Below are 72,089 nucleotides of genomic sequence, written 5' to 3'. Positions count from 1 at the left end.
AACTTTTAATTAAAGAACCTTAACACACCGTCCATCACTGCTACATTGTTTTAACATTGTTTTCTTTATGTGTTTTTTTTAGATAATCAATTTGGTGCAAAATCGGCGCTGCAGACCAACCATTTGGACGTTCAGACGCTCAAATGAGTGGTGGGATGTGATCGTTCCAGGATTCACACGCACACAGTGGATGCACAACTTCAGGATGTCTGAAGAAACATTTCTGTTCTTTTGTGCCAAGCTGCATCCAGCAATGGAAAAGCAGGACACAAACTTCAGAGTGGGTGTTCCCCTAAAGAAAAGAGTTGCCATCGCACTATGGAAGCTGGCAACCAACAGCGACTGCAGAAGTATTGGGCATCTTTTTGGAGTCAGCAAAACAACAGTGCGTCGGTGCGTCCAGGAATTCTGCGAGGCCGCTTGCATATGGTTAGTTCCAGAACAGATTTGTTTTCCTGACCGGCAGAAGCTTAAAGAGATGGCAGCCTACTTTGAGCACCGATGGGGACTTCCGCAGTGTGTTGGTGCCATTGATGGGTCACACATACCCATAATAGCCCCAAAGGAGTACCACTGTGATTACTTCAACAGAAAAGGCTGGCATTCCATCATCCTGCAGGGAGTAGTCGATGGAAAAGGACTATTTTGGAGTGTATATGCAGGAATGGCTGGGAGTTTGCATGATGCTCGGGTTCTGAGACTGTCCTCATTGTGGGAGCTAGTTGAGCGTGGAAGCCTTTACCCAGCTTGCACCAGGAACATCTGTGGGGTTAATGCTGGCTATTATGTGCTGGGAGACTCTGCCTATCCTTTGCAGAATTGGCTCCTAAAACCATTCCCTGACAATAGCCGGCTGACAGCAGAACAACTGACCTATAACAAGAAAGTGTGCAGGGCTCGGGTGGTGGTAGAAAATGCTTTTGGGAGACTCAAAGGGAGGTGGCGGTGCCTTATGAAGAGGAATGACAGCGACATTGAACTGGTGAAATCTATGGTGTTGACTTGTTGTGCTCTGCACAATCTTTGTGAAAGTCATGGAGAGGATTACCAGCATGAATGGGACACACCTGTTACTGCAGAGCCTGTGGTGCCACTGGCACAGGGTGCAGAAGAGGAGGGCAGGGACGTACGTGAGGGTCTGATGCGGTATTTGAACAGTTCAACAGTTATACATTTAGCAAAGGCACACTTGTGTAAATGCTACCCAGATAGCACACGCACGTCGTGCAAACATCTGTGTGACGTCGTCATTTTCGTCTGGAAGACGTATATTTTAGGGCGTTTGCTCATCTGCAATATGTCGCCGAGACGTCCCTGCCAGCTGTTAGAACGATGTCTAGGCGATGTCTATACAACGTTAATAATTTAGAACGTCGGCAATCCGCTCTTTTAAAGACGTTTATCAGATGTTTATACGTCTGTAAGACATCTGATTTATGTAGCCCAGACATTCCTCCCATTAATAAAATTAACTCGCATAAAATCCAGCCATATACACTTTACATGATTAAATAACCACGCTGTTCTGAACCTACAATAAAACACGCATTGCATGATTTAAAAAAATATTTATTAGGCAAAAAACATTGTTTCTAATTCATTATATCTATTAACTTTTAATTAATTATAAAAATACATATTAATATAACTATAACATATTCAAACAAAACAATACACTTAACATACATTTAACTTAAATAATAGATAAGTACACCCTCCCTGGAGCCAAGCGTAAGAAATCTTTTATATTCTTCTCCGCCTCTGCTTCCGTTGGAGATGGCAGGACGGGATTCCTCATGGCTGAAGCTGCATGTAAAAAACAAACAAACACACAAAAACACTTTATTTTTTAAAACGAATAAATCTGTCAGATAGCCTATCAGCGAGTTCTCTTCCTGCGCGAGCTATGTGCGCGAGTGTGATGCTGCGGAGAAGACACGTGTCCTGACGAGTTGTGAGGGAAAATGCGCTTAAGGTATGTATAAAACAAATATATTCTAATATTACTAATTGTATGGTGTCTGTGATCGGTTATAACATTGAAATGAGGTTATGTTGATTGAGTTGATCATGATAATCACCTGTTAGCAACTAACGAGCGAGTTGTGCACGTTTCTGTGGTTGGGCAACTGATCGGTTAACCCAAGGTTCGTTTATTTGCTAACTATTTTTGTAAATGGCACGTTGCTGTTGGTATTACCACGTTTGATTATGTTTGACTCATGAACATGTTTGCCAAATACTTAGTCAACTTAACGGTGTAACGTCCCGCCATTGGATCTAATGCATGTACAACATGTGAACTTACCGGTTAATAGTGAGCCGATATTCGTTCTCCTTATCCCCCGCTTGTCTCCTCTCCCGCACCAGTTCAGCTGGCGGGCGACGTTGGTGCTGAAGACCTTGGAGCAGATTCTCCAGACGGTCTTCTTCATTGTTGGCCCGCCGCTGATGGACAATCTGTTCACCTTCAACAGGTACATTAAAATACGTTTTAGCAAAGAAATGTGCTGTACTAAACGGTCAAAAGTTTGGAATAATTCACCTTTTGTAATGTTTTTGAAAGTCTGTTCATGTTCACCGACTGCATTGATTTGATACAAAATTTAGTCAACAGTAAACATTTTATATTATGGTATATTTATATGAACTGTTTTCTATTTTGAAAAGCAATTTCTGTTCTGCAAAGCTGAATTTTCAGCAGCACATGATCCTTCAGAAATCATTTTAACATGATTTGCTGCGCAAGAAACATTTCTGATTAATGTTGAAAGTTGTGCTGTTTCATAGTTTTGTGGAAACCGTGATAAACTTCCTTTCAAAAGCAAGAGTAACAATTTTAATGATGCTTTGCCTTTGGCAAGCACCATTAATAAGCAAAGATCAAAAATGACACACATTTATAACATTTATTTACATTTCAAATAAATGCTGTTCATTTCAACTTTGTTCATCAAAGAATCCTAAAAAAGGATCACTGTTTCCTCAAACATTAAGTGGCAAAAAGTATTTTAACATAGATAATAAGAACTCATCATCAATAATTGAGCACCAATAGTAATTGCATAAAAACGGCTTTTTAGAATGTCATGTGACACTGAAGACTGGAGTAATGATGCTGAAAATCAAAAAGTTGTGATTTTTCTAGGCTGATATGGCTAATAACTAAACTCTCATTCAGTTGTAATAGTCAAGGAACTTTGCTGCTGTACCATGGGTGCAGCAGGAGCAATGATAATATGCAGCGTCTCTCACAAATGTCTCTGTGGTTGCAAGGGTCGCTCCCTGTACAAGCAGGGGCTCACAGGCGCTGCGCAATATCATGAAATGGATTCGAAATTTTTGGCAAGTAGCATGTAAACATACACACTACATTTCATTAGTATCTGTAGGTTGACAATTCACTTTCTTACCATTCTCTGCTGAAACCCTCTGTCTGACAGTCTTTGTTCCAGCCGGTCTAGATCCTCAGTGGATGCTAGAGGAAATATGCCATCCTCCTCATCATTTTGCACTTCCACTGGGGGTAAAAAGCGCCGGTTCCCCACTAGAGACTGGACCAGTGAAGTAAGGTGGTTTATCTTCATGTCCATTTTCTCTAGTGTTTCTAGAATGACCCTCTCTACAGCTGCAGTACAGAAGAACATTTAATTTGGCATGTATTTTTGATTAATAAAATAATGCATTTTATAGTTTTTTTTTTTTTAACCCTTAATCGTCCCTCAAGTAGGGTTTACGTTTGAGTCCCTTGGGGTCAGATAGACCCCAAACTTTTACAGAGCGATTGCATAAGGAAATATAATTTTTTTACATGGAAAACTATATATAATTTTTTTTATTTACTTCTCAACTATACATTTATGCTGTGTTTTTGTGGGTATTTGGTAGTTTTTTACCTATTTGCTGCACAAATACCTAACTATGTCATAAATTAGCTCATTAAAAATAATTTTTTTGTGAAAAAATCACTTGAATGATGATCTTAAATAAATATAAATAGTTTTTGGACATTGCTCTATGTGTTAGGGATAGAATACCGCCATCTGTAGGTTTGTGGAAAAACTTTAGGAATTATAGTTAAAGAGAAAGAGAGTGCAATGACCACATTATCCTATATAGGTCCATAGGGAAGTTATGCAAAAGTTAAGCTGCCTTTCATCTTTCTTTTATTTGCCCTTTTCCCTCTCTTTCTCATGATTGTTCCATGTTGCATTTGTGCTCTAGTATTTGTCCTTCATTTATGTATGGAATTTTTTCAGATTTATGCCAGTTTTGTTGATTTTATTTGCCAGTTTCTATAAAAATGCTCTCTGTTGCAGTCACACACGTGTGTGTGTGTGTGTGTGTGTGTGTGTGTGTGTGTGTGTGTGTGTGTGTGTGTGTGTGTGTGTGTGTGTGTGTGTGTGTGTGTGTGTGTGTGTGTGTGTGTGTGTGTGTGTGTGTGTGTGTGTGTGTGTGAGACAGAAAGTTCGTTCCACTTTGTGTTCATGCTCTAGGACCAGATCTTGATATAAATGTAGACATTTTCAGATTTATACTGGATTTAGTTGATTTTTTTTTACAAACAAAGTGAAAAAAAAAGCATTTTTTACATTTTCCCATTCATTGCCAAAATCCAAGAAAATGCTCCAGACACCTGTGTTTGTGTGTGTGTGCGTGTGAGTGAACATGCTTGTTCCATATTGCATTTGTGCTCTAGTATTAGTACTTCATTTATGTATGAAAATCTTTCAGATTTATGCCAGTTTTGTTGATTTTATTTGCCAATTTCAATAAAAATACTCTCTGTTGCAGTCACACACATTTGTGTGTTTGTGTGTGTGTGTACGTGTGTGTGTATGAGATAGAAAGTTCGTTCTACTTTGTGTTTATGCTCTAGGACCAGACCTTGATATAAATGTGGAAATTTTCAGATTTATACTGGATTTAGTAAAAAAAAATTGACAAAAAAAGTGAATTTTTTTCATTTTTACACTTTCCCATTCATTTTCAATGTGGGGTCAATCTGACCCCGAGGGACTTAAACGGTAACTTTTTTTTTACACACCCTTAGAACAACCAAATCAAGCCCAGATTTTTTGTGCATGTTTAGATAGATTATTTAGGAAAAGTCACCGAGTCTCATGGCCCTGAGATGAAGGGAACACTTTTAAAAAATGGAGGAAAAGTCCAGTGGGGTCAGCTGGACCCCAAGGGACGATTAAGGGTTAAGTTGATAAATAACTTACATGTACATTGATTTGGTTCCAGATGCAAGACTGGATTTTCCTGTCTCACGTCAGAAGTACCTGTAAGTAAAAATTTATTTTTCAATGTTTTGTGACAATGTTTTGATTGTCACGTGTGCCTCTGACTTGGTGGATGTTACCAAGAACATGTCTGGGTTACATTTCACTCTAAATAATGTGACATTTTCATGAAATGATAATCATATAATTTATTTATTTTTTGAGTTTCACTTTAACCTTTACCTTAGTTCACCCAAAAATGAAAATCATGTCCTCAATTACTCACCCTCACGACGTCCAAACCCATAAGACCTTCATTAATCTTCAGAACACAAATTAAGATATTTTAGTTCAAATCCGATGGCTCCGTGAGGCCTTCATAGGGAGTAATGTCACTTCCTCTGTCAAGATCCATTAATGTACTAAAAACACATCTAAATCAGTTCATGTGAGTACAGTGGTTCAATATTAATATTATAAAGGGGCGAGAATATTTTTGGTGTGCCAAAAAAACAAAATAACGACTTATTAAGTGATGACCGATTTAAAAAAAAACTGCTTCCGGAAGCATCGGATCATTATGAATCAGTGTATCGAATCATGAATCGGATCGCGGGTCAAACCCGCCAAACGGCTGAAATCACGTGACTTTGGCGCTCCGAACTGCAGATTCGACTCACAGATTCACTGTGCTCCGAATCTTCCTGAAGCAGTGTTTTAAATCGGTCATCACTAAATAAGTAGTTATTGTGTTTTTTTTTGCCGCACCAAAAATATTCTCGTCACTTTATAATATTAATATTGAACCACTGTACTCACATGAACTGATTTAGATGTGTTTTTAGTACATTAATGGATCTTGACAGAGGAAGTGACATTACTCCCTATGAAGGCCTCACGGAGCCATCGGATTTGAACTAAAATATCTTAATTTGTGTTCTGAAGATTAATGAAGGTCTTATGGGTTTGGAACTGCATGAGGGTAAGTAATAAATGACAGAATTTTCATTTTTGGCTGAACTAACCCTTTAAAAGATGCACTGGAGCTGAAAATGGGGAAGTTGGAAAGTAAAAACCATCAGCCTCAGCTTACTTAAGTTTTCATGACAGCATAAAACATTATGGCCCGGTTTCACAGACAGGGCTTAGCTTAAGCCAGGATTAGACCTTAGTTCAATTAGGACATTTAAGTAGCTTTTATAAACGTTCACAAGAAAAAAACATTAATGGTGTGCATCTTAAGACAAAACAGTGGCACTGATATATTTTAAGATCTGTCAGTACAAGTTGCTTTCAGTTAAAACAGCTTAAACATGCATTTTAGTCTGGGACTAGCTTAAGCCTTGTCTGTGAAACCGGGAGTATATGTACAAAAATACTTTGTAGGTAACATACTCTGTTCTCTTCCTTGGTGGTCTCCTGAGGGTCTCAGGACAGAAAAGGTGTGCTCTATGGATGGAACAGATGTAATAATAAGTATTAGATTATGTAGAATGTTGTGAATGTGTTTGATTCCCTCATGCCTAATTAATGCTTTTGTACCTTGTGTGTTAGGTGGATCAAAACCATAGCCGGCTCCGTGATGGTCTGCCTGAGAGATGCCCACAGTCGCTGAGAAAGGTGAAGCAGGTAAGATTTGTTTATCAACACAAGTTAACACACAGAAAATTTCAACAGAAAAGCGTTACACAGATTTTGGTTCAGCTTTGGTCTGGTCTAGGGTACGGTACGTACCGTGATACTCTCATGGCGTACCGAACGTACCCCTGTCCATTTTATTCTTGAAATTCAAACAAAAACTTTCATTTTTATGTTCCTTGATGTGGCATGACAGATCTCTGTGCAGGCGCCACATTTCAAGAGGCAGCGCAAAGTGTGAGTGAACGTGATCATCTTTTCCTCTTTAAAGGGTTACTTCACCCAAAACATTTACACCTGTAAATCCTTTGTTCATCTTAGGAAAACAAATTAAGATATTTTTGGTAAAATCTGAGGGTTTATGTAGAAGGGATATCAAGCAAAAATAATATTCAAAGATTGCTGGGCAGTATTAGAATATAATTTAAAAAATTGCATCCCTCCTAGGGCTGCATGATAATGGTTAAACTGATAATCACGATTATTAAAGGAACACTCCACTTTTTTTGAAAATAGGCTCATTTTCCAAGTCCCTTAAAGTTAAACAGTTGAGTTTTACCTTTTGTGAATCCATTCAGCCGATCTTTGTATCTGGCGGTAGCACTTTTAGCATAGCTTAGCGTACATCATTGAATCGGATTAGACCATAAGCATTGCACTCAAAAATGATGACCAAAGACTTTCAATATTTTTCCCATTTAAAACTTGACTCTTCTATAGTGACATTGTGTAGTAAGACCAACGGAAAATGAAAAGTTGTGATTTTTTTTTTTTTTTTTAAGACCGATATGAGTAGGAACTATTCTCTCTCATTCCTGCGTAATGATCAGGGAACTTTGCGGCCGTCGTGTCACCATTGAAAACATGAGGATTTTTTAAAGATGAAACTCGCACAACCTGTTCGATATTTGAAAATCGTGAGACATCCCAATTCTGTAGTCATTATGACTACAGTGGTTCAACCTTGATGTTATGAAGGGACAAGAATACTTTTTGTGCACAAGACCAAAACGAAAAGTGACTTTGTTTAACAATTTGAACTTGTCATATGGAGTTGATGTAGTGCAGTCTTCCATGTTTATGTCCAAACACCAGCTTAGTATTGGCCAAATCCTGTGTCAGCATCACACGCATCCATCGTTGTGCTCACGTGTACAGCTCCAGCCAATAATACTGTTTTTATTTTTGTTTTACACACAAAGTATTCTCTTCACTTCATAAAATTAAGGTTGAACCACTGTAGTCAGGTTGACTATTTTAACTGTCTTGACTACAGACATCAAAATGTGCAATGATGTTGCTGCTTATGTGTGGTTCAGAAACCATTGGATTTCATCAACAATATCTTAATTTGTGTTCTGAAGATGAACGAAGGTCTTATAGGTTTCGGCTGACATGAGAGTGAGTATTTGATGACAGAAACTTTATTTAATTTAGTAATCAGCTAAAATGTGCAGGTTACTGTACTTCCTCTGCAAGTGCAGAACAGAATGCATGTGAATGCTTCCACATTTTCACTTCTGCGCTTTTTCATGTGCAACATGCTCTGTTTTTGACTAAACCGCCAGTGTGAAAACCTGTTGACACTGCAGTCTAACCAGAACCATCATGTTCAAATTACGACAATAAGTAATTTCTCTCCAAACTGAGTGTTAAAGTCACAACACCTCAAGTCTATGTGTCTGGTTAGGACACTGTCAGAGTTATCAGCTGCGGTTGTTTCTTCTTTTGTTTGATTTATTTTAAATATATATATATATTTTTTTTTTATCTTACTCTGTGTTCTTCCTTGGTGGTCACAATCTCCTGAGGGTCTCAGGACAGAAAAGGTGTGCTCTGTGGATTTGAAAAGATAATGTAATAAACAGTTTTAGATTTTGTTGAAGTTGAAATGTTTTTGGTTTCTTCCTCGCTGTTCTATTGTAATTAATGCTTTTGTACCTTGTGTGTTAGGTGGATCAGCACTCCAGCCGGCTCCGTGATGGTCTGCCTGAGAGATGCCCACAGTCGCTGAGAAAGGTGGAGCAGGTAAGTTTTGTAACTGTGTTCTTCCTTGGTGGTCACCTGAGGGTCTCAGGACAGAAAAGGTGTGCTCTATGGATGGAAAAGATCATCTCATATTATGCTGTTTAAAATTCTGTAAAGTGCTCTAAATAGCATGTCTTGTTTCCTCCTCCTTATTGTAATTAATGATCTTGTACCTTGTGTGTTAGGTGGATCAACACTCCAGCCGGCTCCGTGATGGTCGGCCTGAGAGATGCCCACAGTCGCTGAGAAAGGTGGAGTTGGAAAGTTGCACTTGTTACATTTGTAAATTAACAGTACATTGCAATTGCAATTTGAACTGTATTCTATCATTAACTTGACTCTATTTGTGTGAGGGGTGTAAAATTTACTTAAGTGAATTTGTGTATTTATCTTGCTCTGCGTTCTTCCAGGGTGGACCCCTGAGGGTCTCAAGACAGAAAAGGTGTGCTCTATGGTTTGAACGCAAAATATTATGTTATTTAGTTTTAGATTGTTTAAAAGCTGTGAATGTTTCTGATTTTCTCATCCCTGATTGTGCTCTTGTACCTTGTGTGTTAGGAGGATCAACACTCCAACCGTCTCTGTGATGGTCTGGCTGAGAAACATGCACTGGAGCTGCAAAAGGTGGATTGTGTAAGTTGTACATGCCATTGTGAGTTTACTGTTCCTTCATTAATAGGGCATTTCCCCATAACTTGCATACTTTAAAGATGATAAACATAATTGTAAAAGTAATGCATACATTTTATCTATGTATTATTGATGGCCTCCACTCCAATATTACTGCTAATTCCAGTATGGGAGGTGGACCATGACTTTCACAGCCAATCCAATAAAGGTTTAACTCAAAATTTGTATACAGAGTTAAAGGGGCTATATGCAACTTTTTCCCCAAAATAAACGTAACAATAGCCTTTTTATTTTACCATTTATGACTCAAAGATCTCCTGATGAGCATACTGACACCTTGTCCGCTCACAGTGGGTGCACCTATAAGCCTGTATCCTATTTTTCATATTTTCTGGCGGGTCGTCTTTTCCCGCGCTGTCTGCGGATGTGACGTCACCACCACTGCGAGAGCGAGCAGAAAATGAGAGCAGTTCTGTTTTTTGGCCACAGGTGTCAGTCGCGAGTTTAAATTTCAGAAAAACGCATATAGCCCCTTTAATACAAGAGGGTTCAAAATCTTAAAAGGACATATGCATACAAACAAAAAAAATCTGTTCATGATATAAAGCGATCATGACTCTTCAGAAGATTTGAAATAAACCACTCATATGGGTTACTTTTACAATCTCTTTATGAACTATGTAAATCTAGGAAACAAAATCACTGTGTTCTAGGGGTGCAACGGTTCACATTGCTCAATTGGTTTGGTTCGTATCATGGTTTTAGGGTCACGGTTTCGGTACGGTACGGTATGTGCTATATTCAGGGAAAATAGGACTACTGTCAAATAAGAAAAAAGAAAATAAGAACAAATAACCAAACTACAAGAAACATCACAAATACATACAATAGAGCAAATATTCAAATAAAATAGTGCTTTTCAGGTTCTTCAGGTATCTAACAGTAGGTTTCAGGTACAGAAAATGGATAAAGTAATCAAATATAAAATAACATTCACTGCATCTTCACAGTATAAATAAATAAATATTAATCATTATTTAGTTACAAAATGTGGCGACCAGGGCGGGCGAGAGCCGTGAGGGAACGGTGCGAGGCCGATGGCGCAAGAGTTAACAAGCTCCACCTGGGAGGCGCACCGGCCTTGAGTCCCTCGCGGAGGATCTCCGGAAGCAAAAAAAGGAGCAACGACAGTGGTGAATCCAGGCCTGGTCCTCTCTCGTTCACCACTGTCGTCGCTCCTTTTATGCTTTTATGCGCCTCCCAGGTGGAGCTCGAAATCACCATCACCTTCTTTCAAATGGAGCAGCATTTAATAGACACAACCGTAGATTACTGACAAGCTACGCAATATTGTGTTCATATCGCAGATGAATCGCCTTTGATAATGAACATATTGCGTAGCTTGTCAGTGATCTACGGTTTACTTTTTTATCTATGCTTTACTGAAGAAATGCGCGTGACAATCGCATGTGATATATCGCCCAGCCCTACAACTAATATACGTTCACTTAAGACATGACCGACTATGTTTGCTAGGTGTTACGTCCAAGGACGTATGTTTATTTGTTATTGCAGTGTGTCATGCATTTGTGAATGTGCTTGGGTGTTTTGCTCTCTTTGTCTCTTGTTTTCTCTTTCGTCATTCCAACAGGTACAACGACCAGCTGTACTCAATCTAACGGTGCTTGACGTGATTGGAGAATGAAGGGGAGGAGCTGAGATATAAGTTGAAGCGGATCAATTGGGGGCTCGTCCATTCTTTTTGCCCATTTTGTTTGTGTTAAATTGTGTTAATTGACTTGGAGATGTGTCTCTTGTTAGGAAATCTGGTATATGAGGTACTGCTGAACACCATTTCAAGTTGTTGGTAAGTACTCCTTTCTCTAAGAATTTGTTTGGAATTCTTTGAATTTTTGTGGGTGGGGCAGAAGTGTTAACGTTAAGAGTATGGATTTTGACTTGATATAATTTTCTCTTAATCCGACTATAGAGGTTTATGATCGCTGTAGGAAGAAAGACTTAATTCTGATAGCTGATTTCTTTCATATTAATGTTCCAAAAGAGTCTACGAAGCTGGTAGTTAAAGAACAGCTCTTTGATGAATTGGTTTCTGCTGGTATTTTGCCTGGTCAATTAGAAGCACCTGGGGAGGAGTTCGAAGCCTTTGCAGAGACTTCTGAAGTTTTCCTCGATGAAGATGTTGCTTCGGAGTCGTATAAACAAACTAAATTGACTGTTAAACTTAAGGAGTTAGATCTATTAATTAAGAAACAAGAATGCCAGGCAGGGTTAATTAAACTGCGCGTTGTTCAAGCAGAAACTGAGCGTGCAGTTAAGATGCGTCAATTGGGTTCACAAACAGATGAGAGAGTGAGTAAACCTATTCCAGTGCCTCGTACTAAACTTCCTTCGAATGTAACGACGCCAGTAAGTCCATCAATTCCTGGAGAACGCCCTGACTTTGATGCAAGTAGGTATGTTAAACTTGTCCCTCCTTTTAGAGAGGCAGAGGTTGACTCTTACTTCATCGCATTCGAACGTGTTGCGGGTAAATTAAGATGGCCTAAAGATATGTGGGCTTTATTGTTGCAATGCAACTTGTCAGGGAAAGCCCCGGAAGTATGTGCTGCGTTGCCTGTAGATCAATCGCTTGATTATGAGATCGTTAAAGCGGCAGTGTTACGTGCGTATGAATTAGTCCCAGAGGCCTATCGTCAAAAATTCAGGTCTCATTCAAAGTATTCCAAACAAACCTGTGTAGAATTTGCTAGAGAAAAGAGAGTACTTTTTGAAAAGTGGTGTTTGGCAAGTCGAGTTGTTAATTTTGATCAACTCCAGGAGTTATTGTTACTGGAGGAGTTCAAAAATTGTATGCCAGAGGCTGTTGTAATATATTTGAATGAACACAAAGTCAGTTCTCTTTCGGAAGCCGCCGTATTAGCGGACAAATTTGTTTTGACACACCGTACTATGCGGCCCGAGAGAATTCATTCCCCCATTGCTTATGCAGCGAGGGAAGAGCCGTGTGTATTTCCTCCACCTCTGAGGTCGGGGAAGAGGGAGAAACCAGCTCGTCAGCTTAATTCGAGACGGACAGATGAAAGCAGGGTCTGTTTCTTTTGTTTAGATTCTGGCCATCTGATTGCTGATTGTAAATCCTGGAAGCAGAAAATGGCTGGTAAGACTAAAAATGTGGCTTTTGCTCAGTCTGTCCCTGAATCTGATTCCACATATGGACCATTTATTTTGCATGGTACTGTGTCACTTGCAGACGGTTCAGAAGGCAAACCAGTTTTGATTTTGCGTGATACTGGATCTGCTCAATCCTTTGTGTGTGAGGACGTGTTACCCTTTTCTGATCAGTCTTTTACAGGGAGAAATGTACTTGTGCGAGGCATTGAGATGGGATGTGTTCACGTTCCACTTCATTGTGTTCAACTGCAATCTGATCTTGTTACAGGAGCTGTTGAGCTGGGGGTGCGCCCTAAGTTACCTGTGAACGGGGTTAGCATCATCCTTGGGAATGACCTAGCTGGTGCTAACGTTTTCCCTTGTCCAGTGGTGGCTAACAAACCTGTTGTCCGCGATCAGCCTGATCTTTTTGTTCAGTTCCCTTCTGTATTTCCTGCTTGTGTGGTAACAAGATCACAATCAGCGAAGTTTAGCGATGTAGTTGACATTGCTGATACTTTTTTTGGTTCTGACCTTGAACCTAAAGAGGATTATTTAGCTGTGGAAGCTGAAATAAAATCTAGTTCAGAAGCCTTAACATCTGAAGTGCTTTTACATGTAGGTCGAGATCAGTTATCCCTAGCTCAGAAGTCTGATCCTACATTACAAAATTGTTGTGAGATGGCTGTGAACGTTAATGACATTTCTGACCTAGATACATCTTACTATTGGGATGGTGTGATTCTTATGCGTAAATGGAAACCTCCACATTCTGACGCGGCAGACTGGCAGGTGAGATATCAGATTGTTTTACCAACTGGTTACAGATTGCAAGTCTTGGAATTGGCTCACGAACATCCTCTTTCCGGGCATTTGGGAGTCACGAAAACGTTTCAGCGCGTTTCTAAGTACTATTTCTGGCCTGGATTAAAATTCAGCCGTTCGTGTGACGTGTGTCAACGTGTAGGGAAGCCGAATCAGAAGATTCCTGTGGCACCTTTGTATCCCATTCCTGTGTTAAGTGAACCTTTTGAGAGATTGGTTATCGACTGTGTGGGTCCGCTTCCCAAATCTAAAGCTGGGTATCAGTATATCCTGACTGTTTTATGTTGCGCAACGCGTTATGCAGAAGCTATTCCGCTGCGCTCGATTAAAGCTCCTCTTATTGTGAAAGAGTTAGTGAAATTTTGTACTACTTTTGGTCTGCCTCGAGTGATTCAGACTGATCAGGGGTCAAATTTCACTTCGAAAGTATTTGCACAAACGCTTGCTGAGTTGGGAGTAACACATAAAATGTCTAGTGCGTACCATCCCGAATCACAGGGAGCTCTGGAACGGTTCCACCAGACATTGAAGTCTATGATCCGTGCCTTCTGTGTAGAGACGGGAAAAGATTGGGCAGATGGGTTGCCATTGTTAATGTTCGCCACACATGAGTCCGTTCAGGAATCTTTGGGTTTTAGTCCCGTTGATCTTGTTTTTGGGCACACAGTTCGCGGACCGTTAAAGCTCTTGAGCGAGCAGTTGTCCGTTCTGGAGTATGTAAGCTCCTTTCGTGAACGCTTGCATCAGGCATGTTCTTTCGCTAAAGCTCATTTGACGGACGTGCAATCTAAAATGAAGAAGCGTTATGATCGAAAAAGCGTGTCACGTAATTTTCAGGCTGGAGATACAGTCCTGGTTTTACTTCCCATCCCTGAATCTGTGTTCCAGGCGAAGTTCTTTGGACCTTATGTGATTGAACAAAAACTCAGTGAAACCGATTATGTTGTGGGCACACCAGATCGAAAGCGTAAGAGTCGGATTTGTCACATCAATATGCTTAAAGCATATCATGTGCGAAATGTGACACACACCCCTTCCTCATCACTGCTTGCTGCTGCTGTGCTTGTAAATTCTGAGCAGGTTCAGGACGATGATGTGGCAGATGACTGTCAGCATTTTGGAGTTCGTCTGAAAAACTCAGTTGTGTTGAGTCAGTTAGACTCTTATTTAACTCATTTGCCAATATGTCAACGAGAGGATGTGGTGAGATTGATAAGAAAATACCCCTCTCTGTTTTCAGATGTTCCTGGTCGCACTACAGTTTTATGTCATGATATTGATGTAGGTAATTCGTTGCCCATAAAACAACATCCGTATCGACTGAACCCAATGAAGAGAGCAGTGATGGAAAAAGAGGTTGAATACTTGATGCAGAACAGTTTGGCTGTCCCTAGTCATAGTCCATGGAGCTCTCCATGTCTGTTGGTCAAGAAATCAGACTCTTCAGTCCGTTTTTGTACGGATTACCGTAAAGTGAATAGTGTGACTAAGGCAGATTCTTTCCCGTTACCCCGCATTGAAGATTGTGTTGACCGCATTGGTTCTGCCACCTATGTAACTAAATTGGATCTTCTTAAAGGGTACTGGCAAGTTCCTCTAACAGCCTGAGCCAGTGAAATCTCTGCATTTGTCACTCCTGACAGCTTCCTGCAATACAAGGTAATGGCCTTCGGGATGCGAAACGCTCCCGCGACTTTCCAGCGGCTGATGCAGAAAGTTTTGTCTGGAGTGAAAAATTGCGAAGCCTATCTGGATGATCTAGTAATTTATTCGAACAGTTGGGAGGATCATGTGACTCGTCTGGACTTAGTGTTCAGCCGTTTGGCTGAGGCTTCTTTAACTCTGAATCTTTCAAAGTGCGAATTTGCAAAGGCAGTGATTACATATCTGGGAAAAATGGTGGGTCAGGGGCATGTGAAGCCTGTGATGGCCAAAGTGAGTGCAATTCTTGATTTCACCACTCCTGTAACTAAACGAGAGCTTAGGAGATTTCTGGGAATGGCCGGATACTACCGCGGTTTTTGCTATAACTTCTCAACGGTAGTGTCCCCGCTGACTGACCTTCTTAGCACTTCGAAAAAGTTTGACTGGAATGCAGGGTGTGATCATGCTTTTACTGCAGTGAAAGATTTATTGTGTAATGCGCCAATCCTTTCTGCTCCTGATTTTGCACGATCTTTTCAGCTGAGTGTGGATGCGAGCGCTGTTGGAGCAGGTGGAGTGTTGACGCAAGAGGACGATTCTGGCATCGAGCATCCCGTGTGTTATTTTTCTAAGAAGTTTTCTAAATGTCAGCGCAACTACAGTACTATTGAGAAGGAGGCGCTGGCCTTGGTACTGGCGTTAAGGCACTTTGAAGTGTATCTGGGTGGTCATTGTAGTCCAATTAAAGTGTATACGGACCACAATCCATTAGTGTTCCTATCCCAGATGTCTAACTCAAACCAGCGTTTGATGCGTTGGTCACTTGTTTTGCAGGAGTATAATCTTGAAATTAAACATCGGAAGGGTTCGGACAACGTAGTTGCCGACGCGCTGTCCCGAGTGCGGGAAGCTGAGGAATAAGGTGACTTGGTGCTTCGTTTTTTTTTTTTGCATTCCTATAGGTGCAAAAATTTAGTGATGGGGGTGTTACGTCCAAGGACGTATGTTTATTTGTTGCTGCAGTGTGTCATGCATTTGTGTATGTGCTTGGGTGTCTTGCTCTCTTTGTCTCTTGTTCTCTCTTTCGTCATTCCAACAGGTACAACGACCAGCTGTACTCAATCTAACGGTGCTTGACGTGATTGGAGAATGAAGGGGAGGAGCTGAGATATAAGTAGAAGCGGATCAATTGAGAAGGGAGAGAGACTTTCTTTTGCCAAGATGAATTCTTCCTCCTGTCTGCCCAGACTTTGTTGTTTGGATTGTTGTCGTCTTGATTCTGATTGAGTGAGCTCAGGATCTTGTTGTGAGTTCTTTAGTGGGAAGAGAACTAAAGAGTTACCTTTGATTTAATCTATGATCTTATGTTAAGTATGTTTGAATATTCTTCTTAACTTATTTGTAATTTGGGGATTGTAGGGGGAGGGTGCCATTTATGTTTGTACTAATCTTTTCTCCTGTTTTTGGGTAGGTAGGGAGTAAGGGAAGTTTGATGTCTTTTATTTCTATTATCTTTTTCTAGGAAAGTTATGGAGATTCTTGGGTTAGTTATCTTATGTTCTGTTTGTTATTTTGGCCTGGCCCTCCCCTGAAGTATTATCCCCTGTTCTTGATTATTTGTTATTCTTTAAATTGTATTTTTGTATCCTTTCATGGGATTTTTGTATTATCCTTTATCTTTTCAAATTAAAAGATGTTAATTTGAACTGGTTGATTCTTTTCTGGGACAAGAGGTTGAATAATCTTGGTTCTCTCTCCAAGCTTTCTTTTTATTTAACTTTACTTTTGGTTTCATTGTTACTGACTATCAACCCTAGACGGGTAGTTATTGTAACACTAAGGATACCACTTGTGAGGTGTCATGTGCTCTCTGCTTGATTGTTAATATTTATATTGTGTTACTTTTTAACCTCAAATGCGTAGGTGGAAGTACCAACCCAGTGTTAAAACGAACGTGCGAAGACTAAATAAAATGCTCTTTACAAAAATAAAGGTAAAACAATGATGTCGGACCATTTTAAAGTTAGAGGAGAACATGAGAGTTTTTCGGCACCGGGTCAGTACTTCCACGGGACCTTTCCAACATGGTGACGTCATACACAGTGAAGAACAACAACACAGAAGTCGCACATTAAGTATATAGATGTTTATTTTTTTTAGAAAATGATCAATGGTTTCGCTAGATAAACCCTATTCCTCGTCTGGGATCACGCAGAGCCTCTGAAGCCCTTCGAAACTGCATTGATTTGGACATTCAACCGTTGGGTGCAATTGAAATGCATTATGTGAAGAAAAATCTTGGAATGTTTTCGTCAGAAAGTAATTTCTTTTTGACTGAAGAAAGAGAGACATGAACATCTTGGATGAGATGGAGTAACTTATCAGGACATTTTCATTTTGAAGTGAGCTAATCCTGTAAGTGGACTTTTCACTGAAACTATTGGTTTTAGGACTGTAAACCTTCTTTCCACCACATCATTAGCTGTGTTTCTACTGTTACTTCCGGGGCTTGACCGGGCCTCGTCTGGGTTACATATTTTATCTGTCGATACACATCGTCTGAGTACCTGATATGCATATTTAGCTGTGCATATGTCATAAAATATAGCCTCCTCCATCATAACTCCTGTTTTTAATTCAAGAGCTCCCTCTGTTCCTCTGGCTGAAATGATAACACTATATTGGGATTGGTGAGAACGCTCAAAGCTTCTTATTTGGAAAGTAGATATTTTTCAGTGAAGATTGTTTTCTATTTCAGCACCTTTTACCTGTGGGGTCCCGCAAGGCTCCATTCTAAGTCCAGTCCTGTTCTCACTGTACATCCTCCCTTTGGGAATGATCTTTAAGAATTATGGTATTTCTTACCATCTGTATGCTCACGACACTCCAACGAAACTTTTTAAGTGTCTAGAGGAAGTTAAGTTGTGGTTGGCTGATAATATTGTTCAATTGAATGAAAATAAAACAGAATTTATTATTTTTGGTCACTCAGCTTGTAGCAAGATGGTAAACGATAGTTTAGGCCCATGGAAGGTCTACCTACCTGCATGATCAAGTAAAGAACTTGGGAGTCATTTTTGACTCATCCCTCATATTTGATCGACAGATAAAGACAGTGGTTCAAAATTAAAGACGCTGGTACAAAATGCTGCTGCAAGATTTTTAATGAATGCTAGGAAATCATATCATGTTACTCCCTTGTTGTCTCTTTTGTGATGGCTACCAGTACAACTTGGGATACAGTATAAGATGGAATATTTACAGAATGATTCCATTATAATGTTGAAATTCAGACAAGTAATGAGTTTACATTCACCTACTACAGTCAGTAGGTGTTCTCCTCCTATTCAAATTTGACATTGAAGGGGCGCATACAACATATTTGCCAACCGGCAACTATAGTTGCCACACATTGAAATATGATTTTCAAGAAAGGAAAAAAAAAAGAATAAAAAGAAACTTTAAACCATTCAGAAAAATTTGGGCACAAATGGGGAATTCAGGCCTCTTATGCTGCATTCACACCAAATGCAAATAGAGTGTCAAATTCGCGTCTAGTTGTCTCAATCGTGTCTACCCCGTCTTGTTGACGCGTTCAAGTTGCTCCAGGAGAAATGTCATAAAACACCACTCTGCCTCTTTCATTTTCATTTAAAAATATACTAAACATTAATAGCCACACAAATGTGGTTCAGGCAATGCACTACCTACATTATCTTCACTGCATGTATATTTAAATAGCCTAAAAAATAATGTTATGAACCTCTCTTTGGTTGTCTGCCAAATCGTTTTGACTGAGGGCAATTATAGAATCATGACACTAAAGATCACCTGTTAGATCTACACAAGACGAATTATATCTCATGTTTAACCACTACAGACACATCAGAGCCAGCGGCAAACATCAGAAGGACTGGCCAAGGAAAGGCTGCTCTCACCGTTAATGAACGCCTGGATCTCACAACTCCAAAAACGCAAGATTATTTTTTTTAAATAGGTGCTCTCTTTATAAATAAACCACTACATTCTCACCTGAAAAAGTCTTAAAACTAAATTGTGACACAATAACAGTAGTATTTTTATGTGGGGTTTCTCATCACGTCACTTTACCACGTGACAGCAGCAAGCAGGCTCCTGGTCCACTCGTGCAAGATGGTTGATTCGCGTGTATTGCACCGCAGGACCTCCAGACCCGCGTCAACGCGTCTTTACATTGACTTAACATTGAAATCACTCGCTCCAGACGCTCTATTTGCGTTTGGTGTGAACGCAGCATAAGGTAATTTAATACCGTAACAATAATCAGCACATTATACAGTCTCCCAAACATGAGGCATTTCCTGCTTGTGAAATTAATTCCACAATGACATATGAAACCAGTTCTCTCATACATGAATACTCATGTGGTACGCCAGGGCTTTTTTATAACTAAAATTTTTCCCACAGTGTCCACATGTGTACGGCTTCTCTCCAGTGTGAACTCTCAAGTGCCTGGTAAGGCTTTCTTTTCGGGTGAAACTTTTTTCACACTGTTGGCAAGTGAAAGGCTTCTCTCCAGTGTGAACTCTCATGTGGTTTTCAAAATGTTGTTTTAGAGTGAAACTCTTTCCACACTGAGGGCAGGTGTAGGATTTCTCTCCAGAGTGAAGTCTCATGTGTCTGTTAAGGTTTACTTTTTTAGCAAAACTCTTTCCACACTGAGGGCAGGTGTAGGATTTCTCTCCAGAGTGAACTCTCATGTGGACTTGAAAGTTTTCATGTTGATTAAAACTCTTTCCACACTGTTGGCAGGTGTAAGGCTTCTCTCCAGTGTGAATTCGCATGTGGCCTTTAAGGTTTCCTTTAAGGTTGAAACTTCTTCCACACTGTTGGCAGGTGAAAGGCTTCTCTCCAGTGTGAATTAGCATGTGCCTGTTAAGGCTTCCATTTTCAGCAAAACTCTTTCCACACTGAGGGCAGATGCAAGGTTTCTCTCCAGTGTGAACTCTCATGTGGTTTTCAAAATGTTGTTTTAGAGTGAAACTCTTTCCACACTGAGGGCATGTGTAGGGTTTCTCTCCAGAGTGAAGTCTCATGTGTCTGTTAAGGTTTTCTTTTTTAGCAAAACTCTTCCCACACTGAGGGCAGGTGTAGGATTTCTCTCCAGAGTGAACTCTCATGTGGACTTGAAAGTTTTCATGTTGATTAAAACTCTTTCCACACTGTTGGCAGGTGTAAGGCTTCTCTCCAGTGTGAACTCTCATGTGCCTGTTAAGGTTTTCTTTTCGGTGGAATCTTTTTCCACACTGTTGGCAGGTGAACGACTTCTCTCCAGTGTAGAGTTTCTCCCCAGAGTGAAATCTCATGTGTATGTTAAGGTTTATTTTTCTAGCGAAACTCTTTCCACACTGTTGGCAGGTGTAAGGTTTCTCTCCAGTGTGAATTCTCATGTGTATTTTAAGGTTTTCTCCTAGAGCGAAACTCTTTCCACACTGTTGGCAGGTGTGAGGCTTCTCTCCAGTGTGAACTCTCATGTGCCTGTTAAGGTTTTCTTTTCGGTGGAAACTTTTTCCACACTGTTGGCAGGTGAACCTCTTCTCTCCAGTGTAGAGTTTCTCCCCAGAGTGAAATCTCATGTGTTTGTTAAGGTTTACTTTTCTAGCAAAACTCTTTCCACACTGTTGGCAGGTGTGAGGCTTCTCTCCAGTGTGAAATCTCATGTGTCTGTTAAGATTTACTTTTCTAGCAAAACTCTTTCCACACTGTTGGCAGGTACAAGGCTTCTCTCCAGTGTGAATTAGCATGTGTCTGTCAAGGTTTTTTTTTAGAGTGAATTTGTTTCCACACTGTTGGCAGGTGAAATTACTTCTAGTACCCTTATTTTTAGCCTTTTTTTGTGACAAAGTCTTTTCAGGCCGTGAGCAACTAAAAGGTTTTTCTCCAGTTATTAAATCATTATTCTTAAATTGATCTTTCTCTTCTATTTCATTCAGTACTTCACTCTCCTCTTTCAGCACCGTCAGGTCTAAGGTGAAAAGAGACAAATGCAAATTAACACCAGTTTAATGGTACAAAGCAACAAACAAAACATTTAGACATGTAAAGTATCAAAAACAAAATACAACTAGATCCTATTCACATCGGCATCACACCAGGGTGTGGGCGGTGGTGTGGGGTTGGGGAGATAGCGCACACATTGCTAGTGCGGAGGGCCATTGATATAGAGTACACACGTTTTCTGAAGCCGATCATGAAATTACTGACATAATCTAACACGTTTATTTTCTTAGAGTCCGAACATTCTCTATTTCAGTGGTCCTCTCACAGTATGGCCAAAGACTAGCTCTGATGGGCTGAATTTCAGAGACTCCTGCACCATTGCACGGATTGAGAATAAAAGCAAAGGAACTCCTTCATCCCACTCAGACCAGGTCTCGAGGCAGTATATCCTAAGCATTGCTTTTAAGGTCTGATGGAACCTTTCAACTGACCCCTGTCTCTCTGGGTGATAAGCACTGGATCTATGATGTGTAATATTGAGCGATTTAAAGACTTGAGCACACAATTAAGATAAGCCCCCTGATCAATCTGGACGTGATCAGTCTCAGTAGAACAAAAATGGTAAAGAACTTTGTTAAAGCTTTAACAACTGCTCGGGATGTGATTTTTTTTGGAGTGGAATTGCTTCCGGGTATCTGGTAGCTGTGCACATAATAGTCAATAAAAACCGGTTACCAAATAGTGGCATGGATTAATAATGATGCTGAAACAGAATGGGTTAACCCATAAGAACCCGGAACAATTTCTCCTTATAGGAAAATTATGGGGCATATAAAACAGACCAAATGGACCATTTATAACATGTTTCTGCAGTTTTTTTTTAATTAAATATAACCCTTCCTTGTGAAAGATCTGTAATGTTACATATTTGTCACATTGGGCGTTTATTCCTCAGTTGAAAAAAAATAAATGTTGTCATTTGTTTTGCTAAATAGCAGTTTATTTTCTTTTCCACAACATGTATCAAAATTATTACTTTTCTGGAAAAAAAAAGAAAATTCAGAGGTAACAGTTTTTGCACTTTATTTGCTTTGCCACTACATATTTCAAAACCATATAACTGTGACCATTACATTTTACAACAACTCTTTTCTAACATGAAAATTCTACCTTTTCAGGTTGTAATCTAAAATAAATAAAATTCACAACTCAAAAAAAATGTGCAAACTGAATAAAAATGAATAAACTACCTCACACTGGAGGTCAACATGCTAAACATGCATGTAGTGCATTAACATTGCAAAATAAAATATTGTGCAATAAAACTGTAAACAAACAATACAATGCTCAGTGGGAAAACTTGTTCACTCTGATCAAACATTGTTAATCACCTTTATCTCAGAATTTTTCAGAATTCTTGGCAATTTAGGGCAGATGGAAGTTTTTGAAGCAATTTCTGTCCTCAGTGAAGCAAAGACGCACATCACATTTCTCACAGACAGTGGTGGTTGCAAGGACTTTGCAGAATTTACAGCGGCCACGCGTGTCACATTTCGCAGGCCAGTGTGCAACCCGGTCAGTGCGAACATCATCTGGTACCCCAACACGAACTCTCTTGGGTGGTGGTGGTGGTGAAGATGTTTCGTGAATTGTTGGCCGACCTCTTCGTGATTGCACAAGAATTAGGCTAGTGGCAACCTCTGCCTGGAAGCTCCTTTGTTTCATTGGCTTTTGGACACCAAGTTGTTTGCAATCACGGCGTTAGATCAACCATGCATTAACAAGGCCCAACATGATGGTTTGCCAGAACAGGTAGAGGTACCACCTACGTGATCTCATGTGGTATTTGTACCGTGCGACATGCATCAAGGAGGTCAATCCCCCCCATGAATTTGTTGTACTCCTTCACAATATGTGGCCTGTTGACCTCCACAAAAGCTTTGTCTGATTTGCTCCAGCGTTGAGCTTTATCTTGAGGCTCAACTGCACAGTAGGAGGAGATCAAGGTAACAGCTTTGTTGTCGTACCACCTGACAATGACCATCCTTTCCTCCTTCTCCACCATGGTATCAACAGATCCTCTGCCTCGCTTGGCAAGACTTTTCTCATCTTCAAGCTGACAACCAGCCAAACTATTGCAACGGAGTGTTCCTACAAAGTAAATCTGTCGCGAAAGAAGCTCGGCAATCAGTGCTGGAGAGGAAAAGAAATTGTCTGCAAAAACTTTGTAGTTTTGATTTGATGGGAGAGTTTCACAAAGCTCAACCACAACGTCACCTCCTATGCCAAGTGGTGTTTTTTTCCCAGTGCCACCTTGATAGACTGCAAAATCACATAAGATTCCAGAGGAGGAGCAGCGGCCCCAATTTTTCCACCCCCAAGGGTGGGGTTTGCCCTTCACATACTGCCTTATTGGGCTGTGTGTCCCTCTGAAGGGCACCATTCAATAGAGTTGTGCTCCTCTGGGGTGATAGCCAGGCATTGTTTGCGAAACATATCAAGCCATGGGCGGATCTTCCAACACATATTCCCTGCTGGCCGATTTGTCAAATCATTGTTGTCAGTGAAATGTAGACATTTTAGCAGAGCCTGAAAACGGTTGCGTGACATGTTGTCAGACACCATAGGACACCTTGTGTCATTTTCCCAGTATGCACGATTTCCAGGCATTTGTTGCAGACCCATGCACAGATAGATACCAATCAGTATTTCCAGTTCTTTAACAGTGGTGTTAACATTTTTATGAGTTTCAGATTTTTGCACACTGTACAAATTTGTTTGTTCCTTTAGTAACTCAAGCATTTCTGTTGTTATGAACTTTCTGAAATACTCCAGGGGCGTTTGAAGATTGTCTGGAGGTGTGGCACTCTGCCCTTTGAATGTGCACTCAGGGGTTTCATAATGTTTCTTTCTCCAATAATTTTTTTTTTCTCCCGGCTGGTTGTATTTTGCTTCCCAGAGTTTATGTTTGGTTGTGCAGTTTCTAAATCTGAATCACCTGATCTGCTAATGTCTGAATCAGATCCATGTCTTTCTTGCTAGGAGTGTAATCAGGGTCATCAATGTCTTCATCCGAGTCACTGTCACATCCCTCATACTCGCTGTCATCTCCCTGGATAATCTTGAGTACATTCTGAACATCAAGTTGTTTCTTGAATCTATTCATGTTATTCTCACTACAAAACAAGATCAAATAACCTTAAAATAGGACCAACGTATAATATAAACATCTTGTTTTAGTTACATGAATGCAAAAAAGTTTCAAAATACATTTAAATAACAAATGTAATTAATTTGACAGTATTTTTATGTTTACATTTGTTAAAATAAGCTTTGAAATGAGCAGCAGAAAATATATAACACTAAAATAATTGAATCAGCTAAATTAATTGAGCTGCTCATTACCATTTTCCTTAATGTGACATATACGTCACATCCAAGGTTATTATAGTTTTGCATTTTTAAATTAGTTTTTATTTTATTATCGTTTTCGATTTTGCAACAAATTTCAGTTTAGTTTTAGTTAGTTTTATAAATTCTATAGCTAGTTTTAGTTCTATTTAGTTTTTATATATTTAGTTTCAGTTTTAGTTTTAGTAATAGTAATTATAGTTTAGCAGAGTTACCAGAATGAAGTGTAGAGACCAAATCAAGGTTTTTAATTTCAGCAAATTTTAACGTTTGCACCGATTAAAGTTTACTTTTATGCAGACATCTTAATAATATAAATAAAATAATGGAATAAAGATTGTTTTATTTAATGCCATGTCATCAGCTAAGGCTATATTCATGGCAAAAATTAAATTACAAAAATACAAATATCATATAAATACAATAAAACCAAGCAAACAAACACGTCATATCCAAAGCCTTTTCATGCATAATCTTACTAAATAAGTTTTAAGTGAAATAACTTGATAAAAGAGAATTCTTGTTTTAACCAAGGACAGTCCAACAAAATATGTTTAACGGAGCGGGGAATCTTACAAAACATGCATAAAGTTGGGTCTTTACCTTTAAGCAAAAAATCTTGAGTCAAACTATGACCTATACGACAAAAAAATGGTCTAAGATTGAACAAAGAACCAAATAAATGCAACGTAAAAATATGAAAGTAAAAATGATAAATTCCAGACAAACTCATTCATATTAAAGATGAAATATTGTTAAACAATTAAAAGATTATTTATTTAAAGATTATTTCTTCAGTAGTACAATGTAGGCTAGCAGTGTGACCACAGCTAAAGTCATCTGACTACAGCCAACTCAAACTGTTGTGAAGACAGTGGGATTAAATAATGAAGTGTATGCTGTCTGCATGTTTGTGTGTGTGTGTGTGTGTGTGTGTGTCCTGGTATTCCCTACTTTGTGGGGAAATGTCTCCACACTGATGATAATATTATTAGTAGTAAATGATTTGTAAAAACAATGATAACACCTTTGAGCCTGTCAATATTATGCGAACATGAAATCTCAAACACACAGTAGCACTTGCTACTATAGTTGCTGTTGCACCGGCGTCTCTCGCGTATGTAACGGCGTTCTAAAAGCAGTGAGTTTAAGTTCAACGTGTGTCTCATTACCTTGTGTCATTTCCCATTTCACTGCCACGAACGCATTCTTTGTGAACAGCTGTCGAACGGGACTAGTGATGTTCACTAGTGTGTTCACTGCACGCATTGCGTCTCAGGACAGCGGTTAATCTCCTCAGCTCACTTCACGTGCTGTAGCTCCACAGACACTCCCTCAACCGCTACAGGTCAGATTTTCCGTCACAGTAAAGAGAGCTTATTAAATACGAAAACGAATATTTATTTTTGCTAATTATTATTTTATTTCAGTTAGTTTTTCAGTAAGAGTTGTTAGTTTCGTTTAGTTTTAGTTTTTCATTTATGATTTTTTAATTTTATTTCAGTTTGCGAAAATTTTGACCAATAGTTTTAGTCTTAGTTTCAGTTTTCGTTTACGAAAATAACCTTGGTCACATCAAAATTCCACCTACTGTTTTAAGGTTAACGGCCCGATGTGACATATGTCACCAAAACATTTTCGTAACTTGTTTTATATCAATTTGTTTAAGAAATGTATTAAAATCAGGTTCAGAGTAATCTAGGATATGTTAACAAAACATCAGAATTGTTGCATGGGTTGAAACATACCTTTAGTAACAAAAACAAGTGTTTTAAAAATTGCTGACACTGCAGCATGCACTTACCAGGCAGGCCACCATTTTGGAAATGTTGTCATGGCAACAAACAGTGCACACATTGTCACATGACTGAACCTAGTTGTTGCTTATATGTCACTTAGGGACTTCCTGAGTTGAAAGTGAGGGATAATGCTTTAAAAAGACCTTTCCATATAATCACCAGTGTTTGTGACACCCGCGTCACCACGGGTTCTTATGGGTAACATGGAACATTGCTCTGAACCCTTGTCAACACTAGCCTTTATGACACTGTAACGGATGGGCATGATCAAAATGCTCTAGGCACCATAAAAACCTTCCCCCTTTTCCTTTGGTCAAACTTGATCACTGGCCCGGCCCAAAGAGTCGCAAACCACCTCTCTTCAAATGCCGTTATGACCTCTGCTCTCCTGAACGACCTTAGCAGAGACGATGCCTGGAACCCTCAAATGCAGCACAGGAGACCAGACGGCAGCCATTTGGGCAAAGACTAGATACAAACTTCCAATACACAAGGACATTGACTCTATTTTTACTCACAATCAATGTGTCCCAACTGTATACACTATTTCTCCTGCATTTTAATGCGTGTCCTTTTATATTAGCCTAGTTATGATTCTTTAGTTATTTTATTGCAACTTCTAATGCTGATATCCAAATATATTTGGTGGTCACCTCACCAAATGTGTGTGAACTGATAGGGCCTTTAACCCTCTAGGCGCCATGGTCGAGTTTACTCGACAAGATGCGGCACTGAATAAAACGGCCGATTTTGTCAAATAGGGTGTCAAATTTCGTTCGAGCTCCCCTCCACTAGATGGCAGACATGTCATACTTCATCTCAGACTCAAAAAAACGTCATGCTTCTATACAAAATCTTTGAGTAAGAGTGCATTGAATCAGTGCGAACAAAAGCGGAGATAGTGTGCGAGTGAGCCATTTTATCAGAGCAATATTGTCAACGTCAGCGAGTATTTACATTAGATTATTTTTATTATTGTTTTCTAATGGCATCAATAAAGCTTACCCGCAATGAAGTGTTGGGTCTTCTATTCGCAGACCCTGATTCTGAAGGGGAATATCTGCCTTCAGAAGATGACTGATTCTGAAAGTTAAAGTATAGCCCTACACCAAGCACAAACGGGGAATCCTTTGCCTGATGTAGATGGTCCTTTGCCCAATGTCAGTGGTGGAAACTATGTTTCCCGGGGTCGGGGTGTTCATCGCGAAGTTAGCAGGCGTGTTAGTGTTGTGTGGAATGAGGAGGGAGATTTTTACCGCGCTAGCCATGAATCTTTGTCTTCTGACCATGTGCCTCTCCGCAATCGCGGCGACAGTATTGTGGTGGAGACTTTGTCTAATGCCACTGGGTATGTTAGACGAGGTTGAAGTATTCATAGGACAGTTAGGAGGCAACGTGGAGGCAGGGTTTGTTTCTACCATTTATTAGTAATGATTTAGACAGTTTGTTTACAATTTACCTGAGCATTCAGTATTGTGCAATATAGCATTCAGAAGGTGAGGGACATTTTGGGGGGAAAGAAGTGCTGCATTTTATCATTTAAACATGCGACTTTTCATGAAAGCTCTATAATCCAAGATGGCCACCACCATATGACGTCTTAATATGCAAATTAGATGGGAAAATGTAATCCCTACATAAACTTTGGTTCATCTTTAATATTTCTCTAATTTACAGAAAGTCTCTATCTTTTATCACTTTTAAGATATAGCCTTTTGAGATGTCAAAATCAAACGATTTAGGAAAAAGCCTAAAGGGTTAAGAGTTCCCTGATTAGGCACATCTTTGCTCAATCTCTTTTGAGACACCCCATTTCCTCCTTCTGGCAACTATCTTCAAGTTAACTTTGTGGGAATCAACATGAAAAACACAACGAACGCTTCAGCGCACTCCTATTGAAAACATCAAGAAACTCTGGACTCTATTGCGTCTGGACTTATTCAGCAACCAAAGTCAATGCAAGTACCGTTCGCAACCTTTAGATGCGCTTCTAAGTCATTGTGCCCCTTTAAAGGTGAACCTGATTCTTTGATGTTTCTTGTGGGTTGTGGTAGAAGCAGAGAAATGCTGGAGGGTGTGGGAAGATAGGAGACCACACATATATTCTGGGATTGTCTGAAAATATCCACATTTTGCAAAGGGGTAAAAGGCTGAGATCATGAACATTCTGCATATAGACGTGCCTTCTACTCCTCTGTATAATAACAATGAATTGGATGAAGCCACATTCTCCAACAATGGCCCAGTGGATAGAAAAACTTGAATCTATTTATAAAATGGAATATTTGACTGCCTGGCTCCAACTGAAAGTGGACATCTTCTTACAAAGGTGGACTTATATATATATATATATATATATATATGGATGCATTAAAACTAATTGATCAATACAATTAGAACTGTTACTTATTTGTTGTTGTATTATTTCATTTTCCACATAATGTGTTTTCTTTATTATCTTGTTACTTATGTACTTGTTCCTCCTTTACTTGAGCCAATGCTGTTGTCAATGAATGGTTAGTTCACTGTTTGGGAATTGTTTTGATAAAAAAAAAAAACACCAACGCAAATAAAGGACCAACGCAATCCACTATCACATGCTCAAAAGGTTCACCTATGACTGAACTGGGATTATAGGGGCTGGTGGATTCACCTGGTTTGGTTTCCCAGCATACTGGCAATCATGACAAGTCATGCAATACTGTACCACATCACACTTCAAACCGTACCAAACAAATGCTGAAAAACATGGTTGTACGTTCTCGTCTCCCCCTAAATTTCCTGACAGCAAATGCTCATGCGCCAATGAAAAATGTAAGGAAGCACAACCTGAAACATTCCACTCATCCTCGATAGTATTATTTACATGCCACTTCCGCATCAGTAGTCCATCTTTCACCAAAAATTAGACATTAAGTGCAGGTTTGTCAAGTGAAACGTCATTCTTTTGAGCTTCAACAAGCTTTTCACAAGTTACTGTCAATGTCAAAGGGTCAGTCACTACAACCTCATTCCCCTGATCACTGACATGAGACTTGTCTTCAGGCCTTTCCTTGGCCTCCTGATCTGCACATAAGTCAAATAAAGATGCATTACTATCTTTCTTTCCTTGAGCATGAGATCACGCAAGCAGTAAACACATTTGGATATTTCTGATACAATTCAGCCTGTTTTCATGGCTGCGATGTGACATTTAACTGCTAATGTATTTCCTTTGTAAACAAAGCTCTGTGCACATGGGATGTGGGATGTGCGGAACAAACAAGTCCGATCCATGGAGGCCCCACCTCACAATTTACAGGACTTAAAGCAGGGCTCGACATTAACACTTGTCCGGGACAAGTGAATTTTTTTGAAGAAGCAAGTGAAAGAATCTTACTTGCCCGACGGACAAGTAGCCTGATAAAACGGCATTAACAAAAAATAACTAGGGAATAACCAAAATGCAAGAATGATTCTGCATTCATTAGTGTACAGGTGCTGGTCATATAATTAGAATATCATCAAAAAATTGATTTATTTCACTAATTCCGTTCAAAAAGTGAAACTTGTATAATATACTCATTCATTATACAGACTGATATATTTCAAACGTTTATTTCTTTTATTTTGATGATTATAACTGACAACTAAGGAAAATCCCAAATTCAGTATCTCATAAAATTAGAATATTACTTAAAGGGTTAGTTCACCCAAAAATGAAAATTCTGTCATTAATTACTCACCCTCATGTCGTTCGACACCCGTAAGACCTCCGTTCATATTCGGAACACAAATGAAGATATTTTAGTTGAAAGCTGATGGCTGAGAAAGGCTTCAGATAGGCCTCCATTGGCATTCAGTACATTAATACTCCCAAGACCCAGAAAAGGCACTTAAAACGTCGTTACAAAGTCCATCTCACCACAGTGACTCTACAATCATTTTAAGATGCGACGACAATAGTTTTTGTGCGCAAAAAAAAATCAAAATAACACCTTTATCCAACTTGTTATTGCCTTCCGTGTGTGCCTCTACAATAGCCTGGCTCCGCCCTTTTACGTACTTCCGCTCAATTTTCATTTTCCTTCAGTACTACGTCTGGGACTGCGGTGTATGCTTAGGTTTTCCCCCGAACAATTTTTTACCTGGAGTGGCTGAGAGCGATGACGTTGATGTCGTGCGCTAGTTTGAGTTGTAGTACAGTAATGGCGGCGGTGAAAGATGCGAGTGTGTGGCAGCGCTGACGAATGTCCAGAAGTTAAAACCGGAGTGTGGCGAGGTGGACGAGCGAGCGACACCGGTGTGCGTGATTGAGACACACCGGTCTCGAGTCCTCTCATGAGGGAGCACGGAGGCATATAAGGACGAGCGACACCGGTGAAGGACCAGGCCTGGATTTTAAGTTGTGTTTTGTTATGTTTGTGCGCGGCAGTCGTCCGTGAGGGGCTGTCGCTTTTACTTTCATTTTGTGTTTATTATTTGATTAAAAGTTGTTAAACGTTCGCCGGTTCCCGTCTCCTTCTTCCCTGAACAAACGAACTCCCGTTACACGGAGCAAGAACAATCCCTGCTGTACTGCTGATGTTGTGGTCCGGGAAAAGTCTTTTCCAGCTCGCTCCGTTAGTGGTGAAGGAGTTGCTGAAGCCGTCCGTCTCCCACCACCCGCGAGAAAGGCTGAATTATCGACTTTTGACAAACACCAAGGTCGTGTGGTAATGTAATTGCTGTCCGAATCCACATCTCTGAGTTTTCAAGAATATATCACTTCAAAACTCACTGTTTATATCCTTTATAGACCCTTTCAGAGTACTGTGCGGTTGCGTGAGCTGTAATTTGCATTTCTAGACTTAGATTAGCATTTCTAGACTAGAATGTTGCTGTTAAAGCATAAATAATACCTGTAAAATTATAAAGCTCAAAGTTCAATGCCAAGCGAGATATTTTATTTAACAGAAGTTCCCTTTCAAAGCCTACAGCGAACGGCCGGTTTGGACTACATCCTGGTACATCCTGCTTTAATTACGTCAGTAGAACAGTTTGTTGACTAACCTCCGCCCACAAGAATACGCGAAAAAGGGGGCGTGGTCTTGCTGCTCCCGCGTGGAGAAGAGGAAGTGTTGCGTTCGGTTCGGTTGCGTTTGTCGCCATGTCGTTCAGACGCTGTTATTTTCATCCCGGAGTCAAATCACCTTTTGTTTGGCCTTCAGGGGCTGTAGTTTGAGCGCGTTCTCCCCGTTATGGTAAGAGGCGTGACCTTTCCGGGCAACATGCCCTAAGCTGCTGTCGAATCACAACACGGGAACCGCTGGCACAATCAGAACTCGTTATGTGTTTCTGAAGGAGGGACTTCATAGAACGAGGAAATTCTCAGGCCGTTTTGAGGACAGTGAAAACAGCAGTAAACAGATAAGTAAATTGTGTGAAAAATACTGTGTTTTTTTACACATGAAACATGAACACATGTTATATTGCACACTGTAAACACAATCAAAGCTTCAAAAAAACACGAAAAACGGGACCTTTAAATACTGGCAAGTGTTTACAAGAGCAAAATATTTCACCACCGCTCAAAAAATAAAAGAAGAAAAGCACGTTAACATTTGAATTGGGTTGTTATTCAAGGCAGCATTTATTCTTATCATACTAAGCATATGACATTTTATTGACAGCATACAATCATGTTTTGATTGCACGAGATATGCACCACGAGAGCAGCGCGTTCCGATCACAAAACTCTCCTCTCCACCGTGAAACAATCCGGATGCACGAGGTTCCCTTTCGAAAGGGAACTCGCGCTGCGTCGAATTGACGCTACGGGGAACGCCCTCGGCGTGACTGGTGTCTGAAGCTACTATCGAATCACTGCAAAGTCTTTAACCGACGTCAGCCCATGACGTCATCATCGTGCGACCCGGAAGTATATAAGGGCGCTGTGCCAACACAGATACATCTTTTTCGTCTTCAGGGACTGTTTGTTTGAAGCAAGTTTCTGAGAGGTAAAGTAAGAAGAAAGAAATGAAACACACAGAGAAGAAACACTGTTTCAGGAAGTGTGCCGACCCGTGTCAGAGGTTTCTGACACCGGAGGACACACACACTCTGTGCGTTTTTTGTCTGGGCGAAGAGCACGCACAGGCAGTTCTCGAGGGAGCTGCCTGTGCAAACTGTGAGCGGTTTCCCGTGAGGACGCTCCGCTCTCGTCTGGCCCTTTTCCTGAGGGAAGAGGGCACAACATCTGGGGCTGTCGATGTGAGTCCCGCTCACGCTGAGGCGGAGCGGCGGTGTACATCGTGGGGCTCCAAGATGGAGCGTGCGGATCGTCTGGAGAGAGGTGTTGTTCTCTCGGACGATCCGGCGGCTGACGAGGGCGAGCTGCAGATTGACGTGGAGAACGAGAGTTCTCCGCCGAGCTCTGCAGTGGGTGCTCTTCGGGACGGGCAGGAGATGGCTGAGGAGGGTGGTAACAGCGACCAGGATCAGCCTGGACCCTCTCAGCCACCCTGTCCCGCGTGCGCCGAGCTGCTGGACGCTATAGAGCGCGCTGCAGGCAGGCTGAGGCTGCCTTGGCGGCGCGCTGGGGGAGAGATCGCTCGTGGTAAGCTCGACGATCGATTTCTCCCCGGCCATAGGCCAGCACCTCAGGTGAGCCTTCCATTCCTCCCGGACCTGCATACTGAGGTCCGGGCGGCATGGAAGAACCCGTTGTCTGCCCGCATTCACCGACATCAGCGGGCTAGCTTCGCTGATGTTGAGGGAATGGGTAGACACGGGTATGTGTCGATGCCTCCCATAGACGAGACGTTCGCGAACTATCTCGTCTCCGGGCAGGCATCGACACAGAGCTCCAACTCTGCCATCCAAACCACTGAAAACGTCCTCGCGGTTGAATGGCAGGGCGTACGCGGCAGCAGGTCAGGCTGGTGCGACCCTGCACACGATGGCGGTGCTGCAGGCGTACCAGGCAGGCCTGCTGGAGGATCTCGACCAGGGGGCCGGTCTGTCCCCTGAGGCGGTTGCTTAGCTGCGCCGCACCACAGACCTGGCTCTCCGGGCCACCAAGCAGACTGCTGCTGCTATCGGCCGCTCAATGGCGGCTATGGTGGTTACGGAGAGGCATCTGTGGATGAGCCTGGCCGATATCTGGGAGAAAGAGAAGGGCTTTCTACTCGATTCGCCGGTTTCGCCGACTGAACTTTTTGACACCTCCGTGGAGGCGGTGGTTGGAAAGTTCAGGGAGGCGAAGGCGCGCTCAGCGGCATTTAGAACGTGCATACCGCTGAGATCCGCGCCCCCACCCAGGCAGGCGGGACCTGGTCCTTCACGGCCTGAGGGCCGTAGGCAGGACCAGAGGGTTAGCGTCTCCTCTCGTGCCCCCCCTCCGTGGAGGAGTAGGGCACAGAGGAGACGGGAGTCCCGCAGGAAAAAGGACCTGAGGGAGGTGATCCAGGACAAACGCGCTCGGCGTTGGTGATGGATCGCTTCCCTTGAGGGCGGTTACATCCTAGCCCTCTCCTTTTTCCTTTTTAATACCTTTTAATGACTTTTTCCCAGGCGCTTCTTACATCAGGCCTGAGGCGGGCCCATGATGAGTAGAACTATGTTCTGACGGCCCGCCCGGACTTGCTCAGTGAGAACGCCGCTTTCAGGCATGCAAGGGCGGTAGAACATGGCGGTGAGAACTGCGCAGTGAGTCTTCGCTCGACGTGCCGCAGGTGAGAGTGGTCATTTTTGTGTATAACACTAAAATATGTATTTCTTACAGACCCCCGGTTCCTGTATAGAGTATGGGTTTTATGCCAGAGAGAACTGTTGTTCCCCTGTAGTATGTGGCTTAGCACAGCGCCAGGCTCTGGGCTGTGTAGGTAAGCGTGTGTTGGCTTTCCCTGGGCAGTCAAGATGGCGCGAGGCTGGCCACCGCGCATGGTTATCAGAGGAGGGCCTCCTCTCATATTGAGAGTGGTGTGTAGGCCGCCGCTCTTTTCTTTGAAATGTTTGCGGAGTACTAAGCGGTAGCACACCCTTCTGGGAGAAGTGAGTGTTTGTCTACCGCTTAGGGTTGTAAATGTGTCTTTGGTGTCCCTAAGCCACTGCAGGTTGGAGTAGTTTGTCTCTGTTAGAGTGTGTTTTTAGAGAGACTGAGCGTTGTTGCGTCAGTTGGGATGTGGATGATGGAGGTGCGTTGCTGATGCACCGTCACCTTTGGCTGTTCACTACGTGAGTTTGAGCCTGTTTGTACCATCCCTGCATATGTTAGCCTCCTCTCATTGAGAGTCGTTGGTTTAAGTAGCAGCCAGCTTTTCTTTCTGGCAGTTACTTCTCGTCTATTGCTAGACTCGTGCAGCTTGTAGGCTTTAAAAGCCTCCCTGGGAACGGGTCCCCATAGCAGTGAAATGGGTAGCTATTAGTCAGCCAGTGGTCTAACTGTCAAGATTTTCGTAGCAGTCAGTGTGAGCTTGCTACCAGGTGGTAGGCCTCACCAGGGCTCCCTGGAGACGAGTTCCTGAATCAGGTACTCGGGGAGCTAGCAGGGCTTGCTATCAGGTAGTAGGCCTCATCAGGCCTCCTTGAGGGCCAGGGCCGATGGTTGACATCAGTATGGCTAGCCTGACGGGCTATCAGGTGGTAGGCCTCATCAGGCCTCCGTGGAGACGAGCCCCTAGGGTCGTCCTTGTTACTCTCACATTGTGCAAATGTTTGTTTCCAGTTAGCAGGCCTCTAAAGCTAGGCCTCGCTGGAGGAGTGCTCTGAGTCTCAGTCGCTTGACAGTTAGCACAGTTGAGTTAGTGCTAGCAGGTGGTAGGCCTCATTAGGCCTCCATAGTAGGCTTGCGATCAGATAGAAGGCCTCATAAGGCTTCTTTTTGAGGGTGAGTTTCAGGAGTAGGTTTCCCGGGCAGCTAGCATGACTTGCTATCAGGTAGGCCTCACCAGGCCTCCTGGGAGGGCAAGTTTTGATGCGGGGCATCGGGAAAAAATAGCCCGGCTGGCTATCAGGGTATAGGCCACGAACTAAGCCTCCCTGGCGGTCGGCTGTCAGGTGGAAGGCCTCAGTCAGGCCTTCCTGAAGGTGAGTACCGATGTGTGGTCATCGGGAGTATTCTAGCTTGGCAGGCTATCAGGTGGTAGGCCTTATCAGGCTTTCCTGAAGGCAGGTGCCGATGCTGCGGCATCAAGGTACTGCTAGCCTAGCTGGCTATCAGGTTAAAAAGGGCCATTACGCTCTCCTGAAGGTCGGCTTTCAATTGTAGGCCTCAGTAGGCCTCTTGAATAAGGCGCATTATCAGTTGAAGGCCTCGACCAGGCCTCACTGGAGGTAAGTACCGATGGTCACATCGGAACAACTAGCCTGCCGGCTAGCAGGTTGTAGGCCTCATCAGGCCTCCCTGAAGGCCTGCTGTTAGTTGGAAAGCCTTAACCAGGCCTCTCCATAAGCAAGCACCGGCGCACGGCGTCCGGGTATGCTGCCTAGCAGGCTATCAGGTGGAAGGCCTTACTAGGCCTCCCTGAAGGTGAGTTCCCAGGTTGTGGTCACTAGATCAGTAGCATAAATTGCTATCTGACAGTAGGCCTGCACCGGGGTGACCCAGAGGCAGGTAGTAGGCCTCATCAGGCCTCCCTAAGGCGTTCCTGGGACCCAGTCACTTGATAAACAGTTAGTAGCAACGAAGCGCAAACGGGTAGCAGGCCTTTCCAGGCCTCCCTAAAGGCTGGTTATCAGGTAGTAGGCCTCAATAGGCCTCCCTTGAGGGCGAGTTCCTGAGTCAGGATGCTCGGCTAGCCTGCGTAGCTTGACTGTCAGGTAGTAGGCCTCCATTAGGCCTCCGTGTGAAAACAAGTGCAGTTTTCCAGTTACCTTGACAGACGGCCTCAACTGTTATCGGGTGGCCCACGGGACCTCCCTAGACATAACCTCAGCAGTTAGCATGCTTCGCTGGCAGGTGGTAGGCCTCTCTAGGCCTCCCTAGAGGTGAGCTTGAACGCTCTGTAAGTCGGCATATATTGCTTTCAGGTAGTAGGCCTCACTAGGCCTCCCTGAGGGTGGATTCCCTGGCCAGGATGCTCGGGCTGCCAGCATGGCGTGCTGTTAGGTAGTAGGCCTCCCTGGGAAACCCGCTGTTAGGTGGTAGGCCCACGGGGCCTCCCTGAAGGCGAAGTTCCCAAGTTAGGCACTTCTTGGTTACCAGTTCTCTGTGTTAGAACTTGTGGTAGTTGGGCCTACAGCTGGTGGTTATCCGCCAGGCAGGTTCAGATGCTCCCCTCAATGAGGTTCGTTTATGAGCACTCAGCCGCCTGAGCATGGTCAGACGGTCGTAGGCCTCTCGTGAGGCCTCCCTGTTAGATCAGTCCGTAGGCCTTTCTGGCCTCCCTACTGCTTTGAAACACAAGCACCTGGTAGATCCTTAATTTGAGCAGGCAGACTCCCCTCACTAGCAAGTGTTATAACGCGCTTTGCTGAGTATTGCTCTCTTGGATAACCCGTCTCTGAGTTCCGGGCTAAGTAGGACTGCCATATTTCAGTCCCTTAGTTTGGATGCCCCCTGGGCACCATCCAGAGGCTCTGTTCTTGAACAGACAGTGTTGGCTAACCGAAGTGTCCCTAACACTTAGGGCACCAGGTCAGGCCTCCCTGGTGGCACTCGGGAGAACTTGTTTCCCGAGTAGTGACTGGCTGGGGCTCCTTCGGGTCCCCTAGCCACATTCCCTTAAAAGGGACCCCTTCTGGTGAAGTGGTGGTCCCGGGCTTCTGAGCAGTCTAGATGGAACCTCAAGCGGTGCGTTAAGGTTCCGTTTAGGTGTATAGCTTGGGCTATGACCGTAGGGAGTGCTGTCGCTGTCAGCCCAGTGTGACCTGAGGGGGAGTTGCTCAGGTTTTTTCAGTTGAAATTACTTGTGCTGACAGTTGTCACTGTCAGTGGGCAGACACTCCCCTCAGCATGGTGGCGTTGGTATATCGTTCCCCGTAACGTCAATTCGACACAGCGCAAGTTCCCTTTCGAAAGGGAACGTCTTGGTTACGTATGTAACCTCTGTTCCCTGAGAACAGGGAACGAGACGCTGCGTCGCCTGCCATGCCTCGGGGCCTGTCTGCCATACAGTCCCTTCAGACGAAAGATGTATCTGTGTTGGCACAGCGCCCTTATATACTTCCAGGTCGCACGATGATGATGTCATGGGCTGACGTCGGTCAAAGACTTTGCCGTGATTCGATAGTAGCTTCAGACACCAGTCACGCCGAGGGCGTTCCCCGTAGCGTCAATTCGACGCAGCGTCTCGTTCCCTGTTCTCAGGGAACAGAGGTTACATACGTAACCAAGACATTTTATCACTGATACTGAGGTGGTGTGCACAGTTAATGTGAGAATCAAAGGCGAACGGCGCGTGACATACGTCACGACCAAACGTTAGCTATTCAACCCGCCTTCAAGGAAGTAAACGCTTGTCAATGGAGAGTGGCCAGACTCTATGTACAAATGAAATGTACGAGAGTCTGGTAAAACCAGGCTACCTCTACGACGCATGCGCGAGAATATGACGTAGCGCCGGGGTTCGGGAATCCATGAAATGCACACTTTAGTCCCATTTTGAGAACTACGCCGAGACCTAAAGCACGATCAATGTAGAATCCAACAGCTTAGACACGCGCGTCTTCCTCTGCTTGTCAACAAATCGCTTCTGGGTCATCTGTCCGAACGCCGGATCTGCGTCATATACTCGCGCATGCGTCGTGGAGGCACACACGGAAGAAAATAAAAAGTTGGATAAAGGTGTTATTTGGATTTTTTTTTGCGCACAAAAACTATTGTCGTCGCATCGTAAAATGATTGTAGAGTCACTGTGGTGAGATGGACTTTGTAACGACGTTTTAAGTTCCTTTTCTGGGTCTTGGGAGTATTAATGTACTGAATGCCAATGGAGGCCTATCTGAAGCCTTTCTCAGCCATCAGCTTTCAACAAAAATATCTTCATTTGTGTTCCGAATATGAACGGAGGTCTTACGGGTGTCGAACGACATAAGGGTGAGTAATTAATGACAGAATTTTCATTTTTGGGTGAACTAACCCTTTAAGACCAATACAATGAAAGGATTTTTAGAAGTCTTGGCCAACTGAAAAGTATGAACATGAAAAGTATGAGCATGTACAGCACTCAATACTTAGTTGGGGCTCCTTTTGCCTGAATTACTGCAGCAATGCGGCGTGGCATGAGGAGATCAGTCTGTGGCACTGCTCAGGTGTTATGAGAGCCCAGGTTGCTCTGATAGTGGCCTTCAGCTCTTCTGCATTGTTGGGTCTGACATATCGCATCTTCCTCTTCACAATACCCCATAGATTTTCCATGGGGTTAAGGTCAGGCGAGTTAAGAACAATTAAGAATGGATACCATGGTCCTTAAACCAGGTACTGGTTGCTTTGGCACTGTGTGCAGGTGGCAAGTCCTGTTGGAAAATGAAATCTGCATCTCCATAAAGTTGGTCAGCAACAGGAAGCATGAAGTGCTCTAAAACTTCCTGGTATACGGCTGCGTTGACCTTGGACCTGGGGTGACATGGCACCCCAAACCATCACTGACTGTGGAAACTTTACACTGGACCTCAAGCAACGTGGATTGTGTGCCTCTCCTCTCTTCCTCCAGACTCTGGGACCCTGATTTCCAAAGGAAATGCAAAATTTACTTTCATCAGAGAACGTAATTTTGGACCACTCAGCAGCAGTCCAGTCCTTTTTGTCTTTAGCCCAGGCGAGACTCTTCTGAGGCTGTCTGTAGTTCAAGAGTGGCTTGACACAAGGAATGCGACAGCTGAAACCCATGTCTTGCATACGTCTGTGCGTAGTGGTTCTTGAAGCACTGACTCCAGCTGCAGTCCACTCTTTGTGAATCTCCCCTACATTTTTGAATGGGTTTTGTTACACAATCCTCTCCAGGGTGCGGTTATCCCTATTGCTTGTACACTTTTTTCTACCACATCTTTTCCTTCCCTTCGCCTCTCTAATAATGTGCTTGGACACAGAGCTCTGTGAACAGCCAGCCTTTTTTGCAATGACCTTTTGTGTCTTGCCCTCCTTGTGCAAGGTGTCATTGGTGGTCTTTTGGACAACGGTCCAGTCAGCAGTCTTCCCCATGATTGTGTCGCCTACAGAACTGGACTGAGAGACCATTTAAAGGCCTTTGCAGGTATTTTGAGTTAATCAGCTGATTAGAGTATGGCACCAGGTGTCTTCAATATTAAACCCTTTCACCATATTCTAATTTTCTGAGATACTGAATTTGGGATTTTCCTTAGTTGTCAGTTATAATCATCAAAATTAAAAGAAATAAACATTTTAAATATATTAGTCTGTGTGTAATGAATGAATATACAAGTTTCACTTTTTGAATGGAATTAGTGAAATAAATCAACTTTTTGATGATATTCTAATTATATGACCAGCACCTGTAAGTGGCGATCGATAGTGGATAATATATAATGAACTGATGGTAACTATAACGTTGCACTGTTGACGCTCACGCAGCCTCTCGAGGAGAAATCAAAACAAATGTGCACCGCTCACACAAAGAAACTCACTTAACACACTACCTTAAAAATGTAGAAATGTATTTATATTTATAACATATGATACAGTTGCAGCGTCACATTACAAAGAGTGCCATTTTCCTGAATAACATCACGACTCGTATGACAGATCCATAAACAATTATTAACATTAAGTCACTTACATTTTAGATGCAATATTGAGTGTTTTTGTTCCACTTCAGCAGCGAAAAGTTCCAAACAAGATCACAGCAAAACGCGTATCACCGCAACAGTGTGTTAGTGAATGATTCGGCGTTTTGAATGAATCGGTTGAATAAAAGATTCAATAAACTATTCGTAAACGACTGCCTCATTCCTGAACGAATCGATTCAATGACTCGCTCATTCAGACGTTCACCTGCCGCCACCTACTGGCGTTTTAGTTTCATGTTGAAACCTTCTTTCAAACTTTTCTTGTTTGTATATTCAAAAAATATTTTAAACATTTAAACAATCTCATAACATTATTTAATGCAGTTGTAATTTTTCCAGTGCAAAATTATTTAATTTGATTGGTAACTACCCTATGGTGTCTTATTCTAATTTAATTTATAGATCAAATTTAAGAAGATAAAATGAAAGCTGAAGCATAGCCTATATTTAATAAGATTTGGGGAAAAATGCCCTTTATAAAAGGTAAAAATATCACATGTAAATATGTCAGATCTGATTGAATACTGGTGAGAATATTGCTTCAGAATAAATTATATTTACAACACAAAAAAAAAAAAAAAAAATTCCGGACAAGCACATTTTTTTAATGACAGATTTACTTGTCCGAAGGACAAGCACGTGAACAAGCTTAAAGGATCTGCTGCTAACATCTTGGTGCCAGATACCACAACACACCTTCAGGGGTTTAGTGGAGTCCATGCCTCGATGACAGCAAAATGGGGACCAACACAATATTAGGCCATAATTCAGCTTTAAGAATGAAACTAACCTGTGTGTTCCTCAGTTTCTTCATGTTTCAAACTGAATACTTCTTTAATCTTTATGTCTTCACTTTCCTCTTTCTCTGTTTGTTCCTCAGTTTCTTCATGTTTCAAACTGAATACTTCTTTAATCTTTATGTCTTCACTCTCCTCTTTCTCTGTTTGTTCCTCAGTTTCTTCATGTTTCAAACTGAATACTTCTTTAATCTTCACGTCTTCTCTCTCCTCTTTCTCTGTTTGTTCCTCAGTTTCTTCATGTTTCAAACTGAATACTTCTTCAATCTTCAGGTCTTCACTCTCCTCTTTAATAAACGCCATCTTTGTAATAGTGTGTCACGTGGATCTCAGTCGCTTCTCCAGGAGTTTTTCTGTGTGTTTGTCCTGTTTAAGAATAATTAACAGAAAGAAAAATAAATCCAAAATCTCTCCTAGTTCAGTAGTTCAACTGGCAAGAGAGTGATAGTGTTTTTTTTGTTTTGTTTTTTTATAATTTTTGATTTTAATTTAAAATGACAGAATTCAACAGCAGAATTTACAGAATTTCTTGACACATTTTGTATAACAATTTAAGTAAAAATAAACAAAAAAGTTGAACTTAAAAGTAAAGGGCATCGCAATCATGTTAAATTAATTGCACACTTTTTTGAAAATGAGCAAAATTTGGTTTTAAATTACTCCATTTAGTTTGATGAATATGACATTTTCCTAATAACAAAAACAAATCAATAATATATATGTTTCTTTTGGAAAGTCATTCATTTGAATGAAGTAAAACAGATTTAAGAGGTTTCAGTTCATTTTAACACTTATAAATTGAGACTTATGAAATCTCATATCTAATGTGTTTCTCAGGATATATTCTGTCAACAATGTTAAATGACACTTCTTTGGTTTTATTTGTTACACAATACCCACTAATCTTCCCACTCAAATGAGGGAAACATATGACCCCAAACTAATTTAGATGGAGGAGAAGAGGTAGAAACAAAAAGAGATCTAATCGATTGATTACTGCAAGATGATCTAAATAGAAATGTTTGAAGAGTTAATTATTAAAAAAGATTGCTCTGTTTTCCCTAACCATTTATTTAAGCAACTTGATAGTATCATTTTTTTTTCTTAGATGCAGTTTTGATATTAACAAAACACCTCTTCAATCATCTTCAATTATCTAATTTTCACAAGCAAGTGTTTTTGACGCAGTGTTTGGTTCTTAAACAACTTCTCACCCCTTTTTTATTTGGAATAGTACACATATCACACACCAAAACAAAATATTTTTTATTATGAATTAGTTGTTGTAATTATTATTATTAATTTGCTAGAAGTAAACCATCTATAGAAAATAATTCCCTGGTCTCAGGCGAATGCAACATATGAAACCGCTGCCTCTGGGACTAACTCACAAGCTTTGAGTACGGCTAGCTTACACTGAACTTATACAGACAGGGGTTGAAGTATTATTAATAATTTGTTATTATTATTATTAATATTAGTTGGACTGTTGTTGAATTCCGATGCTCAGCTTTTGAGCATTACTGAACTAACGTTATGCCTTACATTGAAGTGTCTGTTAAATAATATATTATTGAATTCTATCATGAATTCTATTATACAATTACATCTCTATTCATTCAGAGTGATGGACAAAAAACACTCAAAACTAACACAACAAATTAACAAAACAAAGCAAATTATACAGACCCTTATATTAGGCAGTTCAGCTATTTAATGATTTGTTATGAATCAATCGGTTCAAAAGAGCGAAATTGCAATTTACTCACACAACGCTGATGTTAGATAAAGCAATGCAAAGTTACATTTAATAATACATCATTCATTCTGTATCGCTTTAAACACTTTAAAAGCTTAAAACACAAACCTTTCTTCAGCCGAATCACAACAGATGCAGGAGCGCGGCGCAGCCTTATGACGTCATACAATAAGAGCAAAATAAAAGTCCCTTCTTCTGCTTCTTTTAGTTTCTTGGCAGATTGCATCGTTCATTTGTTGCATACCGCCACCTACTGTACAGGAGTGTATAGAGTGTTGCAGTAAACCTTTGGTCATTCAATCAAAAAGGGGGTTTATTTAAATAAAAAATATAAAAATTATATTCTTATTATAGCTGTGTTTAAGGAAAATAATTAAGCTTCTAATTCTTTCACTTTCCCTCCCTTGTTCCCCAAGAATATCCTCAATGTTATCATCCATTTCTTGCCATCTTTGTCTCTGTTCACTGTCTCTCCTACATCTAAATAAAACATGATATTCCCAACAATCATTTAATACTGACACTGCTGGATTATTATTACTCCCTAGCAACCTAACCCTATATGTTAATGCTAGTTTAATGAATCTTAATGTAAGTGGGGCTTCTTTTGTCTCTACCAGTAAAGCACTCCTTAGAGTCGTTTTAATAGCACCCATGACCATTCTCAGTGCTCTAAACTGAATTATATCAATCATTCTTAATTTAGTTTGACATGCTGTGCTATATGCTATACATCCATAATCTATAACTGGCCTGATTAATGCTATATACACTCACCTAAAGGATTATTAGGAACACCTATTCAATTTCTCATTAATGCAATTATCCAATCAACCAATCACATGGCAGTTGCTTCAATGCATTTAGGGGTGTGGTCCTGGTCAAGACAATCTCCTGAACTCCAAACTGAATGTCAGAATGGGAAAGAAAGGTGATTTAAGCAATTTTGAGCGTAGCATGGTTGTTGGTGCCAGACGGGCCGGTCTGAGTATTTCCCAATCTGCTCAGTTACTGGGATTTTCACCCACAACCATTTCTAGGGTTTACAAAGAATGGTGTGAAAAGGGAAAAACATCCAGTATGCGGCAGTCCTGTGGGCGAAAATGCCTTGTTGATGCTCGAGGTCCGAGGAGAATGGGCAGACTGATTCAAGCTGATAGAAGAGCAACTTTGACTGTGAAGGGTCAAGGGTCAAGCCAAACATCACTTGTCTCTTCATCAGACACATATCCTTCAAGAATGATTTTATGTTCAATATTAAAATAAGAATGAATGATAATCAAGTTATAACCATTTTCCTACATTTGATAAATCAGTTCTCTATATTCAAGGAGTGATTTTGGATATTGTAGTGTTTTAGTTGCTGTGTGCTTTTGAATCCAGATTATTCAGGTGCTGCTCTGATGTCTGTGTCAAGACGTGCTGACAGGCAACTGTCCTTGGTGTTGTAATACACTCCAGGGAGTAAAACGAGATCAGCATGTGTTAACTATATGTCTTACTGAGGTGACCCCTGGGGTCATCCATGTAACAGCTATGGGATTCTTTTGGGGAGAAATGTACCTCTCTGATACTTTTCTTTCTTTATAGAATAAAGTCACTTCTGTACTAAATGTAGTATCAGCATGTTTTGGAGAAGTGCTTTGTTGATAGTTAGTTAAGATGTCCCGACCTTGATGGAAACTGGTATTCTCTGGAGTATTGTGTGTGTGCGTTGTATGATTTGTGCAGATTCAGTATTGGATATGGGCCTTCCTGCAGGCGATGCCAGACCTTTAGACGCTTTTCTGTGACCTCTGAGGTCACTGGGGACTAATCTGGGCCTGGGCGACATCAAGTCTACGCATTTTTAGAGATATATGTTCCTATCGGTCTACGTGTGGAAAGTTGCTTACGTTGCTTACGTTGCATGTTGTTAGAACCAATAAGAATCATTCCACATGGCAGTAATGACGTGTCTAGACCTTGAAAACAGTATAACTGTTCAGAATATTGTATGTACGTTAGACGGAGGCGGGGAGACTGTTGGAGGGAGCGCGGCCTACGAACTCCTCTTGAGCTGGCTTCTGCTGATGAAACTGCAAACTATTCTTCAGTAAAATTTTTCTTTAATTAATTAATCATTTTTCACTACTGGTCCTGGGTCCTAAGCTGTTACCCCAACAACTGAAATAACCACTCGTTACAACCGAGGTATGCAGCAAAGCATTTGTGAAGCCACAACATGCACAACCTTGAGGCAGATGTGCTACAACAGCAGAAAACCCCACCGGGTACCACTCATCTCCACTACAAATAGGAAAAAGAGGCTACAATTTGCACAAGCTCACCAAAATTGGACAGTTGAAGACTGGAAAAATGTTGCCTGATCTGATGAGTCTCGATTTCTGTTGAGACATTCAGATGGTAGAGTCAGAATTTGGCGTAAACAGAATGAGAACATGGATCCATCATGCCTTGTTACCACTGTGCAGGCTGGTGGTGGTGGTGTAATGGTGTGGGGGATGTTTTCTTGGCACACTTTAGGCCCCTTAATGCCAATTGGGCATCGTTTAAATGCCACGGCCTACCTGAGCATTGTTTCTGACCATGTCCATCCCTTTATGACCACCATGTACCCATCCTCTGATGGCTCCTTCCAGCAGGATAATGCACCGTCACAAAGCTCGAATCATTTCAAATTGGTTTCTTGAACATGACCATGAGTTCACTGTACTAAAATGGCCCCCACAGTCACCAGATCTGAACCCAACAGAGCATCTTTGGGATGTGGTGGAACGGGAGCTTCGTGCCCTGGATGTGCATCCCACAAATCTCCATCAACTGCAAGATGCTATCCTATCAATATGGCCCAACATTTCTAAAGAATGCTTTCAGCACCTTGTTGAATCAATGCCACGTAGAATTAAGGCAGTTCTGGGGGTCAAACACAGTATTAGTATGGTGTTCCTAATAATCCTTTAGGTGAGTGTATATAAAATTATTTACATATAATTAGTTAATTTTATATATTCATATGATATGCTATTATGTTGTATATTCATATCATTGTTATCCTATGGACTACACTATTATTACCATCAAGGACATGAATTTATTGAGGAAAGGAAAATTAGCCAGGGACATCCTGTTTATTCAAAGAAAGAGCTTTATTAGCACAAACACACAACCATGTACAAAACGTAGGAGATCTGCCCACACAACAAATGGGAAGCATACGAGAAGCCCAAAATCCTACAGCACCATGAAGTGTCTGTTTTCCGCTTGAGTATCTAGCGGCATTCTGTCTGAATTCAGTCCATTTTGCAGACGTCTGTGGTGCGTTGCCCTGTACTTAGGAATCGCCTCTAATCTCGACTGCAGCGTGGCACAGAGCTCGGTGAGCTCCTGACTGCGAAAGGATGGAGGTCGCACAATCCATCCAGACACCCCGCCAACGCTGCCGTCTTCCTCATCAGACATCAGGTCTATGGTAGCGCACTTCCAAAGGCCCACCTCATCCTCAGCTAGCACACTCTGTCTTGCTTCTAGCAGCTGTAAAAACAGCCAATAAAGACAATCAGTATTGCGCAAGGCACTGCATATGGACTCAACACATCTATTAAGTCACATTGACCAAAAACGGATCTAATCTAATAAATCTTACCCTCTTTCTTCTCGCTCGACTCCGAGCTGAACTCTTCACAGCTTCCGCCTGCGATGCAAGATCTGGATGTTTGAACCTGAAGCTCCTGCGTACGGTCTCGTAATATGTCTTACAGGCAGCTGGAAAATGAGTGAAATGAATAAAAAACAATGTGTAAAAGAACTTAAACAATAAAAACAATAAAGGAGAAAATAGTAAAAGTTACTTACACACAATGTCATCATTATCAGCATCATGTAAATCTGGACTTGCAGACATAGCTCCGAGCAAATATGAGGTCACGGCCTCGTTATGAGGTGAGGTTAGTCTGTGAAAACAAAATCAGGATCTATTAACGGATCTATATCCTTATACAGGAGAATGAAAGCATATTCTTTGAATCTTACCCTTGGTCCGGGTCGTAGCGCCTACAATTAGTCTCCGAGTTGTGAAGACGGCGTACTGCTTCCTGTAAATTACAAGACCAAAAAAAACACTTTTATAAAGCAACTTACAATTGTTCTCTTACAAGGCTACTTTTAGCTTGTGCTACTTAAAAAAAGCTGAGCTTAGGTAGCAGTCTTACCGCAATCTTAGGATTGTGCACCCGTCTTCTCTTCTTAGAGTTAGTATCTTCCACACAGTTTTTCGACTCCAAAGCAGCCAACTTATCTTCTATGGACAGCAACCTGGAGCTTACTAAAGTGAACTGCTCATTTACATCGGCAGCAAACTGAGTAAGCTGACGAGACAGCCCACTGATAGCATTCAGCAGCTTCTTCTCGCCGGTCTGTGGACTGGCTGAAAGGGGTTGATCGCGTCCATGCAGAGGAGCTGAAGGGGACCAGCCTTCAACCAGCCATTGTAGATCAAGAAACAGCAAAAACACAGGAAATGGAGGAAAAGGTCTGAGTACAGGAGTAAAAACATGTCTGTTTATATGCTCGTCTTGCAAGTACTGCTGTATGAGTCGTCATGCCCAGGACCTCGCACGTGATTGGATGAGGGCTAGAAGGCTCGTCGGGCTCCTCCAATCACATGTGAGGTCATTGTTATACGGAAGAACTCATGAGACAAGCTTGCATGTCTATGATGTAAACAAGCACGGTGTGCCTATAAAGTTCTGTGATATAAACACGGTGTGCCGTCAGTTGAAAGATGGACGTCCCAAGACTGAAGAAAAGACCTCGGCGCCTCTGTGAACATTGCAACACTGAACTCTGTCATACACAGTATTTTGACCACAGAAAGCGTTTGGGAGAGTTTGGGAGAAAAAAATCCAAAAGTGCTAGGTCAGATAACATATCCAGTCATGACCCAACTGGCGGGAGTTATGTACCGTCTATGTGTAAAGACCTCCAAGATAACTTGGCTGGAGTTGGAGAGATTGATGAAAGTGAAATGAACGAGGACCCAGAAAAAGAAGTGATGGAAGAATCTGAAGAAATGCACCCAGCGACTGCCAGTTAATGCATCCACTGTGCATTTAAGCAAGACCAAAGAAAAGGTCACTGTAGTCATGCCACTATGCCCAGTGGTTGAGCTCTAGGAGACCGTGATGTTGTTTGCATGGAATGCACATTTTACCTTTGTGGCAAAGCCGGATTAAAACTAATTGTTTAAATAAATTGTTTTGTTTATCTTTTTTTACATAACATTGTCCATTGCTAATGACACACAATAAATAATCTAGCATACTTTCATTAAATATATAAATTCAAGCTAAAATTTAAGATTTTATAATTAGGCTACACTGAGCCTGATCTATTTATACCTGAGATTTTCTTAGAATGAAGTTAATACCTTTTAGAAAAATGTCACTTGGGGTAAAACTCCTGCTACCCTGATTTGCATTTGTATAGCTCATATAATTTTCATTTACATGTTAACCTGATAAGCTTCATGAGCGCGTGCACGGGTTGAAGCGCTATTTTTAGCACGAGTGTAATGTTTGTTAATAGATTTAACGTAAAAAAACATCATTAATCTTGACAAACTATATATCATTCTAAAGGTCTAAACCTCAAGCATCGAGGACAGACCACTGTTTTTCATTGAAAAGCTTATAACGGCTGTATTTTTGCATCAATGTAAGCAATACACATCAACGATTTTATAAATAAAAACAGAGTACATACCTTTAGTGTCCTAATTACGAGCCACACACGCATCCATTGCAAACAATTCCAGAACGAATGGAAAGGTGAGGGTCCACTGAATAACATCCCATAGAGCATTTTAATCCAACGAAACAATAACGGTGTAATATTGATGGTTAATCCTTTGTTTACATTGCATTTCTGCGGAGCGAAGTATCATACTAGACTGTTATGCAATAAAATAATGCACCAAAAACAGTCTCCCGGTAGAATAAAGTGGCATGGGTTTAAAGCTTAGAATGTTACGAACAAAATCCAACTAACCCCACTCAAAAACATGCAAAGATAGCCGCGATATAGTCAAAAATATCCAACCATAGCGATCGTTTTATCTGATGTCATGACGTGCTCATCCAATGATAATGTCTGTTTATCTGGAGCCAATAAAAGCATTGAATCGTCATGACTGACAGAAAATGTAGCCAATGAGCACACGATTCCAACGAGACCTTGCATGTGTATGTTTGTCACATGGGCGTGAATATTTATTCATCTGAATGTGCCAATGTGGCGCTATCTCCGACGAGATGCTGCGAGCCTGACACCCCCCATCTGACAGCTAAAAGCTAACGCGCTAGTAAACAAACAGAGGTCTCTTTGTAGTAACTGTTTGCTAATCTTACTAACTGGACGGAATGTATTATCCAATGGATCGTCAAAAGAAGTTTTTATTGTGCTGAAGATGCTTTATTTGAGCTCACTCGAAGCAGCGATGTGAAAAAGGAGAGTGAACACAGCGGTGACGGTGCTTGTTGACAGAGAAGTTGATCCAATAACACACCGGTGAGTTGCTATGTGTAGTTGTTTATGTATATTGAGAATGTGTGTGAGAATGTATGTATTTTATTGTTTCTGTGTGCTAGAAAAAATGCAATATACCAGTATGCATTATACATATGCTGATATTTTGCATTTTTCCTAGCACACATGGGGAAAAAGTATATAATTTTTCCCCATGTGTGTGTAAATAAAACATATATATATATATATAACACATGTAATTGTTTATATATATATATATATATATATATATATATATATATATATATATATTGAGACTGTATTTATTTTATGTTTTTCCTGTGTGCTAGAAAAATTACAATATACCAGTATGCATTATACATATGCTGATATTTTGCATTTTTCCTAGCACACATGGGGAAAAAGTATATATAATTTTTCCCCATGTGTGTGTAAATAAAACATATATATATATATAACACATGTAATTGTTTATATATATATATATATATATATATATATATATATATATATATATATATATATATATATATATATATATATATATATATATTGAGACTGTATTTATTTTATGTTTTTCCTGTGTGCTAGAAAAATTACAATATACCAGTATAGATTATACATATACTGATATTTAGCATTTTTTCTAGCACACACAGAAAAAAAAAAAATATATATATATAATATATAAAATGCATTTTTTTCCCCTGTGCTACAAAAACAAATTGACGAAAAAAGAAAAGTTCTGGACGGCCGACCATCTGTGTGATTGTTGAATGCTCACTGTATCACCGGCCATTATATTGATTGTAGGACTGTGTGCGAATGTATGGGCCGCCGTCAATATGAATGCTCACTGTATAGCCGGCCGTTAGATTGATGCTTGGGCTGTGTGAGAATGTATGGGCCGCCATCAATATGAATGCTGTCTAACCGACTGCCCATCAGTTTCATTGTTCATGGGATGGCCTGTAATTAGAGTGAATGATGACAGTGTGATTGTTGATTGAATGGGCAAACTATACAGAAATAGGACATGCAGTGCTAATTCTCATTCCTTTCCTTGCCATTCTACAGGCATCAGGTTGAGTCTTCAGATGAGCTATGGCATCCAAGCACCAGCCAACCAGCAGAAAAGAGAAGAACGCTTTCAGATTCTTCAAGATCTGCACTTGCTGCTGTAGACCTGAATCCGCCAGTAAAAGGCCAGTAAATGTTTTTTTTTTTTTACATTTGCAAATTGTGTGTGTTTTTATAGCTATATATTTATATTATATTGTTATTTATATTACTAGTTATATTTATAGTTATTATACTTATATTACTTGTTGTATTTTCAGTTGCAAAGAAGTTTAGCTCTTTTTTATTAATATTTCATTTTTATTATATTTTTATAAGTTCTGTTGTACAAATAAATCACTAATACAAAGTCTTATGGTTCTGCCTATTATTTTATAGTTGAAAAAGCATTCAAGCATCATATATGATGGCTAAAACAGCTTGCAGTACACTTCATAACATTAGGTTATCAAGTCTCCTGTAGGTTTCTTGGCACCTGGACATATTCTTAGAAAAAAGCATGCAGGAACCCCATTTTTCATGATATCTTCGTCAAATTTTAAATATAAACTGATGAGACTTTTGCCTTTCAATTCATTAACTAACTGGATTCCTCCAGGCTTATTTTCATATATTTTTACATCAAATAATAAAGTGTTCATTGTAGCACAAATCATCTTCAAGACACTTCAACTTCTATAACTGTTTGTCTTTCTAAGTTTTTTTCTACTTTAATGTTTGGGTAATAAACTGTAAAGTGTCTTCTTTTTAAAGATGTCTAAATTGTGCATGTAGTGCAAATTGTTTAGCAACTGCAATTGTTTTAGTTGGGAGATGTCATTTCTGGGGATGTGCCTCAAGCAGGCGGAGGGAGAAATGGAACAGACATAGTCTTGGAAAAAAGCTTGCAGGAACCACATTTTTCATTATATCTTCCTCAAACTTGAAATATAAACTGATAAGTCGTGTGGCTTTCAATCCATAACTGAACTGGATTCCTCCAGGTCTATTTTCATATATTTTTACATGAAATAATACAACATTCTGTGTAGTGCAAATAATTTTTGAGGCATTTCAACTATTATAATTTTTTATCTGTTTGAGAATTATCAACTCTGATTGCTTTTTAGTAGAGTCCAAAGTGTCTTCTTTCCAAAGATACCTTAATTGTGCCTGTAGCACACTGTTCTCAGGAGCTATAATTGTTTTAATTCAGGTAGGTCGTTTTCAGCTGTGAGCCCCAAAGTGGGGTTGCAGTTTAACAGGTTAAAGCCTCACCTGTAATTAGGGGATGGGGGGTCATGGGGGGTCAACTGCCAAGCAAGGCCCATCTCAATTTCGGACAATTCACCGCAGTTTTCGGTGTTGCCTGCAAATTGCTGTGTGCAGTCGTAAACCTGAACTTCCACGACAATCTACAGTGCCGCTTACTGACCAAAATCCCACTTTTCATTTATGTTCAGGTATGTTAATGTGATAATACGTTTTGGGATATTTAAGTGGAATATTCTCAGGTTGAAGGCAGCCTAGTTTTTGTCTGGTCATGTGATCTCAGCATGTCAGACCTGCTCCATGTCAAATAAAACCACTTTAATTATGACACTCTTCAAAATATCCTTAATTTCTGTAGAGCTGGACATTTTAATAATGACCAAATGACTGAGTTCAGCTTTTGAGAATAGACCAACCTGTTTGTTCCTCAGTTTTCTCATCTTTGACTGTTTCTTCAAGCTTCACATCTTCATGTTTGACTCTCAATGTTTCCTCAATGTTCACGTCTTCATGTTTCACTCTCAATGTTTCCTCAATGTTCACGTCTTCATGTTTCACTCTCATTGTTTCTTCAATCTTCATGTCTTCACTCTACACTTTAATAAACGCCATCTTTATAACAGTGTGTCACGTGGCTCTCAGTTGCTTCACCAGTAGTGCTGCAGTCATCAAGTGTGACTAAACCAGAGGAACATTGTGCTTTTATGGAGGTTTCAGGGGGCCGTCCTTACTGGTGAAGATAAAGCATATAAAGGATGTGAGCAGTTATAGGAACAGCTCTAATCCAATCAGCACAACTATAGCACTGATTATCATAGACATCAGGAAGAGTCACACCTTCATCCATTCATTCACACTTAACTCAGACATCGATTAGCATCAACAGTCACACCAATTAAAGTCATGAGGCAGAAGCAGAAGAGCCATTAAAGACAAAAAGTGAAAAGCCTCACTTACCAAGATTTTACATTTGTATTCCCACACACTTGAAGCAAAAGACATTCATTTTAAATGTTTACCTTTCTGCTGACTTTCTACGGTGAAATAATTTCACCAAAATAATGTAAAAGTGTCTTGTCGCTGTAAAACCATGGCTAGTGTTGTCTTTTGTCTCTGTGATGCTCCTGATGATTCTGCATCATTACTTTAATTGGTGTCATTGTTCTTGCTAATGAATTTGTAAACTACCACATCTGATGGGTGCGTAGCTAGCACACTATTAGCACTATTAACTATTAGCACTATTTCCCTCTACCATTGTTTAAATTTGTTCATTTTGAAGTTTAATTGAATTTGATTATGATATTATTTGGGTAGTATTATAGTAGTATAGGTTTTAAGATCTTGGATATACAGAAGGGTGCACACTTCTTATATTCAGGGATGCAAACGGGTGAGGGGTAAGAAAAGGTGAGAACATTGCGTAGCTAGAGAAAACATTCTCAGAGGTCAGGACACTTTTTTATATTTTTACTTTTTATGCTCATTTCTAGTCAGTGTTAAGTATCTTTGCATCTACCTGAAAACTAATTCTAACAGGTAAAAAAGTTTTGGTGTTTTATGTAGGGCAAAACAACCCTTTATGAAACAAAAAAAGGATTCAATAGATGTGGGAGTTGAATACATAAACAAAAACAAGAAGACAACAACCAGATAAAATGTAACCCTCAAAACTGAAAACTGAAGATCCCACTGACTACAAATGCATCAATATGGGATACTTTGTACACCACCTCGTAAGTTAAACTCCATTTATTCGGATGTTTAGCCACCAGAATTTCAAGGGCCTGCATCATTTGTTTGCCTGCATGTTTCAGCCTTGCCCGTTTATCTTTGACGCATTTATTTTCATGTATTGTTTTTTATTTTTTTATTACCTTGTTATGTCACTCTTCACAAAACAAACGAACAGCCTGAACGGACAATATGTTGTGAAATGTGCATATGGAAATTGTATAAGATCTTGCTATTCGTTGGTCAATTTGAACTTCAATTTCAAAAGCAACTGTACAGACCCAAAATACAAAACACTTCTTTGTTTTATGTAAGAGCTCTTCAACTCTAGTCCTGAAGTGAGTGTCTTGCTGAGTTTAACATTTTCATTTCAACATTTGTGAAAATAAAAAGTTTTTTTATTCACAAAAGTCGTTTTTTACACGCACACACACACACTTGGATATGTGGTTACTCTCCGTAGGCATAATGGTTTTTCTAATGTAGTCCCCCTACAATAACCCTACCCCTAAACCTACCAATCACAGAAAACTTTTGGCACTTTTTGAATTTCAAAAAACACCATTTAGTATGTTTTAGTATGAGGACACAGATGTCGTCATAAACCATGTTTACGTTGTAATACCGATGTCATTATACACATTTGTGTCCTCATAAACATATACATGAACATACACACACTAACAGCAGGCCATGACAGGAGGAGGACAGAGTAAAGGTACACAGGGGGGGGGGGGGGGGGGGGGGGGGGGGGGGGGGGCGTTGTCATTGAAAATGTGTTCTGATATATATTCCTCACAGAAAATGAGCCAAGGCCAATGAGTCTCAGTTTGAAAAAATAATTAATCGTATCATATTTCTTTTGATAAAAAATGAAAACGGGTCCAACAGACCCGAACACCATACAAGGGTTAAATCACTCATTAGCCAATGGTTTGCAACTATATCATGTGATGACTTTACTTGTTGAGGCACATGATTATAACTTCATCATTTACTAGTTGTATTTGACACATGAATTTGCCCTAATAATGCATTTATTAATGATTTATTGGCTAGAAGTTGAAAAACATGGCTTTGGCTCTTTGTGGTAATTAAACAATTCATTAATAAAATAAGTTATTAGGGAATTCAATTATGATGACATTTAATTAATGGTAATAGGCATTAATTATTATTCCATATAAGTGCGCCCATATTGTAAAGTGTTACCATTTATTTTGTACTTCAAATCTTTTTTATTGGTTTTTGGTGACAGTACAGAATAGAACATCATAAAAACAGTAAACAGTAAAACATTGTCCATTTATAAACCATTTTGCAAGGTTAATGAAACAGGATAGCATTGAACTGGCAAAAAGCATTCTGGATCCAAAATATAGGCAAGAAACAAATGAAGAAAAAAAAAAACAAGGAAAAAGAAAGGGAAAAAATGAAGGGAGACCAAATTCCCCAACACCCCCCAACGAACCAGCCACCCACCCACCTTTAGCAATTAACTTGCCTGAGCACTTAGGCTCGACTTCCACTACTAAGTCCATCCTTCTGGATCTCATTTCCCTATTCCAAAAGTAAGCCCTATAGAACTTGAACAGGAACACTAGTTCAAAACATAACTTTAATAGCATAAAAGTGCAAAAGGGAAGAACCTTACTAACCAAACAAAATAAAATAAATTAATAAAAATAAAACGAATAGACAAAATGATAAAAATAGTGAATAAAAATATTTGTTTTTAGATGTTAAAGATGTTATATATGTACAACTACCAGCTATCAAAGTGATTTTACAATAGTATAAAGAAAAGGAAAACTTAAGAGAAATAATTAGTCTCCGCATACACATGGACACATAAAAGTTGGCCCTCAACCCATGCCGGAGAAGATATGCATGCAAAATGATATAGTCTAGCGTAAAAAAAAAAAAAAATAGGAATAAAATAAATAATAATAATCACGAAACAGAACAATGCCTAAAAAATTAACTAAATTAAATCAGTAAATAATAACAAATCTACATATTCAGGCATATAAAACTTCAGTCAGCCAGAAACTATTAAGTTTGCCGTATTGAACGACTAGAGGAACTATGGTTTCCGACTCATGGGTAGGCTACGGACAAAAAAAAACAACAAAAAAATAGTTCCTGCTATTGTATCAATTCACCGACCGAAAGCAGAGAACGGCATTACTTACACCCCCGGCAGGTTGCTATCGGGTAATTAACAGAGTACATTAGCCTCGTTATGGAACATGATCCAAGGAGTGGGCAGATGCAGCAAAGTCTTCGGCCTCCGTCAACGAAGCGAACATCTTCTTACCTCCATCTTTCGTCCAGACAAAGTTGGTTTGTATCCCAGGTTGTATAGTTCTGCCATCACGGAGCGGTATTTTGCGCGTTGAGTCGCCACTTCGGGCGCGTAATCTTCGTAGATGGTGACTGGGCTGCCTTGATAAACCAGTTTACCTCTTTTGGCTCGAGCCTCACGAATGATCAACTCTTTTTCACGGTAACGGTGGAGCCGGATTTTGACTGGCCTCGGATTCTTCCCGATCGCTGGTTTACTAATGAGAGCTCTGTGTGCCCGGTCAATCTCCGGCGGAGAGGGTAAAATGTCTTCTCCCAAAATGTCTACGAGTACTTGCGCGAAGAAAACTGAAGGACGCGGCCCTTCGAGGGATTCCGGTAAGCCCACGATCCGAATATTGTTACGACGGCTGCGTGATTCAAGGTCCACAACTTTATCATGCAGTTTGGTGTTACTTTTAGCCAGTGTGGCGCAGGTCACTTCCAACGCTCGTACCCGCTCGTCTACATCATTGACACTCGATTCGAGCGAAACAATTTTTTGTGTGTGATCCGCCAACGTGGTCTGAATGCTGTCAATCTTCTCCTCGAGAGTTGAGATGGCTGTTTTAAATTCGGCTGATAGCGCTTGGCGATGCTGTTCAAGGAGCTTGGCCATAGCTGCCATGTTAAGCTCGCTAGCAGCGTTATCTGTCGAGTCCGTTTTCGTTTCTTTTTTGCTCTGCTTAGCTGATTTTGAAGTCATGTTTAGACAAAATTATACCATGTGTGGTATATTGTTTGTTTTGAACCTAAAAAACTATTAAATGGCCTTAAAATGGTAGATTGGACAAGAAGATGAGGGAGCGAGGAACAAACACGTATACTCCATTAGCCCTCTTCTAATATTGTTTTTTGTGTGTGATTTTTTTTTCATCAGTAAAAGGGCACGTCATTTCGATGACAGTGAAACTGAGGACGAGGCAATCCTCCCACTTCCAACTGCTCCTGAAGTGCAAATCAGCCCCTTCAAGGAATGTAAGATGGAGCAATTTATGTAACATGTATAGCTTTATTAATTTGTTTAATTAACACATTTGTTTGTGGATTAATTTAAGGAATACTATCATCAGCTCTGGAAATACACTTTTGCCTTTGAATTTAGTAGGGCTGTCACTAAATATTTTTGTAATCTGTCGATTAATTAATCGAGTAATCTGATAAATGTTTTTTGTTCAGACCTAAACTAAGACCTATAGCCTTTAAAATGACTTCAAATACATATTTACTAACAATGTGGCAATAGTAATTGGTTCAAATAAAGTATCAAAAGTAGGGCTGGGTATCGAGTTCGATACTTTTTAGGTACGGACCAAATTGCCTCAATGCTATCGAGTACCGAAACATTGCTTAATCTTGTCAATGTCAGTAAGCAAATAAGCATGCAGCACGATTGGCTGTGGCGAGGCATCTGAATTTTGCGCGTCATCAGAACCACGTGATTGCAAACAAGCTATTACAATTCAAATGTCTCCTTGCAAAAATGCTATTTTTCCCGACACATTCATAATCATTAGGCTACTTTTGCCAGTGCTTTAAGGCAAGCTTTATGCGTGCTGAGCGCAAGGCATATATCCCGCCCCCCATTAGCCTATATTCAATTCAATTCACATTTATTTGTATAGCGCTTTTCACAATACATGTCGCTTCAATGCAGCTTTACAGAAAATGCATGTGTATACATGACAATTTACATTCATCTGTTATCAGAACTGACTAAGTAATGCATTTCAGAAATGTGCATACAAACCACGCAGTTAGCTAAACATATATTAATTTAAACAATGTATTAATTAATGACAGAAACAATGAACTAATTGAAGTACAGAATACATGTTGTTAAATGATTAGTATATGTATTAGTATTTTCATTGGTGCTTTTTTACAGACTAAAAGATATTGAGTCTCTGAGTCTGTAAAAACATTCAACAAACTGAAAAATAAAACTAAAGTTTTTTGAGGCAATGTAGTCTTATTTCATAAAATTGTTATGGGAAAAAAATATTGTTCAGGAACTGGTATCGGAAGTCAAGGTATCGACATTTTTTGAACAATACCTAATCAAAAGCAAGTAATCATATGGTTTTATTAAACAAAACTTGTAATGTATTACACAATTAAGGCTGCCCTCTAATTGTTGACTAATTTTTGTCACCTTATTTGAATATCCTCATTTGATCTGCATTTTATTTACTATATAGTATTTTATTTAGTAATCCAGAAATATTTAAAAAAATATATAATTAAAGATGAGGAGTTTGGTAAAAAATACAATGGAAATCGTGAATTTTTTTTTTTAATTAAATAATTTCATATGGCAATTCTTTTTTTATGCTGTACATCTTCCATGCTTTCATTTCTTTAACATATTTTCCTGTACAGCTACAAGCAGATCAAGGAATTATTCAAAACCATTGGCCAGAAAGGAGGCGGAGACTAGGAATTGTGAGTATTTGAAAACACAGGACATGTGAGTTATAAAGTTGATATGCATGCGACAGCAGACAATTAAATCGTCAATTTGATAGCAGTTAGACTTAAACATATGCATGTTTGTGAGCTTTCATTGACCTCTCCCATTTCTCCCACTTTTTTCCTGTACAGCTACCAGCAGAGCAGAGAATTACACCCAACCATTGGCCAGAAAGGAGGCGGAGACTATGAATTGTGAGTATTTGAAAACACAGGACATGTGAGTTAATGATATGCATGCGGCAGCAGACAATTAAAACGTCAATTTGATACCAGTTATACTTAAAGGAACACTCCACTTTTTTAGAAAATAGGCTCATTTTACAAGTCCCCTAGAGTTAAATAGCTGAGTTTTACCTTTTTTGAATCCATTCAGCCGATCTTTGTATCTGGCGGTAGCACTTTTAGCATAGCTTAGCATACATCATTGATTCTGATCAGTCCATTAGCATCTCATTCAAAAAATGACCAAAGACACTTTCAATATTTTTCCTATTTAAAACTTGACTCTTCTACAGTTACATCGTGTGCTAAGACCAACTGAAAATGAAAGTTGTGATTTTCTACACCTATATGGCTAGGAACTACTTTCTCATTCCTGCGTAATAGTCGCGGATCTTCGCGGCCGTACCATGGCTGCAGCGGCGCAATGATATTACAGCGCCTGAAAGTAGCCCAGCTAGGGAACTTTCAATGTGACCGGCACTAAGTTCGTGTAGTTGCAGAGAAAGTTTCAGGCTTGCAGCCGACAAATTGTGTTGTGGATTTAGCTGTGTGATTAGCCATGGTTCTGTGTGTTGTAAAGGGCTGTGATAGTAAGTCGAAGGTGTATAGAGACAGAGCGTATTTAGGCCACGCCCACACCGGGGGGGGGGGGGGGCAATCCAACGCCATCCATTGACTTTGCATTGCGTGAGGCTGCATCCTTGTCATTTCGGACTTATAACAAAAAACAGAACAATGTCTAAGAGCTGATATGTGACAAAGTGTACAGCAAACAAGCTAAACAACACAGAAATAAGTTTTTATAAGCTGTCGGCCCAAAAAAACGAGCATTTAAGGAGACAAAAGTGGATAAAGGCAGTAAAACGTGACGCTTCAGCAGGAAGAATGGGTAGATTTTGGGATCCTGACACTCGGTATGTCTCAGTATACCTATGTGTGCAGTAAATATGTTGTCACTGTTAAGTCAAATATCCAAATGTCAGTTTTATATATTATATTTACTGTCGCTGATTACGTTCCCCTTTAGTGTGTGTACTTCTCAGTGTAATTCACATTATGACGCGTTTCGCTCTGTCTCTATACTACCACCATGTTTCACAGAATACCAACGAATCATTGGGCCGCTGCAGCCATGGTACGGCCGCGAAGATCCGCGACTATTACGCAGGAATGAGAAAGTAGTTCCTAGCCATATAGGTGTAGAAAATCGCAACTTTTCATTTTCAGTTGGTCTTAGCACACTATGTAACTGTAGAAGAGTCAAGTTTTAAATAGGAAAAATATTGAAATTGTCTTTGGTCATTTTTTGAATGAGATGCTAATGGGCTGATCTGAATCAATGATGTATGCTAAGCTATGCTAAAAGTGCTACCGCCAGATACAAAGATCGGCTGAATGGATTCAAAAACGGTAAAACTCAGCTATTTAACTCTAAGGGACTTGTAAAATGAGCCTATTTTCAAAAAAAGTGGAGTGTTCCTTTAAACATATGCATGTTTGTGAGCTTTCATTGACCTCTCCCATTTCTCCCACTTTTTTCCTGTACAGCTACCAGCAGAGCAGAGAATTACACCCAACCATTGGCCAGAAGGGAGGCGGAGACTATGAATTGTGAGTATTTGAAAACACAGGACATGTGAGTTATAAAGTTGATAATGATATGCATGCGGCAGCAGACAATTAAAACGTCAATTTGATACCAGTTAGACTTAAACATATGCATGTTTGGGAGCTTTCATTGTAGGGCTGCAACTAACGATTATTTTAATAAACGATTAATCTGTCGATTATTTCTTCGATTAATGGATGAATGGGATTAAAAAACATTCATTTACAATCCTTTATTCAAGAAAAGAACTGACAGTTCAAATTCACAGTGCAAAAAATCTTCAGAAAGTGCACAGGTTGCTACAATAAATCTACAAATCTTGTTTTTTTTTTTTATAAAGAAAAATACTAATCAGAAAACTTAACAGGATGTTAAAACTTGTTCTCTACACTACACTCAGACGCACACACTCACAAACAAAATTAATGGGTTTAGTCAAATTGTAATGCATTAAGAATTTCTCTAAAATGTCCAAACCCATTATAAACTCCTGGAGAATACATCTACTGTATTAACCTGTTAATATGAATGATATTAAAGTTTAAACATGCAATACAGACACAGATTTAACTGCTGTGACATATAAACAAATATTATCTTACAATTAAATAAAACTACTCCTCCTAAAGAAGAACTTATTTTCAATCAATGATATGCATTCTTTATAACAACTTGCATACAACATTCCTTATAGATTAAATATGGATTAAATAATGCATGTATAATAAATATAATGAATCCTTATTAAAACTAAAGAGGTGATTTTCTCTGTCTTTTGTTGTTTGTTTAATATTAAGAGCACAAATGTTAGCAGGTTAATGGACTGCTGTCACTTTAAGACCGAATGCTGACCGAGAATGACAATAGATATTAGTCATAGTTTTTGTCATTCAAAGCTGGTTTTGATTTTCGTCTCGTTTTTGTCTGTGAAAAATGTTGTTGATAAAAATACTGACAAATTATTCGTCAACGAAATTAATATAGCATCAGATTGAAAAATGAATGGGCCAAAAAAGGCAAGTGAATAAAAACGTGTCTTTAGTCTTGCAAACTATACCACCCCTGCTTTACTGCTGTTATTAACAAGCTAACGCTAACATGTCATGCTTGTCAAGCTGGATAACGAGTAAACAAGCACCAGAAGAGCTACTGGAGGGACGGCACGCTCCTCACTTCCAAACGGAACAAAAGTGGAATTTTGTAGTGACATGCTGCCTTCACTTGCTATCGGAAATATGATGATTCCGACTTCTGAAGTCGTGATTACGAGCGCATTGCATTCAAGTTTCAAAATGTGAGGGCGTTCATGTGCAATGTTTACCTAGGAAACTCGTATTTACAATAATTCCGAGAGCACGTGAAGGCAGCATAACGTTCCCCTGCTGTTGAACTCCCTTCCTCCTCATCAAGGACTCCAAGATGTTTTGGTTTTAGGTGCTGAATCACCACCGTGGTGCTCCCATGCCATGTCGCGTCACTTTTGCTGCAATTAACACTTTTTCGATTTATTAATGGCGCTTTTCGACTGGTACGGCTCGGTTTGCTTTTCCGCTGGGTGGTACGACGGGTACAGCACGGCTCGCCCGCTTCCACTCTGCTTTGCGCTCAACCGTGCTTTCTTTATACTCAAACATCTCCGTCTTATTGACGGGCATAATAGTCGCGCGACACAACGTATCGATAATGAAATTCGTTGCCAACACTTTTGATAATAGATTTTTATCGATTCGTTGTTGCAGCCCTATTTCATTGACCTCTCCCATTTCTCCCACTTTTTTCCTGTACAGCTACCAGCAGAGCAGAGAATTACACCCAACCATTGGCCAGAAGGGAGGCGGAGACTATGAATTGTGAGTATTTGAAAACACAGGACATGTGAGTTATAAAGTTGATAATGATATGCATGCGGCAGCAGACAATTAAAACGTCAATTTGATACCAGTTAGACTTAAACATATGCATGTTTGTGAGCTTTCATTGACCTCTCCCATTTCTCCCACTTTTTTCCTGTACAGCTACCAGCAGAGCAGAGAATTACACCCAACCATTGGCCAGAAGGGAGGCGGAGACTATGAATTGTGAGTATTTGAAAACACAGGACATGTGAGTTATAAAGTTGATAATGATATGCATGCGGCAGCAGACAATTAAAACGTCAATTTGATACCAGTTAGACTTAAACATATGCATGTTTGTGAGCTTTCATTGACCTAGGGCTGTACCAGAATATTCAAATATTCGTTCGGTGGGTTGGGATTTGATTTTCAAATTTGGGATCTGAATATTGTTAGTTTTTTTCTCCCTTCCGCACACCTGGCATCCCCCTCGAAACGGTTCTTATTCGCGCTTGAATATGTTTATACAATGCTCTTTATTTTTATTTTTTTTACAATTAATAATTATCTTAGCCTAAGTGTTCCCTGCAAGGCTGCAACTGAGTATTCACAAAAACTATTGTCAAAAACTATTGTCGTCGCATCGTAAAATTATTGTCGTGTCACTGTGGTGAGATGGACTTTGTAACGACGTTTTAAGTGCCTTTTATGGGTCTTGTGAGTGTGAATGAACTGAATGCCAATGGAGGCCTATCTGAAGCCTTTCTCAGCATCAGCTTTACACTAAAATATCTTCATTTGTGTCTGAAGATGAACGGAGGTCTGACGGGTGTCGAACGACTTGAGGGTGAGTAATTAATGACAGAATTTTCATTTTTGGGTGAACTAACCCTTTAATTCTCTAACTGAACTAAATTATTTTTTACTACTATAAATATATCAAAACGACGGTGGGCAAGTGATCTAACCAGTTTAATGCCTGAACACCGGTAACACCAACTATCACAGCAAGCCTATTACCCGTTATTATCAATCTAAAGGAATCTATATATATATATTTAATAGGAAAAAAAGGGATTTGACCAAATTGTAATGCCTCTGTAGTGTATACTCTGTCTGCAGTACATATATGCAGTGCGTGTTGCAGTATGTATGCGATGCGCTGTTGTGCTTTCACATATGCCGCGTTTGCAGTTCGTAACATTTATTCATTATTTTTTATTTCAAATCCACTGAACATGGCTTGTCATCATTGCAATTCTCTTGTATACACTCTTTCATAGATGTCATGTTTAAACGCACTACATATTAACGTTTTATTGAATTCCTTTATATTTATATAGCCTAGTACTTTAGATTTATTTTAGATGCTATCGCACTTTTAACATGTTCAAACTAATATCTTACCTGATGTGTTGTTCCCCTCTTTAGCATCATCCCACACTGATTTCAGTGAAGGTAGGTACTGAAACTTTTGTTTACATTTTACTATTCATACTTTTATAGTGATGTGCACTTTTTTATTCTTTTTTGTTTTTTGTTTTCTAGCTTGGATACACAAAATTCTTGCTAACCAAGAAATTATCATAGAACAGATGTGCACATTAGTTAAACTGGTCTACGACCTCAAAAAATTATCAACTACAGACGACAGCCCAACGTTAGATTCAAACTGTTTTCCATTTTCGAGTTTCCAACAACTGCAAGTTATTGAGCTGCAGCAGGAGGACTACAAGAGAGCTGTGGTAAGATTTCATGTTTCAGTAGAAAACTCATCCATTTATCCATGTCAGTGTTTTCATCTTTTGCTCATTGTGAATGGTACCAGAAGTTAAAACCAGGGGCGGTATGAAGGCAATTTAAAAAAATAAGTCATTTATGTTGTAGCGCAAAACGTTCAAGTATGAAATGAACTGAAATACAAATTAATAAAAACTCTATTTTTAAAAATAAAAAAAAAACTAAACAAAATTACTAAAACTCTTTTACTAAAATATTATTTAAAATGAAAGAAGAATTAAATTGAAATATTATAAAATATTAACACAAACTGTTAAATCTGTTACAGTATGTTTTATATACATATATATACATATACATAAAAACATTGTCAATGCTGGCAAATGAACATGGTATAAGTGGGATAATCAATGGCTAGGTGTGCATTAAATGATTTTACTGTGCAATAGGGCTGGGTATTGACACAAATTTCACAATTACATTCGATTTCGATTCGCACGCTTTCAATTTCTATTCAATATCGATTATTTTGGATATGTATGAGGTATAACACATGAGAATTTTCTCAAGGAAAACTAATTTCTGAACTAATGTTGTAAACTATGGGAGTCAGTTGATACTACATTAGCCTAATAATATTGAAGGTAAAAATTAACAGATTTGTATACAAACACTTAAATGACACTAAATTATGTTTTTTTAAAAAGAAAATAATAATAAAGTTATAATATTAACTTTACAATTACATAATCATAATTCTACTCCAATTAGTTTTTGGAAATGTAAACATTTAAATGGTGGCTGCATAAAAACGTGCCAGATTTATTCATACATACATTAAATATTGAAGAACATTGACAATGAATATCCTATGTAATATGGTGCATATAATTAGCTAAATGCTCCTCTCTAGAGTTAATTTTTCTAGCTGACTAGCTAACGTGTTTATGGACACTGGATATGGTTTTTCTGAGGTAAATGTGACCTTACATGACATTGTTTACAAGCCGTTTTACTGACGTCTTTCTGCGGTTGAAACACTGATTGAGTGATTCTATGTGACATGATATGGATTTCAGTAAGTTGTCCTGTATCTTTAAACACACTTTCAGAAGCTTATTCATGTTTATTTCGCGCTGTTACTGGTATTAATGCGGAAGAGAAGATCCGTTCATGTGCATTCCACGCTGCCGGTTCTTTTGAGCTGAGCTGCGGCAGAGCGATCTCGCACCACAGCACCAAAACGGTATTTCTGTTTTTGAATTTTGTAAAAAATAGACGTCATTTGAAATCTGAGACTGTTTCATATCAATAGTAATAAAGCACAAAGATGATTGCGATTTAATGGGAGGCGTGCTACAATGTTTATTTCATTCATTTACTGAAAACAGGATGACTAATTGGGATTTAAGAATCGATATTGTTTTGTAAAAGTGAGAATCGATTAAAATCAATATTTTTTACCCAGCCCTACTGTGCAACATGAAAGCAAGTAACCGCCCAATGCTAAGTGGGGCATTAAATCTATAAATGCACAGCTAGCCATTGATTATCCCTTACATAATGATATTACACCCCTGGTTTACTCTAATTGATTTGCTGAAATCAAAATGTGGATGGTAAAATAAATAATTCCAAAAGAACTTAATTATTTTTAGAGGAAAAAGACAGAAAAAAGTTGTTTTATGTTCCACTCTATGATTTGACACTTGTTTATTCATTTTTGCATGAATTCATTTTTACAGATAAACACCTTAGCCTTGAGGGGAGGCACGACAGTCAAGGAAAGTGTTTGGCGGATCCTCAGTTTTCTTCTTACAAATGACATGGCCCGTCAGATAAATTGGAGGGGGATTAATGGAAAGGCTGCATTCAAAGATGCCTCTTTAAAAACTGTAATTAATGGTAAGGCTTTCTAAAAAATAACTACTGGTCTGTACCCATTATTTATTCATGTTTGTCCTAAAAATGTTAGCTTTATAATAAGTAACAATAACACTATAATAATGAAATAATACTTACTGTTGGTCATATATGTGTCATTGCAGCTGCAGTGAGAAGAAACCGTCTTACTGCTACAGCCACTGACCAGGAAATCGAACAGTGGATTAAAAGATGGCTGCAGCTTGCCGCAGACAGGGATGGAGGCCGTCGGGCAAGAGAAAAAAAATAAGTGTCTTTTACTGGTTCTGACACACTCTCGCTCCTTGACTTTGTCCCTATTTAGACCTTGATCTCCTGTTTCCTTTGACCCCTGCCTGTTTTACGGACTCCCCTTTTGCCCAGTTAATTAGTTCTCAAACTGGATCACTTCATGTTCAACAATGAATTAAATGCAGTGACAATAGTTAAATATATATATATATATATATATATATATATATATATATATATATATATATATATATATATATATATATATATATATATATATATATATATATATTTAAGTGTTTGTGTGTATGGAATTCAGTATGTTTCTTGCAAGTATTTATCTTTTTTTCCCCTTAATATTGTTTTTTATATTTATAAATATGTATATGTATTTATCTATGTTTGATATTTGATAAAGCAATTTAGACTATATAAAATTTGTGAGGTATTTTGAGTATTTTCTTTATTATAGGAAAATTAGATGTGGGCCACATCTGGCCCAGATGTCAGTCACTGTCTCAAACATCTGGCCCAGATGTGGGCCATACCATTTCTGAGATGTGGCCCACATCTGGTCCGGTTGTGGCCCATATAATTTCTGAGATGTGGCCCACATCTGGTCCGGCTGTGGCTGACTTCTAGCAGCCACACTCAGGCTGAGTCATCGCCGTCATTCCATGCGGTATGTGGGCCAGAAGAATGTGGAACGTGTGGGCCACAACTGGGCCAGATGTCATTTGCTATCTGGGTATAGCCTAATCATGAGCGATTGAGTCTCTTATGTGTTGTTTTCAATTCATACTGGCAGCCAGAGGGCGCTCTGTGCACATGTAGTCCATATATGGTACAGACAGACGAAGAAGATACCATGTGCCATAATAAAAGTCCATAATAAAAGCTTCCTGAGATCGCGAAACATACATTTGAAGACTAATAAACACTCAATCACGAAGATGTATGGTTTGTCTTCAAGCCACTTAGTCTTCAAATGCTCATCCTTGGGCAGATGAAAAAAGCACTTCAGAACACAGCGTCTCGTCTCCATGATGTTTTCTAGTTTTCACTGGCGTCTTGGAGCGCAATAAGTGGGCGTATCGTATTCAAATAACTTGACAAGTTGACGTCATCTAGTCAGAGAAAAAGCTTCGGTCTTCTAACGATTCTTAAAAATGACTCAGAGTCGACTCTTACTTTTGAAAGAAAATAACTATATATACGGTGCACTGTCATATTTCAAGCTATGCAGGATGTTTTTGTTCACTTAGATCTATGTTACACACTACATGAAAGGTAAATTTCAAAATTCCATGATAGGTGCTCTTTAATTCTCATGTGGACTGTAAGGCTTCCTTGTTGGTAAAAACTCTTTCCACACACAGTGCAGGTGTACGGCTTCTCTCCAGTGTGAACTCTATATATGGACTGCAAAGCTTCCTTGTTTGTTACAACTCTTTCCAGACTGTTGGCATGTGAAGACTTCTCTCCAGTGTGAACTCCCATGTGTTTTTTAACCCTCTGAGCACTGGGCTCTTTTCTGGGCCCTGGAGGTGTTTTGACATGCCCTGATATTTGAGCTAATTTCTGTTACTTGTAACATTTTCATGGCTAAAGTCTGAGTACACTGTATTAACTGCTACTGTAATATGTGAGCAGCATGTGTAAAAGTTTGTAGTTTCAAGAAAATTACGTTTATGCGTGGTTTGTGGAAAGAAAGAACATTAAGTCGCTGTTATATGGCTATAAAACACATACTGAATATTTGTTCACAAGCCTTTTAATAACTGGATCATGTGGGCTAGAATTTTTGCTTCAAGACGATGTAAAAATCACTCTGGCCACTCAATCACATAAAATAATATACTGATCTAAAATTGAATTTGTAAGACATGTTTTGTGTCAGGAAGGCTTATGCGGGGAGGGCGTGAATGTCATGAATATTGATGTATCTCACATCTGAGAAAGACAAAGACCCCTCCCCTAATCCTAATGGCCCTATATCAGCTGAATGACTGTGAGCGAACTATAACAAAGAATCTGAAGAGATTAAAAGAACGGCTTTTTGAATTGTTTGCATTTATTTACAACACAACATAATCCAAACATAAACCACAAAGGACATAAAGTGGGACAAAAGTAAGGGACAATAGTGGTTCTTTATAAGGGGCACTCAAAGTGTATGTTATTTCAGTGTCTGCAGTTGAGTGTGTGTATAAAAGGCTCTCAGATATAAACATTTGATTCGCTCAACCTATTAATGCACAATTTAATTCTAAAAATAATTTTAATATCCTAGAAATGAATGTCAGTTGTAACACTCAAACCAACTAAAGCTTTTGTCGCATTATACACTACTGTTCAAAAGTTTGGGGACAGTAAGAATTTGTTTAAAATTAATTATTTAATTAATAATTAATATTTTTTAAGAAATTAAGTTTTGTTCTGCAACAATGCAGCAAACAAAGCAAAAAAAAAACAAAGATAGTAAAGACATTTTAATGTTATAAAAGCTTTCTATTTCAGATTAATGCTGTTTTTTAAACGTTCTATTCATCAAAGAATCCTGAAAATAAATTACAACTGTTTTCAACATGGATCTCCCATTACAGTATCACAGTTGTATATCATGACTTGTTTGCAATATAATCTACAAATGCATACACAAACAAATGTTCCTTCCATGTTTAAAGATGAGCTTAGCAATCAATAAACAGGACAAGGGTGGACATTTAGGCCCAACATACGGGACGTCCAGGCTAATACAGGACAGCTGGCAACCCTACTTTTATATCATGCTGTGTTTAATATTATAGAGCATAAAATATCCTTGTGTCGTACGTGTATCTTTATTTAGCATTGAAAGGTTGCTTTGTTTCTCATGTGGACTTTAAGGTTTCCTTTATGTCTGAAACCCTTTCCACACTGATGGCAGGGGAAAAGGCTCTCTCCAGTGTGAATTATCATGTGAACATTAAGGCTTCTCTCCAGTGTGAACTCTCATGTGGACTGTAAGGTTTCCTTGTTGGTTAAAACTCTTTCCACACTGTTGGCAGGTGAAAGGCTTCTCTCCAGTGTGAACTCTCATGTGGACTTTAAGGTTTCGTTTATGTCTGAAACTCGTTCCACACTGTTGGCAGGTGAAAGGCTTCTCTCCAGTGTGAATTCTCATGTGGATGTGAAGATCTCCTTTATTTCTGAAACTCGTTCCACACTGTTGGCAGGTGTAAGGCTTCTCTCCAGTGTGAATTCTCATGTGACTGTCAAGATTTCCTTTATGTCTGAAACTCGTTCCACACTGTTGGCAGGTGTAAGGCTTCTCTCCAGTGTGAACTCTCATGTGACTGTCAAGATTTCCTTTAAGTCTGAAACTCTTTCCACACTGTTGGCAGCTGTAAGGCTTCTCTCCAGTGTGAAATCTCATGTGGACTTTAAGATCTCCTTTCCTTCTGCAACTCTTTCCACACTGTTGGCAGGTGTAAGGCTTCTCTCCAGTGTGAATTCTCATGTGACTGTCAAGATTTCCTTTACGTCTGAAACTCTTTCCACACTGTTGGCAGGTGTAAGGCTTCTCTCCAGTGTGAATTATCATGTGGACTTTAAGATCTCCTTTACTTCTGCAACTCTTTCCACACTGTTGGCAGGTGAAATAACTTTTAGTTCCTGTCTTTTGAGTTCTTTTTTGTGAGGAAGTCTTTTTAGCCTGTGTCGATCTTTCTCCGGTCATGAAATCATGATGTTTATCATAATGGTCTTTCTCTTCTTCCCTTTCATCAAGTTCATGACTTGCCTTTTTCAATGACTTGAGATCTAGGGCAAAAAACATACATGAAACAATTTAGACATTTAAAGCTTCAATAGCAGAGTATAGGGTAGTATGATATATAACCTATAATATCCTATGAATCAGGGGGTGGGCAGCTTTGGTTCTGGAGGGCCACTGTTTTGCAGGGTTAAGTTTTAAATGAAAGACGCCTGCCTTTAATTTTCAAGCAGTCCTGAAGACTTAGGGTTAAATTTGTGGGTTGGGTTGAAAGTATGGAGTAGTGCTGGGCAGTTTGACCAAAAATCATGTTTGTGTTTTTGTTTTTGATTTTGACGGTTTCACGGTATATCACATTTTTTATATAACCTAACAATTTAGAATATTTATTTATTATAAATATTATTATAAAATTAATAATATTACATACATTGCACAGTAAAGCAAATCTATTATTAATTTAAAGGTAGACAGAGTTTTTATTTTGCCGGCTTGCAATGAAGACCTTTGAGTTTGTGTGTTTTAACAAATGGTATATTATTTATTTATTTAATCAAAGTATGCTCTAATAATTTACAATAGTAATATATTTGTTCGTTCATGTTATACCAAACTTTTATTTTGATGGGTTGTCTTGAAGACCTGTGAGTTCCTGTTTATACGAAATGACAAATGTTTACATTTACATTTATGCATTTGGCAGACGCTTTTATCCAAAGCGACTTACAGTGCCCTTATTACAGGGACAATCCCCCTGGAGCAACATGGAGTAAAGTGCCTTGCTCAAGGACACACTGGTGGTGACCGCTGGGATCGAACTGGGATCGAACCATCAACCTTCTGCATATCAGTTCCATGGTTTAACCCACTGGACCACCATCTCACATACAAATGTTGATAGTTGTATCAAATTAAACGTTGAAATGTTCATTAAGAGACTGCGACACTACAGATGAAGTTCATGTGCTCTCGTATAGCAGATGCTGAACAAACAGTACGTGTAGTAGTAGACGAAACCGCGGCGCTCGCTCATTCATACAGACACGGCAAAACAAACCGACTTCAGATTTCAACAGCAGTCTTTTTGAGCTTTAACCCCCTCGAGTTGTTTTCTTATCAGTGCCAAAGAGACTCAAATTATTTTTATCATTCAGGCAAGTGTTATACATCATTATAATCTGTTATGTTTCTTTTTATTTGTGTACAGTCACAATAATAACTAAAATGTTTTGCTTTTTGCAAAACAAAGAAAACACATGATGTGCGATCTGCAGCCTCTCTGTCAAAGACGTTCATTCACATAAGTATTCACTAAGCTAGAGGTCCTTTTCTGAAGACTGTCTCATAAACATGAGATATATGTCTAAAGAAACACTGAAATGTCGTGTTTTAAACAATGTAAACCAAATCGAAAACAAATATTCTGTTTATGTAATCTGTTTGAAAAGCGATACATGTTGGTCACCCGCGATCCACTTCATTATCCGCTAATGCGACTGTGGCGGAGGGGGCGTGGTTTCGCGAGGTCTGCAGCGGGAGAGAGAGGGCGGAACCGAGCGGTGAGTAAGTAGGTCAAGTGCAGATCACAAACACCTGTGTCTCATTGCAGTAATTGGCGTGGAGAGACCGCATAAAAGCCGCTCCGGGACGAGAGAGAGGGAGAGAGAGACACGCACGACTGGGACTCGAGGGACGACTGCACGCAGAGAGGAACTGCCCAAACCGACGAGTGATACGAAAAAAAGAGAGTTTATATTCAAGTTTATGTTGTGCGATGTGCTCACTGTTTGTTTATTGAGCAACAAGAATAAAAGCGAGTACTCACGAGTCCCAGTACGCCGACCCCGTCTTCTTCCTTCCTACACCCACACGAACGAACTTTACTACACTGGTGCCGAAACCCGGGAAGGGAGAAGATCGCCGCCGCCATGCAGACCCCGCCAAAGACGCCGCTTGCGGACCTCGTCACCTCGCTCGCCGGTCTTCACCAGGAGCAACACCAAAACCTGCTGGTGGTGAGGGAGGAGCAACAGAAGCACTTCGAGGCTCTCCTTCACGCCCAGCATGAAGACCGGGAGCTGTTCCGGAGCTGGATTGGCCGGGAGATTCGGGCCGTCCCCCCTCACACCACCGACTCGGCCGCCGCCCTGCACCTCTCGAAGATGGGCCCGGAGGATGATCCGGAGGCATTCCTTGACCTCTTCGAGAGGTCCGCCGAGTCCCGGGGATGGCCCAAGGCGGACTGGCCGATGCGGCTCCTGCCGCTGTTGTCTGGGGAGGCGCAGGTAGCCGCCCACCAGCTGCCAGTCCAGAATCTCCTGGCCTACGACGATCTCAAGCACGCGATTTTACAGCGGGTTGGCCGGAGCCCAGAACAACATCGGCAGCGGTTCCGCACCCTGACCCTGGATGACTCCGGCCGACCCTTCGCCTATGCGCACCAGCTCCTGGACTCCTGCCGCAAGTGGCTGATGGCCGACGGAAGCGACGTCGAGGTCATTATCGATCGTGTGGTACTGGAGCAGTTCGTCGCGCCCAGTGCCACCGCCCGATGTGGCTGAGCAAGGCCATCCAGTTGGCGGAGGATCAGATGGTGGAGTGCCACGGGGTCGGCGAACCCCTTCCATCTGCTTCTCTCTCTCTCTCTCTACCCTCTTCTTCCCCCGCCCCCTCTGTCTCCAAGCCTGTCCCCTTCCCTAGGTCCCGCGGCGGCTTGACACCCAG

At 40.2% G+C, this 72,089-nt stretch overlaps 1 protein-coding gene across 1 annotated transcript; it reads right to left on the bottom strand.

Annotated features, from left to right (window-relative positions):
- Positions 1 to 18,317: 18,317 nt before the first annotated feature.
- LOC307135586 (uncharacterized protein) lies at positions 18,318 to 56,279 on the bottom strand (the record flags this gene model as incomplete). The annotated part of the gene is made up of 9 exons (XM_079832161.1): positions 18,318 to 21,168; positions 40,851 to 41,142; positions 46,055 to 46,150; positions 46,263 to 46,381; positions 46,472 to 46,569; positions 46,649 to 46,710; positions 46,828 to 47,149; positions 52,862 to 52,920; positions 55,548 to 56,279. 9 exons carry the CDS (start codon positions 56,277 to 56,279, stop codon positions 19,550 to 19,552), a joined length of 3,399 nt encoding a protein of 1,132 aa, XP_079688287.1. The 3' UTR covers positions 18,318 to 19,549.
- Positions 56,280 to 72,089: the final 15,810 nt, after the last annotated feature.

This window comes from Gobio gobio (assembly GCF_949357685.1).
Source record: "Gobio gobio genome assembly, chromosome: 1".
NCBI lineage: Eukaryota > Metazoa > Chordata > Actinopteri > Cypriniformes > Gobionidae > Gobio > Gobio gobio.
Note: the sequence above shows the minus strand (reverse complement) of the source record. Positions and strands in the feature narration are given on the sequence as shown.